The sequence below is a fragment of the Hyla sarda genome, chromosome 1 (genome assembly GCF_029499605.1).
Source record: "Hyla sarda isolate aHylSar1 chromosome 1, aHylSar1.hap1, whole genome shotgun sequence".
NCBI classification, from domain to species: domain Eukaryota; kingdom Metazoa; phylum Chordata; class Amphibia; order Anura; family Hylidae; genus Hyla; species Hyla sarda.
The window spans coordinates 221,764,036-221,836,124 of NC_079189.1; the positions used below are offsets into that span (position 1 = coordinate 221,764,036).

A 72,089-nucleotide genomic window follows, 5' to 3' on the forward strand; every position below is an offset into this window, starting at 1 on the left:
CATAGACAGCTGAGGCTCTGTATACACAGCATTCAAGCTTTCTGTTGGAGGTATACACCCCTAACATATATGTATGAAGGAATGGTATACAGTATATTGGCAGGCATCATAGGGTCCTAAAAACTGTATAGTGCGTGGTGTCAGATGACACTCCCCTACAACAGCTGATAAAAAATCCTCCGTGACACATATAGGTCAGCAACCTGTCAAAATAGGATGACGACATATGCGAGCACAGACAGGCATGGGACCCAATTGAATTCAATGGCCTGAATGTAGTGAGTCAGTGTCTACGGTCGGGTTATTTCCTGAAGATATAAAGGTATACGTCTTTTGTACTTTGGACTTAAAAGCCCAGCAAACCACATTTTTGAGCCGTAGTACAAATACAGTCATTAGTTGACTAGGTCTAATTCCTTGAAGTCAATGGGACCCATGTTTGTCTGTGCCCATATATATCAGCATCCCATTTCGACAGGTTGCTGATGTTTATAGGTCACAATGGGGATGTGAATGTGGCCATGGGACTAAAAGAGGTCCTCGCTTCTGTCATGTATGTGATCCTATTTAGCGTTGTCATTTATACCACATGGTGAACACTGTAAAAATTATTATCAGCTTAACACAATAGCAGATATGCTGTTTCCCCCCCCCCCCCCCCCCCCATTTCCAACCCTACTACAAGTTTTGAAACATCTGGAGGTCCGAAGGTTGAAGACCACTGCGGCCTTCGTTATCATCCAGACCCCCGCCCCCCCCTTTAGTTTTCTACTCACCTCCCCTCGGTGGGAATGAAGGGTGAGCTGGTCCGGGCCATCTATGCTGCAGGGACCGTCCAGTGGGGAGGGTTAGTTGTTCCAGGCGGCCCATCTTCACCTGGAGGCCCTCTTCTCCACTCCAGTCCCGGTCCCGGACTAGTGACGTTGCCTTGACAACGACACACAGGGACGTCCTGGGCATGAACGTCCCTGTGCGTCGTCGTCAAGGCAACGTCACTAGTCCGGGCCTGGAGCAGAGAAAAGGGCCTCCAGGTGAAGGTGGACAGCCCGCAATGATTAACCCTCCCCACCGGATGATCCCTGCAGCATAGATGGCCCGGACCAGCTCACACACCCTTCCCACCGAGGGGAGGTGAGTAGAAAACTAAAGGGGGGGGTCTGGATGATGACAAAGGCAGTGGTCTTCAACCTGCAGACCTCCAGATGTTTAAAAACTACAATTCCTAGCATGCCCGGGCATGCTGGGAGTTGTAGTTTTGCAACATCTGGAGGTCCGCAGGTTGAAGACCACTGATTGAAGGGATTGACAGGCGGTGATGATGAAGGGGGGGGGGGGTGATGACGAGGGTGATGATGACGGGGGTCTGGATGATGACAGGGTGATGATGATGGGGGTCTGGATGATGACAGGGTGATGATGACGGGGGTCTGGATGATGACAGGGGGATGATGATGGGGTGTTAATGACAGGGGTCTGGATGATGACAGGGGGGATGATGTATTTCCCACCCTAGGCCTATAATCAAGTTTTCCTGGGTTTTTGGGGTGAAATTAGGGGCCTCGGATTATATTCGGGTCGGCTTATACTCGAGTATATACGGTACCCCAACATGGTGATATAAAATCACACAACTTTACACTAACTTTATGACTAATAACAACAATACACGTACATTGATGAAAAAAATAAATAATGGTGTCTCTGGAAACATGGTGATCAAAAACATGGTGATTTATTAGAAATTAGTATACATTTCCTAAAATGTATGTTAACTTTTACTGCAAGTGAATAGGTTTCTAAATGTGTCTGTATTGTTAGTAATATGCATTATTTAAAAGTAGTATTGTAGATTACTGTGTGCACTGAATGCCGCTCAGTCTGATGGTGCCTAAACACACATATTCTTGCTTGTCTCTGAGATAGATACCTAGAACAGTCTTGTGATGACTTATCCCTGCCTCAGGGACATCAGTTAAACAAGAATGGGAGTGTTCAGGGACCATCCTCTGTGGTTATTTACTCGAGTGGCTCCGCCTCCATGACTGCAAGAAAGGAATTAGCACACAGTGCAAGTGGTAATCATAGCTCTTCTTTTCACTAATGCGGCTGTTATTAATGCTTTATTATGTTATATAATGCTATTAAAACTCATGGTAAGAAAGCTGTTCATCCACACTATAAAGCAGTGGTGGTTTATGCAGGATAAAGCTAATGACAGGTTCCCTTTAAACATTACTATTTATCTTTGCAACATTTTACAATGTATATTGCTCTAATGTATTTAAGATATAAAGTAAAACAACTTTTCAAATAGTCTTAAATATCCAGAGATTTTGTATCTAAAACAGTTATGCAGATCTGTGTTTCCATAGTAACAGACTACTTACAAACCCTGCATGTAGTCTGATCCTTTAGTCATGTTCCCTTCTATCTGTCCCTCCTTGAAAACGTATATTTAGCACATTACCAAAGATGTAGTGGACAAAAGGAAGAATATACTTATCCCAATTTTACATACAGTGGAGCAAAAAAGTATTTTGTCAGCCACCAATTGTGCAAGTTCTCCCACTTAAAAAGATGAGAGAGGCCTGTCATTTTCATCATAGGTATACCTCAACTATGAGAGACATCGTGAGAAAAAAAATCACAAATTCATATTGTCTGATTTTTAAAGAATTTATTTGCAAATTATGGTGGAAAATAAGCATTTGGTCACCTAAAAACAAGCAAGATTTCTGGCTCTCACAGACCTATAACTTCTTCTTTAAGAGTCTCCTCTGCTCTCCACTCGTTACCTGTATTAATGGCACCTGTTTGAACTTGTTTTCACTATAAAAGACACCTGTCCACAACCTCAAACAGTCACACTCCAAACTCCACTATGGCCAAGAGCTGTCAAAGGACACCAGAAACAAAATTGTAGACTTGCACCAGGCTTGGAAGACTGAATCTGCAATAGGCAAGCAGCTTGTTGTGAAGAAATCAACTGTGAAAGCAATTATTAGAAAATGGAAGACATCCAAGACCACTGATAATCTCCCTCGATCTGGGGCTCCACGGAAGATCTCACCCCGTGGTGTCAAAATGATCACAAGAACGTTGAGCAAAAAATCCAAAACCACATGGGAGACGTAATGAATGACCTGCAAAGAGCTGGGACCAAAGTAACAAAGGCTACCATCAGTAACACACTACGCCACCAGGGACTCAAATCATGCAGTGCTAGGTGTATCCCCCTGCTTAAGCCAGTACATGTCCAGGCCCGTCTGAAGTTTCCTAGAGAGCATTTGGATGATCCAGAAGAGTATTGGGAGAATGTCATATGGTCAGATGAAACCAAAGTAAAACTTTTTGGTAAAAACTCAACTCATCGTGTTTGGAGGAGAAAGAATGTTGAGTTGCATACAAAGAACACCATACCTACTGTGAAGCATGGGGGTGGAAACATCATGCTTTGGGGCGTTTTTTCTGCTAAGGGACCAGGATGACTTATCCATGTAAAGGAAATAATGAATGGGGCCATTTATTGTGGAATTTTGAGTGAAAACCTCCTTCCATCAGCAAGGGCATTGAAGATGAAACGTGGCTGGGTCTTTCAGCATGGCAATGATGCCAAACACACCGCCTGGGCAATGAAGGAGTGGCTTTGTAAGAAGCATTTCAAGGTCCTGGAGTGGCCTAGCCAGTCTCCAGATCCCAATCCCATAGAAAACCTTTGGAGGAAGTTGAAAGTCTGTCTTGCCCAGCGAGAGATCTAGAAGAGATCTGCATGGAAGAATGGGACAAAATACCAGCAACAGTGTGTGAAGACCTTGTGAAGACTTACAGAAAACGTTTGACCTCTGTCATTGCCGACAAAGGGTACATAACAACGTATTGAGATTAACTTTTGTTATTTACTTTTTTACTTATTTTCTACCTTAATTTGCAAATAAATTCTTTATAAATCAGACAATGTGATTTTATGGATTGTTTCTCTCTCATTATGTCTCTCATAGTTGAGGTATACATATGATGAAAATTACAGGCCTCACTAATTTTTTTAAGTGGGAGAACTTGCACAATTGGTGGCCAACCAAATACCTTTTGCCCCACTGTACAGCTAAGGAGCCTGAAAAATTGTCTTTCTTTATTTCTCCTTCTTCCCATTCTCTTCAAAACTAATTTCCACCAGGTATTTCACAATGTACCGTATTTTTCGCCGTATAAGACGCACGTTTTCTTCCCCAAAACTGGGGGGAAAAAGTCGGTGCGTCTTATACGGCGAATACACACCTATCGCGGCGGTTCCTGTGGCCATCAACGGCCGGGACCCGCGGCTAATACAGGCAATCACGTCTGAAGGGAAAGTGACACTAACCCGGCTGTTCAGTCGGGCTGTTCGGGACTGCCGCGATTTCACCGCGGCGGTCCCGAACAGCCCGACTGAATAGCCGGGTTAGTGCTTACAGGACACCGGGAGGGACCTTACCTGCCTCCTCGGTGTCTTCTCCGTTCAGGGATCCCCTGTGTGGCCGGTGCTCTCCTTCCTTGTCATCACGTCGCCTACGTGCATCGGCGTGCGTAACAACGTGATGGCGGAGACGGAGAGCGAGGATACCCGTCCGGCAGCAGAGACGTTCCGGAGCGACAGGGACACGGCGACAGCGATGGAGCGACATCCAGGGCAGCAGTGACGGGTCCGGAGCGGCGGGGACACGTGAGTATTACCTCTTATGCAGTGGTCTTCAATCTGCGGACCTCCAGATGTTTTGCAACATCTGGAGGTCCGCAGGTTGAAGACTACTATTGGGTTCAAAATCTTTATTTTTTTAGATTTTGCATCTATAAATTGGGTGCGTCTTATACGCCGGTGCGTCCTATAGGGCGAAAAATACGGTACTTCAGAAGTTTTGCATATTGCCATGGGTTGGTGGCATTAGGAGCAGCAATTTGTAATTTGGGATCATTTGTACCCTATGCTTGATGGATGGATTCTGCCGTGACACATGCTAGTTATAACTGGAATAGCTTTTAGATCATTATTAACAAGTGACATACATTACATTACTTAATGTATAGGTTTTCCTATCCATTCTCCTATTTACCTTCATTGTTCATTGTCTTTTGTCTTAAAAATTTCCTTGTGACCAATAATGACATGGAAGAGAAGATATGTGAATAATAGTAATTATAATCTCCTTTAAGACTCCTAGAGTCTTCTATATTTAGATTGGAATTAAAACCAAAGGATATTGGAAATGACAGTGTATTTCAGTGTATTTCATCTATTTGTGTACAGAAGAAACTACACTGCTCAAATCACAAAAATTATCAATGGAAATCTAATTTATCAACCCATGGAGGTCTGGATATGGAGTCACACTCAAAATCAAAGTAGCAAACCACACTACAGGCTGATCTAACTTTGATGTAATGTCCTTAAAACAAGTCAAAATGAGGCTCAGTAGTGTGTGTGGCCTCCACGTGCCTATATGACCTCCCTACAACACCTGGGCATGCTCCTGATGAGATGGTCTCCTGAGGGATGTCCTCCCAGAACTGGACTAAAGCATCTGCCAACTCCTGGACAGTCTGGGGTTGCAATGTGGCATTGGTGGATGGAGCGAGACATGATGTCCCAGATGTGTTCAATCGGATTCAGGTCTGGGGAACGGGCGGGCCAGTCCATAGCCTCAATGCTTTCCTATTGCAGGAACTGCTGACACACTCCAGCCACATGAGGTCTAGCATTGTCTTGCATTAGGAGGAACACAGGGCCAACCGCACCAGTATATGGTCTCACAAGGGGTCTGAAGATCTCATCTCGGTACCTAATGGCAGTCAACCTACCTTTAGCAAGCACATGGAGGCCTGTGTGGCCCCCCAAAGAAATGCCACCCCAAACCATTACTGACCCACCACCAAACTGGTCATGCTGGAGGATGTTGCAGGCAGCAGAACGTTCTCCACAGCGTCTGCAGACTCTGTCACGTCTGTCACATGTGCTCAGTGGGAACCTGCTTTCATCTGTGATGAGCACAGGGCGCCAGTGGCGAATTCGCTAATCTTGTTGTTCTCTGGCAACTGCCAAACGTCCTGCACGGTGTTGGGCTGTAAGCACAACCCCCACCTGTAGGCATCGGGCCCTCATACCACCCTCATGGAGTCTGTTTCTGACAGTTTGAGTGGACACATGAACATTTGTGGCCTGCTGGAGGTCATTTTGCAGGGCTTTGGCAGTGCTCCTACTGCTCCGGACACTACGCTGACAGACACAGCAAACCTTCTTGCCACAGCTCGTATTGATGTGCCATCCTGGATCAGCTTCACTACCTGAACCACGTGTGTGGGTTGTAGACTCCGCCTCATGCTACCACTAGAGTGAAAGCACCACCAGCATTCAAAAGTGACCAAAACATCAGCCAGGAAGCATAGGAACTGATAAGTGGTCTGTGGTCACCACCTGCAGAACCATTCCTTTATTGGGGGTGTCTTGCTAATTGCCTATAATTTCCACCTGTTGTCTGTTCCATTTGCACAACAGCATGTGAAATTGATTGTCAATAAGTGTTGCTTCCTGAGTGGACAGTGTGATTTCACAGAAGTGTGATTGACTTGGAGTTACATTGTGTTGTTTAAATGTTCCCTTTATTTTTTGAGCAGTTTACATGGGGCTGGCCATAGACCATGGACCAGATTGATATCTGTCTGAAAACCAAACTCTCTGGTTTTGCCAATAATAACCAATCACAGTCCAGCGTTAAATATACCAGATTTTGTCAAGATATCAAACCAAGGTGTGATTGGTTGTTATGGGAAAAACCAGAAAGTTGTGGTTTCAGCGCAGACTGATTAATCTGTGCTTGATAATGCACTGATTTTTTATTATTGTAACAAAACTATTATAATAATATAACACAATCTACATCTATGGTATTACCAAATAAACAGTCCTTTCTAACCAGTAGAAACATTCTAATGTATTGTTCAAATTTAAAGGGGTACTCCGGTGGTCAACATGTTTTTCCGTTTGTGACTTACCCTATTTGTTTTGTTTCATTTCTATTCTTGTTGTTTAGCCTACTCTATTTCCGTTCTTTGTTGTCTTTTTATCCACCACTTTGTTTTTCTATCTTTGCTTCTATTTCCTGTTTCTTGCTGTGCTGAAAACTACAAATCCCAGCACGCCACATGCCTTGCTGGTTTGGGGCGGCTCCTGTTTTTTTTTTGTTCCGCCCTTTACCCACCCTACTATTTTCCCGGGTCAGCCCCCTTATACACAGCACACTAATATAATCAGCCTTGGTTGGGATACACTGTCATACACACACACACAAAAGGGACTACAACTCCCAGCATGTGTCATTCAGGAGTCTTCAGTCTGTGTTATAACACCAGCATGCTGCCTCTGTAGTCTCCTGGGGGTTGTAGTTAACCACACCTCTGTAGGGCATACACCAGTGTTTCCCAACCAGGGTGCCTCCAGGTGTTGCAAAACTACAACTCCCAGCATGCCCTGACAGCCTTTGGGCATGCTAGGAGTTGTAGTTTTGCAACAGCTGGAGGCACAGTGGTTTGGAAACACTGGTGTAACATGATGTGTATGCTAAATAGGCTAGACCAGTGTTTCCCAACCAGTGTGCCTCCAGCTGTTGCAAATCTACAACTCCCAACATGCCCAAAGTCTGTCAGGGCATGCTGGGAGTTGTAGTTTTGCAACAGCTGGAGGCACACTGGTTTATAAACACTAGCATACACACACACACAACAGGGACTACAACTCCCAGCATGTGTCATTCAGGAGTCACCCCCTCCCCCTTCACATATAGAGATCATTCCCAGTATGAGATTTATTCCCCTGCAGTAATACATCCCCAGCCCCTGCACCTTCTCATCCTCCCCTTCAGATAACACTTATCTTCTCTGTGAGGTCCTTCTCCTGTGCAGACCTGCGTCCTCAGAATACAGAGCAGGGGGAGGGGAGGGGAGGAGCTGTGACATCTTGTCCACAGCAGACAGAGAGAGAAAAAAATCTGTGACATCTTGTCCACAACAGACTCAGAACTGTGGACAACAGTAAAAGAAAACCCTCTGAACTACAGAACTTCCTGCCCAACAAACAGGTAAGAAAAACACATACATGCTGCCAAAACATATAACACATGTATATTGCAAAAAAACTAAACTTACACATATAGTCAAAAAAAATTAACCACCGGCGTACCCCTTTAAGTCATAATTGTAACTATTACCGTATTTATCGGCGTATAACACGCACTTTTTAGGCAAAAATTTTTTGCCTAAAGTCTACCTGCGTGTTATACGCCGATAAGCCCCTGCAGTTCAATGATTTAAAGCGGGCGCTTTAAATCAATGAACTGCAGCGGCTTTGCAGGTGCAGAGACCGCCACCGCTGCCGGCTTCTCTGCTCCTGCCTGTCCTGGGGTCTATAGCCCTGCTGCCGGCCCTTCTCTCTCCCTGGCTATCGGTGCGGCTGCCCGTTCTCTCCCCCTGACTATCGGTGCCGATGCCCCATTGCCGGCGCCGATAGCCAGGGGGAGAGAAGCGGTGCCGTCAATGAGGCAGCGGCACCGACAGACAGGGGGAGAGAAGGGGCAGCGGCACTCGTCATTGCGCCGCGCAGTGCAGTGCATAGCAAAGACGCATGGGACGCACACCGGAGGCCTGAAGCAGCGCGGACCCGACCCCGGCAACAGGTAATTATACAACCGGGGATGGGGGAGGCAACGGGGCAGAGGCGCCGGCAATGGGTGCCGCTGCCCCTTCTCTCCCCCTGGCTATCGGCGCCAGCAATGGGGCACCGGCACCGATAGTCAGAGGGGGAGAACAGTCAGCGGCGCAGATAGCCAGTGGGAGAGAAGCGGCGGCAGCAGGGCTCTAGACCCCAGGAAAGGCAGGGGGAGAGAAGCGGGCAGCGACGGCCCCTCTCTCCCTGCCTTTCCTGGGGGTGTATCGGGGTATACGCATGCACACACACGCACCCTCATTTTACCAAGGATATTTGAGTAAAAAACTTTTTTTACCCAAATATCCTTGGTAAAATGAGGGTGCGTGTTATAGGCCGGTGCGTGGTATACACCAATAAATACGGTACATTCCATGTGTATATTACTGCTCAGAAAAAGTACACATGGGTCATTGCAAATCCTGAACATTTTCCAGCGTAGAAAATGTAAATGAATTACCATGGGAAATTTTTTTTATATTTTCATATATGTCCCATTTCTGATGAGCTTAGTGACTGTAAAAAGAATCTGATAGCGTTTGTCATATTGGGGAAAATCTATATGGTTATGGCTAGTGTAACACAGACTTGGTTGTATTTTCTGTCTCAACTCAAATTTTATGTCATAAAATTAAACTACAATTTTGTACTTCTGTCTATCCAATCTAATTTCCCTATTTCCTATGTTTCCTATATTTCCTACGCACACTCATCATAACTAGTCCTACAGCGCCATTTGTTTTATTCCAGCACAGCTGCATCTATGCGTTTTTCTTAGTCTAACTTGGTCATGTGATTACCAGTCTGACTTTCTTTGAAGTACAGGATGACATTATCACTTACCAGATCCCTCCTACTAGCTTCCATTACACCGCCCCACTGTATACCTGCTATCTCTATGGGATCTGGACATACAGTAGTTATACAGCTCCTCTTAGGCTGTGTACACACTGCATTTCTTCTGCTTTTTTCCGTTTTTGCTGTGATTTTCCCCAAATCATGGCAAAAATTGGCATATTGTTCCGCAATTTGTAAATCATTGTGCATTTGTAAACCAAAATGAAGCCTGCATGCCACATGGGCAAAAAGAGTTAAGGAAAGGCATAAACAAAAACCTCCACATAATGGTAAATGTTCTGGGAACATACAAATCCTATGCAAATGAACCTTTGGCCTGAAATGATATCATTATACATTGCAAACCCAATCATTATGCCAACTGCCTATATACAGTGTTTTGGATGTACCTTGTTTTCCAAATTTCTGTGATATAATAACAATATACTACTGACCCTTTCTTATTCTATTATAGCATTATATCTTCAGATATGCTATCCTGTTTATAACCTACTGTCATGTAAACCAACTGACCCATAAACGTTTGTGAGGTCTTGCTCGTTTCATTTGATTTCCTTTTTTATACTATAGGAAAGAATTATTTTCTGACTTTCAAAAACAGAAGTATAAATAGACGGATACTTGTTTGATATTTAAAAGATGTTATAAATCGCTACTGGCTAAGGGCAGATTATATACAGAGCAAACAGGGCAATTGACACGAGGCTTCTACAATATCTCATTTGAAAACCAGTCAAACAGTTGAATATTATAAGTCAATACAGTTTATTAACTTGCAACATTTTACCTTATATACTAGAGTATAAGCCGACCCGAATATAAGCCGAGGCCCCTAATTTCACCCCAAAAACCCAGGAAAAGTTATTGACTCGACTATAAGCCTAGGGTGGGAAATACATCATCCCCCCATGTAATCATCCAGACCCCCGTCATTATCCCCCCCCCCCCCCTTCATCATCACTGCCTGTCAATCCCTTCATCAGTGGTCTTCAACCTGCGGACCTCCAGAAGTTGCAAAACTACAACTCGCAGCATGCCCGGACAGCCATCGGCTGTCCGGGCATGCTGGGAGTTGTAGTTTTGAAACCTCTGGAGGTCCGCAGGTTGAAGACCACTGCAGCCTTCGTCATCATCCACACCTTTTGTTTTGTACTCACCTCCCCTCGGCAGGAAGTTAGGGTGAGCTGGTCCGGACCATCTATGCTGCAGGGACCGTCCGGTGGGGATGGTTAGTCGTTGCGGGCTGTCCATTTTCACCAGGGGGGCCTCTTCTCTGCGCTTCGGGCCCGGCCCCGGAGTAGTGACATTGCCTTGACGATGATGCACAGGGACATTGGCTGATGGCTGTCCGGGCATGCTGGGAGTTGTAGTTTTGCAACATCTGGAGGTCGGCAGGTTAAAGACCACTGAGAAGGGATTGACAGGTGGTGAGTTCACTCGAGTATAAGCCGAGGGGGGGGGGGGTGGCCTTTTCAGCACGAAAAATCGTGCTGAAAAACTCGGCTCATACTCGAGTATATACGGTAATTGCAAAATATAATGTAGTATAGTTCACTGCCAAGATTATATCCTTAACTCAGCTACTACCTGTCTCTGTTAGGAACAGGGTGTCTCCAGCACCACCCTACCCAATATATAGTTTAGTTCAGGGGCATAACAAGCAACCATGGTCAGAACATGAAAAGTACATGATTTGGCCCATTATTTTGGTATCTCTAGTGTACAAGAACAAGACACATAGTGACATCACCATACAGATATAATGTAAACAGTAATGTCAAGGTATAAAAATAATGCATACAGTGCACATAGTGGTATAAAACGCACTGTCAAGTTACAGCACAAGCGGGTACTGCATAACAATGTCAAAGCTCAAATATAAGGCAAACAACAATAGTCATCATATAATGATCTCACATGCTCAAACTGTATTATGTATGCGTGATAGAGTGATACAGGGAAAATGTCACAGTACTTATCACTTAGATATCACTAACTTAAAGGGGTACTCCGGTGGAAAACTTTTTTTTTTTTTTTTTTAATCAACTGGTGCCAGAAAGTTATACAGATTTGTAAATTACTTCTATTAAAAAATCTTAACCCTTCCAGTACTTATCAGCTGCTGTATACTATAGAGGAAGTTCTTTCCTTTTTGAACTTCCTTTCTGTCTGACCACAAGTGCTCTCTGCTGACACCTCTGTCCATTTTAGGAACTGTCCAGAGTAGGAGCAAATCCCCATAGCCAACCTCTCCTTCTCTGGATAGTTCCTGACATGGACAGAGGTGTCAGCAGAGGTGTCAGCACTTGTGGTAAGACAGAAAGGAAATTCAAAAAGAAAAGAACTTCCTCTGTAGTATGCAGCAGCTGATAAGTACTGGAAGGATTAAGATTTTTAAATAGAAGTCATTTACAAATCTGTTTAACTTTCTGGCATCAGTTGATTAAAAAATAAATGTTTTCCAGTGGAGTACCCCTTTAATCCTTTTCAGGTATAAGAAAATGGGACACTGCTAGTTATGACAATGGTTGTGTTCTGCACTGTAACTGAGAATAATAGGTCAGGGATATCATATACACAATCTATGACAGTGATTCTTCAATTGAGGTGTCATCAGAAACCTGCCAGGGAAGCCACAGCATTTTGGTGGGCAAGATGGCAACAGGACTCGCTGGGACATCTGTGGCTTAGCGTCATGAAAAGCGTCATGCCTGTGGCCACTAGAGGCTGGGAGCATCTTTTCCTCTGGGATGGGCACACTGAATGATGTCATCATGCGCGTCCTGAAGGTAGAAACGCTACTGGCCTCTAGTGGCTGCAGGAAGGACCTGCTTGCAGCCCAAAAGCTGGAGCAGATGATGGCATACCATCTGATACCAGAGGCAACAATTATTTTGCTATTCTTGTAGGAATGCAATATGTAATTTGGGCTAGCAGGTCATAATAGTTAAAGATCTTATAACATGTAGAACATCCTATGTAATATATGCAATTATTTGTTCTATATTGATAAGACTATTAGACCAGTATTTGAAGGTTTTGGAGAACATGTTTGTTCACTTAGGACTTGGATGTGATCACCTAGATTAATAAGACACATAAATGAGGCACATTTTGGGAGTCAGTGAGAGGAGCGATATTAATATATATTTATGAAATTCTGTACAGTACTGTATTGGTTTTTCTGGACTCTTCTGCAGTGGTCTCGAAACTAAACGGTGGCCCTCCAGATGTTGCAAAACTACACTACCCAGCATGCCAGGACAACCTTCAACATAGAATACCATTTTGAAGTTTTCCAGGCATACTGGGAGTTGTAGTTTTAGCAACATCTGGAGGGCTACAGTTTGTAGACCCTTGCTCTATTGACATGAATGGTAATAGGGGTATAAAAGGGATGGCAACTATAGACATATTTTGGCTGTGAAAAAGCAAGGAGACTAGTGAAACAATTATTGCCACTAGTATTGCACCAGACATGTGCTGCAGCGTTCCTTCCTTCTATGGGGAGCCTTGAGGAGGGTCCATCATAAATGGAGAAAACTACTTATGGAGGGACAAACTACCTACAACCTACAGGGGGCATACCATCCAATGGAGGAAACTACATACCAGGAAACTACCTACAGGGCACACCAGCACACTGAGAGAAACTACATACAGGGATCAACTACATACATATGGGGAAAACTACCTACTTAAAAACTTATCCCGCTAATGACTGAGCCTACACGAATTCACCTAATGACAAACTTTACTGTGCGTTACAGAGGCAGCATAATTACTGTTTCACTTTTTCCCTTTCAGAAAACCTATCGCGTAAGTCTTTCGCTTGTTTATTAAAACCCTCCATAGATGAACAAATTCGACAGATAGGAAGATATTGTCCCGTCAGTATACCCCTTTTAAGAGGTAGGGGGTGAAAGCTATCCCATTTTAGTAGGCTATTTGTTGCAGTAGGTTTTCTGAAAGTTGTGGTTTCGATAAACCCCCGGTCACCCCTTCTAATAAGGACATCCAAAAAAGGTAGTTAATTTCTAGTGATGAGCGGCATTGCCCATATTCGAATTTGTGATATTTTGTGAATATATAGACGAATATTCGTCCTATATTTGCAAATTTCGCGTATTCGTTATATGCACATATTCGCGTATTCAAGGAAGAAAACAGTGAGGGGGTGGGGCAACTTTACTATTGGTTGCTAGGGATGTTGTTGATATCCTCTGACAAGTGTATTTGCATCATTCTAATTGGCCCACAAGTGAAAAGAAGGAAAATGCGAATATGCGCATATGCGAATATTCACATATGCAAATATGCGGAAAAAAGTAAATATTCATAATTTCCAATATATAGCGAATATATTTGCGATAAAAATTCAAAATGCGAATATTCGCGCCCAACACTATTAATTTCTATTGATCTTAAAAGTGAACCTTAGGCCCAATGGATTCTGGTTAAAGCCATCCATAAACTCTTTAAAGAGGCCCTCAGTTCTGGACCACACAACGAACACGTAATCTATGTATCTGCCCCCAAAAATAATATGGGGGTTCCAACTACTATCCTCCTCCCCAAAAACAATGGTACTCTCCCACCAGCCCAGGGTTAAGTTTGCATATGAAGGAGCCACTGGGCTCCCCATTGCAGTTCCCCTGAGCTGGTGATAGTATCGGGTGTCAAAAATAAAATAATTATGGGTCAATAAAAAATGTAGTAGTTGGATGACGTATTCGCTGTGTGTCCGGAACTGTATTCCCCTCGTCTGAAGAAAATACGACACAGCCCTGAGTCCATCCTCATGTCTGATATAACTGTGTAAAGCCTCAACATCTATGCCAGGAGCAGATGATCGATTTGAATACCATCAATCTTCTGTAGAAAGTCACTGGTATCCCGTATGTAGGACGGTAACAAGGAAACATATTCCCTAAGCACCTGATCTAAGTAGATGCCTACATTTTGTGCTATCGAGTCAACTCCTGATATGATTTAGAGGGGACACCCCTTTATGAACTTTGGGAAGAGCATAAAAGGTGGGAATCTGGAGATGAACAGGACACATAAATTGACATTCTTGATGAGAAATCATTTTGTTTTCAAGACCCCAAATTAGGAGTCGTTCTAATTTATCTTTAAATTTAATGGTGGGATCTCTTGGAATCACTCTATAAAGATAATGTCATCTCTCTGTATTCATGTGTGTCCATAGTCACCAGATTCCCACCTTTATCAGATGGTTTAATCGTCACTGTGGAGTCTTCTTCTAGTGTACGAAGATCAGTCATTTCTCTCCCAGAGAGATTAGACTTTACTGCATCATGGGATGAGGACCATCATACCCCCCCCCCCGCATTACTTAAACTAAAATATAAAACACGACAACTGTTGAGGATAAAGGCCACGGCCGTTTATTGAGGGTAAATAGTTTAAATAATAATTAATCAAACAATTAATAAATAATCAATAACTGAATAATAAATAACCAATTAAAACCATAGTAAACCAACCAATAATAATAACCAGTGTATCCTTACTCCACCACAGCTGTCCACCCAGAACTCTGGGTGACACCCCCTTTAGGAAATTAAATTAACCTTCTAAAAAACAAAAACTATAGCTGTCCGCCGTAAGGCGACGCCCTCAAAAACAGACCGTGACAGGGAGGGAGGGACGGGCACGCTGAATCTTCCACAGGTGTTACTTCAGACTGACCACCGGGTCAGTCCAGCTGTTGTTTAAATATACTTCTGTCTTCCCGCCGCTACAGCGATTCACCAATCCTGATCCAGAGCCATTCTGCCCAGCAACATGCTGGCCCTATGAGAAAACTCGGCACAAAGGTTAGTAACTGTGCAGACTCAAAACTGTAAACATTATATTAACTATTTCCCATCCACTTAAACTGAACCCTTTAGGGAGGGGATGATGGCCCATCCCATGTGGCCCTTACATTACCTTCCAGGGCCCTAACATGGGATGAGGACCATCATACCCCCCCCCCCCCCCCGCATTACTTAAACTAAAATATAAAACACGACAACTGTTGGGGATAAAGGCCACGGCCGTTTATTGAGGGTAAATAGTTTAAATAATAATTAATCAAACAATTAATAAATAATCAATAACTGAATAATAAATAACCAATTAAAACCATAGTAAACCAACCAATAATAATAACCAGTGTATCCTTACTCCACCACAGCTGTCCACCCAGAACTCTGGGTGACACCCCCAAACGCATGCCTGTATACAGGCATGCCTACCCCACAACCGTGGCCTTTTCAATAATATTCTGGAGCCCCGTATTGAAAATCTCCACTCCTATGTAGGACAAGTGTACATTGTCAAATCTATACAACCCTGGAATGAAACCCTCCAGATCAGTGTGTCTATAAGAAAACCCACCCACAGATTTCATGAATTTCTCCATACTTCTATTTAAACGTTTCCGAATTCTCTCAAGGAAACGATTCTTTTTGGTTGCCCAGGCCAGTCTAGGTATCATTTCTGAAAACACAACTGTCGCTGATGGAAACATATCCATAATGGAAAATATTGTCTGCTTGAGGTTCTGGTACAATAAAGACGTGTTGGCTCTGCCTATGTCATTCCCCCCTATATGCAGAACCAACACGTCCGGATGGGGCCAAATGCTAGACTTACTCAAGCACAGATCGAATAGATCAGTCAAACATAAACCCCTTTGTCCCCCCCAAAAAACACAGACCTTTTCAACTGGAAAATTTAAATTTAAACCGTATGGTCTGGTTACCGCTTGCCTCCTGGCCCAGTGGACGAAGGAGTGTCCCAAAATCCACACAATTTTGATAGCTTCATCTGAAAGAAACAATAGTTAATCAATCAACAATTCTGGGCGAATATAAATCTTGTACCTATCGGACTCCCATCTGCCCAATTTCTTTATGTCTTCTACAGACAGACCAGCTAAGGAGGCTTCAGTAGCCGCCCCAATTCTAAAAGAGTGCGGGCTAAGGCCTGTATTACCCATACCTAGGTGATTAGCACATTTCTTTAGGACAGATTTGAATTGGAACATGGTAAGTGGAGAGCCATCACTGTGTGTGAAAAAATGTGGAGAGACCCCTGGACGCAGCGCCAGATAATACTCCACCACTTTAACAGGACAAAGATTATTATTTGCCAGACGAAAAATGTATAATAGTTTCCCTTTCCCCAATGTATCTGTTTTAGATCTTTTAATATTTATTATTAATGCCCTGGAAGTAATTGAAATGTCCTCCAGGGCTAATGGAGAGGGAGAAAGCCTGTTTGGTGCAGTAAACTCACCCACCCTTAGGGCTCCGAAAAATGCCAAGACAAAGGCTGTTTTAAACATTACTGATTCAAAGCTATCCAAACAGACATCCTGGCAAGCCTTGCAAAGCTTAGCCAGAGTAGAAAAAACTATGGGTGGCCTACGGTCCTTACTAGCTCTCGTACTGCGGTAACCTTTCATGACCTGTTTAACTTGGAAGAATGAGTTGATATGTCTAACACCAATCCACTTCTGGAAAAATGATATCCCAGCTAAAAAACTGGACACATAACTATGGGACAATTTTTTGACTAACAAAGAAGCAAGAAACTGCAGGGCACAATTGATGTCTGAACTAGTATGCGAATAACCATTGTCCCTACAAAACGAACACCATACAGACCAAAACTTGCAATAATCCGCATATGTTTTGTCAGCAATGGACTTCTTCGCGTATTCCTGTATCAGTCCCACACGAGGTCCCATAAATGGGGTGGACATGGTATGCCTTCCTTTGCTGCCTCCGGGCATAATTGCTGGAACCTGTGGAACTGACCCCGTGACAAAGAATCAGCTATACAATTCACCTTGCCCTTAATATAGGTAGCCTTAAGCCAAACATTTAATTGCAAACACAGAAGCACCAAGTGCCGCAGCAACTTAACCACTGGCTCAGATTTAGCAGACAAACAGTTAATTGCAAACGCCACTCCTTTATTATCCGTGTGTACAACTATCCTCCTGTTCTTGAACAACTGACCCCATAAAACTATGGCGACCACTACTGGAAACAATTCTAACAATAGAATATTAGCTGTAAAACCCGCCTCAAACCAAGACACCGGCCATGGCTCTGCTGACCATTGTCCATTAAAATATGCACCAAAGCCAAATGAACCCGCTGCATCTGTGAAAATACCTAACTCTTCAAGAGAAACAAAGTCAGCCTGCCAGATAGATGCACCATTAAAGTTAGTTAAAAACTCAGCCCACAAAGATAGATCATCTTTCATCATTCTATCTAATCTAACATGACTCCTAGGTGACTTAAGGCCCCTAGTAGCCATATATAATTTCTTTGAAAACACCCTGCCCATGGGAATCACCCTGGCTGCAAAGACTAGCAGACCCAACAACCTTTGTGATTCCTTAAGGGTAACTTTCTTTTTAACCATTAAAATATGTATGCTATCCAGCATAGACATAATTTTCTCCCGAGGTAATGAAAATAACATAAAACCAGAATCAATAACAACACCTAAAAAGATCAACCTTTGACATGGACGAACTGTTTTCTCACTAGCTAAAGGTACACCAAACAAACAGCAGATATCTTTAAAAGCCTTAAACAGTCTGTGGATATCCTCCTTACCACCCTGACCCAAAAACAAAAAATCATCTAAGTAGTGCAACATATCACCTACCGGGCAAACCTGCTTGACAGACCACTCTAAAAATGATGCAAATGCCTCAAAATAATAACAAGAAAGTGTAAAGCCCATTGGGAGAGCCTTATCAAAGTAAAACTTGTTGTCAAATTGGAAACCCAATGAATTATAACCCGTCTCCCTAACCGGTAACAATCTAAACGCCGATTTGATGTCCGCCTTGGCCATTAACGCACCTTGACCGAACTTACGCAACTTGTCCAAGGCGGAGTCAAAAGACGCATACTGAACCTGAAATTTCACATTGTTAACCGCATCATTCAGAGATGAATTTAAAGGGTAAGATAAATGATGAATTAATCTGAACTCCCCTGGTTCTTTTTTGGGGACAATACCCAAAGGGGACAACCTAAAATTATCAAACGGGGGGGAATCAAAAGGACCCTCAACTCTGCTCTCCTCAACCTCTTTCTTTATTTTCTTTCTGACCACCTCAGCATGTCGAGCCACTGATTTCAAATTATCTACCCAGGAGCATCCCGTGCCAGAAAATTCAGGAACAAAAAAAACCAATAGTAAAACCCTCCAGCAACATATTAGCTCTCAGCGTGTCTGGGTACCTGCTTAGAAATGGCAACATGTTTCTGAGCGTCACTGGAGTCCATGCTGCGGGAAAGCGCCTCCCTGCTGGACGGGGCATTCTGGGTAGACAAATTGATTCTTTTAAAGCATTTGGAGACTGGGTGACTTGCCCCGCAATGGGAGCATTCGTGTCTATATTTGCAGCTGGCCTGCCACCTGCAATGGCTCTCGTTAAAGGCAAAACATACCCCTTTGCGAAAGGAGCCATGACCTGCGGGAGGCAAGCTGCGAGACCTTTGTGGTAACATTAAATTCAGCCACAAACCCACATCCTTTTGACCCCATTTAATTTGAGGATGGACAGATAATTTCTGACGAAACATTTCATCATAACCTATCCAGGCAACCCCACCAAAATTTCTGTATGCCTCCAATATAATGTCCATGTGTTGGAATAAAGCCGAACATAAATTCGGCTTCTTCTCACCCATGACTGTGGCAAAAATACAAAACGCTTGCACCCAATTATTAAATGACCTCACCGCTTGCGTTTTCCTTTTCTCATCCTCCTTGTCCTCCTTCTTGCCATCAGAACTTTTCTGTTGTTCCTTAACTGACGGCAACAAAGAGAATATCTCAATATATTCGCCCCTCCATATCTTTTCCTTGGTGCTGACCGATAAGTGAAAACCTAACGGAGACAACTCACAAGTAAGAGCCTCCTTCATACAAACACCAGGAACTGACAAGGAGGGGAGAGATTGCCGTTCCGAATCCTGCTGTTTGCCTGACATGTCAGGCGTGTTACCCTCTTTAGCTGAGCTATTACTGGTTGCCGGGCAGGAATGGGTTAACCCGGAGCTGTTAGGTTGAGGAACCCAGGCACTGCTGGGATTCCCCAAAGAAGCAGAATGAGAGTGAGGGGGGGTCGTTAACTGCTCCCCTGCCGGCACCGCAGCCATCATATTAAAGAAGGCCGCCATGCCAGCAAGGAAGCTATGCCCAGGCGTTGAACCCATACACCCAGCTAAACTTCTATGCAATAAAGACTGAGCGGCATCATACTCACCACCCGATGCCCTCACCGCAGCTGAAGGGCCTGCGTCTTCTCTCCTCGACGGTGATCCGGAACCGGCTGGGCGGGAGGGTGGGACGGTGGTCTTCTTGCTGGTTGCCCGGCTGCTGCCGGCGATTTCCGGTGAATAATTCTTCCTTTTCGTCCGGCTGGAGCTCCTCAAGGACCTTCTGAGCTGCTCCGGGGATCCTCTGGCTTCCGGCCTAGCTCCGATGACGACTTCCGGTGCTGGTCCATCGAAGATGACGTCCGGAACATTAGGCGCAGGCGCAACCACCTCCCGTGACTCCATAGCGTCCTCGGTGGCGTCGGAACTTCCGGAAGGCAAAGGGAACGTAACCGGAACAGGCAGTGGCGTCCGAGTCTCCTCCTCTACTGGATGTACTGAAGATGGGCATTCCTGTAAGCATCTCATGAGCCAGGCTTCGCCGCCCGGGCCCGCGGCTTTCTCTAATAAACGAAGATACAGCTCATTTGTATGAGGGCAGGACATAGTAATGCACTTCTTGATGAAATTCAAGAACAATAGCACGCTGAATCTTCCACAGGTGTTACTTCAGACTGACCACCGGGTCAGTCCAGCTGTTGTTTAAATATACTTCTGTCTTCCCGCCGCTACAGCGATTCATCAATCCTGATCCAGAGCCATTCTGCCCAGCAACATGCTGGCCCTATGAGAAAACTCGGCACAAAGGTTAGTAACTGTGCAGACTCAAAACTGTAAACATTATATTAACTATTTCCCATCCACTTAAACTGAACCCTTTAGGGAGGGGATGATGGCCCATCCCATGTGGCCCTTACATTACCTTCCAGGGCCCTAACATTCCATTCCTTTCTTACCATTGTGATTAGGAAACAATTTTAGGACATATGTGTACATAATCATATACTTGTTCTCCTAGACTCTTAGTAGGATGGTGATTTGTATATCTTGGTTGCCTGCCTGCTGAGGGGTATATGTCATATCTGGAGACCCTGGAGAGGTGTGATAGATAAAATAAGAGGAGAGAAGATAGCAGAAATGTTTTTCGGACACTTGGTATTATTTATAGTTTCATTATTCCTATTTTCCTAATGTAGTCATTATTGGATTCAGAAATCCGTGTTTTGTGTTGACCAATATGCTGGCTATTATCTACTATACCTACTTCTCTCTTCATAATGTCCACTAAACTACTAATCGCTGAAGGTAAAGCTCAAGATATGTTTTGAACACTACTTTGACTGAAGTGTGAGTGTGTGTTCACTTTTTTATCGTCTGTATCTTTTGTGTGCAGCTTAGCTATTTGCTTGCATGTATGTCTAGTATATCTAACATTTATGGTTTGATCATTGTTTTTTTACATGTGCTTTTTTTGCTATTTTTGTTTCTGTGTTGTATGTCCTATTTTGTTGTCTCTCTTTTTCTTTTTCCCTCTTTTTAGGTTTTACTGATTATCTTTAAAGGAGAGACTTTAAGCAATTCGTCTAATCTATGTGAAGCATTAAGTGTACTAACCAAACTTGTGCCGCTTTAATTGTATTAACATCTGTCTGTAAGTTGGATGTGCAAATGTCTAATTCCCTAACCTGCCTTTTTCCCTACTTGTAATCCCCTGATGAATCGTGTTATTGTATCTGATACAGGGGGAAACGCTTTGGGAAATTGTTAATATATCTAGGGTTATTCCTTGTGCTTTTGTGTAACAACTGTTTATCATATTGATGTTTTTGTGATAGGGTTTTTAATGGAAAAACAAAAAAAGTGAAATTTTAGCGAATTTTTAGTTGGTTTTATATTTTTGTGAAAATGTCGGGAACACCCCTTTTCTGTGACCACGCCCCCTCTCCCCTGACAGACATGCCCCTTTTTTGAGTTTTCTCAGTAAAATGGAGAGTTGGTCACATTTTTCAGTTCAGATAGAATTCTGGCGCAAACAGAATTCTGGCACAATGAGACAGAATTCTGGTGCAAATTCCGGCGCAGACAGAATTTCTGGCGCACTGCGCCAGAATCTCGCACACAACCAAAACTTATCGGGTTTACAATAGTAAATCAGGAAATCAGGGCCAATGTCTATTTTCTTTCCATTATTTTAGCTATATGGTTCCTGGGCTTTACCATTAACCTCTGCGGAGTCAGTGGTCTCCATGTATGACATTCACCATTGTTAACCTTTTAAGGACCCACGGCGTATGGATACGCCTTCACACCCTGGGCCTTAAGGACCCAGGGTGTATCCATACGCCCTGGCGTTTTCCGGTCTCTGCCACGCGCCGGGCAGAGATCGGAACTGGATGCCTGCTGAAATCCTTCAGCAGGCATCCAGGGCAAACGCCGACGGGGGCCATGTAGGCCCCCCATGTCGGCGATCGCCGCAAATCGCAAGGGAAATCGCCCTTGCGATCTGCGGCGATACCGGGCTGATCGGGTCTCTGGGACCCGACCGCCCGGTAATTTCGCATGATCCCGGCTGTCACAGACAGCCAGGACCATGCTAACGTATAGGAGCGAGGTGGCAAGCCTGCCACCTCCTCCGATCCCCTGTGATTCTTCGGTTAGTTAACCGACCAATCACAGGGGGGGGGGGCGGTTACTTCCTCCCGTCCGGCCCCGCCCCTGGAAGTCCGGAGAGGACGGGAGGAAGACCGGAGGACGCGGCGGGGGACGGGGGAGTGCTGGGGCCCGGCCCGGTACTTACCTCGTCCCTGAAGACCCGGATCCAGACGATGAAGACGGCGGCGGCGACATGTGAGTAGATCTTCAGCCGCGGTCGGGCCCTTTACAGCAATGCACGTTGCCGTAAAGCGACATGCATTGCTGTAATGGGACCCTGTAAACTACAACTCCCAGCATGCCCAGACAGCCCTTGGCGTCTGGACATGCTGGGAGTTGCAGTTTTGCAACATCTGGAGGTCCACAGTTTGGAGACCACTGTGCCCTTCCAGATGTTGCAAAACTACACATCCTCAGCATGCCCTTACTGTCCAGGCATGCTGGGAGTTGTAGTTCTGTAACATCTGGCCCTTCAGATGTTGCAGAACTACAACTCCCAGCATGCCTGGACAGTTTTGGCATACTGGGAGTTGTAGTTTTGCAACATCTGGAAGGGCACAGATTGAGAACCACTGTATTAGTGGTCTGCAAACTGTAGTCCTCCAGTTGTTGCAAAACTACAACTCCAAGCATGCTGGGAGTTGTAGTTCGGCAACATCTGGCTCTAAAGATGTTGCCGAACTACTACTCCCAGCATGCCTGAGAATGTTTGGGAGTTGTGGTTTTGCAACAGCTGGAGGCACACTGGTTGGGAAACATTGTCTGTTTCCTAACTCAGTGTTTCCCAACCCGTGTGCCTCCAGCTGTTGCAAAACTATAACTACCAGCATGCACTGATAAACTGTGCATGCTGGGAGTTGTAGTTTTGCAACAGCTGGAGGTCCCCCCCCTGTGAATGTACAGGATACATTCACATGGGCAGGGGGCTTACAGTGAGTATCAGGCTTCAAGTTTGTGATGCAGCAAATTTTGCGCGGCAGCTCAAACTCGCAGCGGGAAACTCAATGTAACCCCCGCCCGTGTGACTGTACCCTAAAAACACTACACTACACTAACACAAAATAAAATAAAAAGTAAAAAACACTACATATACACATTCCCCTACACAGTCCCCCTCCCCAATAAAAATGAAAAACGTCTGGTACGCCACTGTTTCCAAAATGGAGCCTCCAGCTGTTGCAAAACAACAACTCCCAGTATTGCTGGACAGCCGTTGACTGTCCAAGCATGCTGGGAGTTTTGCAACAGCTGGAGGCACCCTGTTTGGGAATCACTGGCATAGAATACCCCTATGTCCACCCCTATGCAAATCCCTAATTTAGGCCTCAAATGCACATGGCGCTCTCACTTTGGAGCCCTGTCGTATTTCAAGGCAACAGTTTAGGGTCACATATGGGGTATCGCCGTACTCGGGAGAAATTGCCTAACAAATTTTGGGGGTCTTTTTCTCCTTTCACCCATTATGAAAATGTGAAATTGGGGTCTACACCAGCATGGTAATGTAAAAAAAAAAATTTTTTTACACTAACATGCTGGTGTTGCCCTATACTTTTCATTTTGACAAGAGGTGAAAGGGAAAAAAGCCCCCCAAAATCTGTAATGCAATTTCTCCCGACTACGGAGATACCCCATATGTGGGCGCAAAGTGCTCTGGGGGCGCACAACAAGGCCCAGAAGGGAGAGTGCACCATGTACATTTGAGTTGATTTGCACAGGGGTGGCTGATTGTTACAGCGGTTTTGACAAACGCAAAAAAAACAAAACCCCACATGTGACCCCATTTCGGAAACTACACCCCTCACGGAATGTAATGAGGGGTGCAGTGAGAATTTACACCCCACTGGTGTCTGACAGATCTTTGGAACAGTGGGCTGTGCAAATTAAAAATGTTGTACAGACCACTGTTCCAAAGATCTGACAGACACCAGTGGGGGTAAATGCTCACTGTACCCCTTGTTACGTTCCTCAAGGGGTCTAGTTTCCAAAATGGTATGCCATGTGGGGGTTATTTTGCTGTCCTGGCACCATAGGGGCTTCCTAAATGCGACATGCCCCCGAGCAAAATTTGCTCTCAAAAAGCCAAATATGACTCCTTCTCTTCTGAGCATTGTAGTTCACTCCGTAGTGCACTTCAGGTCAACTTATGGGGTACCTCCATACTCAGAAGAGATGGGGTTACAAATTTTGGGGGTATTTTCTGCTATTAACTCTTGCAAAAATGTGAAATTTGGGGGGAAACACACATTTTAGTGACATTTTATTTAATTTTTTTACATATGCAAAAGTCGTGAAACACATGTGGGGTATTAAGGCTCACTTAATTCCTTGTTACGTTCCTCAAGGGGTCTTGTTTCCAAAATGGTATGGCATGTGTTTTTTTTTTTTTTGCTGTTCTGGCACCATAGGGGCTTCCTAAATGCAACATGCCCCCCATAAACCATTTCAGAAAAACGTACTCTCCAAAATCCCCTTGTCACTCCTTCGGTTCTGAGCCCTCTACTGCGCCCACCGAACACTTTACATAGACATATGAGGTATGTGCTTACTCGAGAGAAATTGGGCTACAAATATAAGTATACATTTTCTCCTTTTACCCCTTGTAAAATTCAAAAATTGGGTCTACAAGAACATGCGAGTGTAAAAAATGAAGATTGTGAATTTTCTCCTTCACTTTCCTGCCATTCCTGTGAAACACCTAAAGGGTTAAAAGGCTGACCAAATATCATTTTGAATACTTTGGGGGTGCAGTTTTTCTAATGGGGTCATTTATGGAGTATTTCTAAGATGAAGACCCTTCAAATCCACTTCAAACCTGAACTGGTCCCTGAAAAATAGTGAGTTTTGGAAATTTTGTGAAATATTGGAAAATTGCTGCTGAACTTTGAGGCCCTCTGGTGTCTTCCAAAAGTAAAAACTTGTCAATTTTATGATGTAAACATAAAGTAGACATATTGTATATGTGAAAAAAAAATTAAAATATTTTGAATATCCATTTTCCTTACAACCAGAGAGCTTCAAAGTTAGAAAAATGCTAAATTTTCAAATTTTTCATAAAATTTTCAAATTTTTCACCAAGAAAGGATGCAAGTTACAATTTTTTTTTACCACTATGTTAAAGTAGAATATGTCACGAAAAAACAGTCTCGGAATCAGAATGATAACTAAAAGCATTCCAGAGTTATTAATGTTTAAAGTGACAGTGGTCAGATGTTCAAAAAATGGCCGGGTCCTAAGGTGTAAAATGGCTGGGTCCTTAAGAGGTTAAAGGGGTACTCTGGTGGAAAACTTTTTTTTTTTTTTTTTTTTTTAAATCAACTGATGCCAGAAAGTTAAACAGATTTGTAAATTACTTCTATTTAAAAATCTTAATCCTTCCAGTACTTATTAGCTGCTGAATACTAAAGAGGAAATTAATTTCTTTTTGGAACACAGTGCTCTCTGGTGACATCATGAGCACAGTGCTCTCTGCTGACATCTCTGTCCATTTTAGGAACTGTCCAGAGCAGCATATGTTTGCTATGGGGATTTTCTCCTACTCTGGACAGTTCTTAAAATGGACAGAGGTGTAAGCAGAGAGCACTGTGCTCGTGATTCAGCAGAGAGCTCTGTGTTCCAAAAAGAAAACCATTTCCTCTGTAGTATTCAGCAGCTAATAAGTACTGGAAGGATTGAGATTTTTTAATAGAAGTAATTTACAAATCTGTTTAACTTTCTGACACCAGTTGATTAAAAAAAATAAAAAGTTTTCCACCGGAGTACCCCTTTCAACTATCATATCCTAGTGTAAATACAAAGTAAGACATGCTAAGGTATATGAGAAGAAATAATACAGAGACCAAGGAGTGAAACTGCATTATCCTTATGTGAACTTTCACAGACTATTTTCATTGTATGCCTTTCATGCTTACTATTGAAGTAACCAAATGATACTGTATGTAGCACAGACGTCCAGGAAGAGAATTTGTATTTTCTTTTCTAATATTATGACTCAATGGTTACCAGGGAGAGCACTTATATTTAGACCAAACACCTACACAGAATATGAATAAGGCGGGTGTGTATTGAGATCAGTCTGATATAACTAGGACAGCGCTATAAATTCCAGTGGATCTCGTTTGCCTAATGAGCAGCTAGAAAGCCATAAGACAGCTCTTAATATTACACCTTAATATTTAATAAACAGTCTATAAAACATACTTAAGTACATTGCCACACTTTACATCAAACCAAGAAATAATTCACATAGCTAAATAAGTCTTCCTATTGAAGAGATACCCTGGCATATAAAAAATAATGACACAGAATAATTTTTTAGTAGAATGACTATTTTCCTCATTGGAATTCCATGCATGGGCGTAAGTACAACTATAGCATGTCGCCATGACAGCTGCTATAACGTCTAAATGCAAGAATGACACCGCCTGAAAGAAACAGACATATTGCTGAAATGAAATGATAAACTATTTCTGCTAAAAGCTGCCACTAGAGAGGTCCCCTTATATACAGATCTATATTCCTAGTATTAAAGGGGTGCTCCCATCTCATGAATCCTGTGGATTGCGCAAATACGATGATAAATTGTCCCTGGGACATATGGTGCACCCCATTCTTTCTCTTTGTGAGCGCTGAACTTGGCAATGTTTGGTGGTCGCATAGAAAAAGAATAAAGCACTGACTGAGAACACTTGGTGAGCACCATTTATTTCTTGATGGGGGGCCCAGTGGTTGGACCCCAAATGATTAACTTGTTGTCCCCTATCCTAGGATAGGAAGTAACTTCATGAGATATCGCCAGTATCGCTGTCCCAGACTCCAGTGTGGTCTTCCTCCTGCTTCTGGTGCCCGATCGGGCAATGAGATGTATTGGGTCCAGGCAACAAAAAGAAGACTAAGCCGGGGTTCAAGACATCACACTGCCGCTCAACCTATTACCAAGGCGAGACATCACTGTGGCTAGGGGATAGCTGAGCTGTGTCACCGACCAAATACACTACTGAAATAGGTAAGTAAACGTGTATACACTGATGAGGCGTCATAAGGGAATGAACTTGCTTCACACATGGTATTCAGGTATCTCCCTTTTACATCCTCTGGGTTTTTACTCTATATTTATCTATACGTGACACAGTGGTGCTCATCATAGCTGCTCAGCAGTATATGTTTAGCTGCTATATCCTGTTTCTCTAGCTATTGTCTATGGCATTACCCCTGCATCATCTGCCTCATACTGTATGTGCCCTGGGTTCTGTGTTTATGGGCCCTGATCTGTATATACTGTCCAGTATGTGTGCTGGAGCCCCTATATACTATTAATGTGATGTTTTTAATAGCATTTATGTCAATAAAGTTTAAATGGTTTGTGAAAATGTTTTTCCATTTTTGGTGCGCAATGAGTAGTGTTGCTTGTTGGGCCCCAGAAGCAGGAAGAGGACCACAAAGGAGGATGGAACAGCGATACCAGCGGCACCGTGGGAGCGTCAGGAGGTAAGTCAAGGTTTATTTTTTTCATTGCAGCAGCCAAAGGCATATGGAGATAAAAAAATGTTTTTGCCAGAATACCCCTTTCAGTTACATAAAACTGTATGTAAACAACATGTTAGCCAGATGTGTCTGCTTGGGAACAGAATGTTATCATCTCTGGCTGTGTGAAGGGAAGCAGGGGAAGTAGCACTCACAGATTTGAAATTCCATAGACAACTGAAGATCATGCCATTACTCCTTTAGCAATGTAACCACCAGGAATATTAGATGTTGACCTCTAACCTACATACAGACCATTCTGATTCTTCCATACATATGAACACTCAATTCAGCAGAGCGTTCACGTGTTTTCAATAGGTATAGAAGAGAAACATCTCTGGCACAACAAAAGCATTGGGTGTTTAAATTCATCATACTCAATCCTTCTCTCACCGATCATTGTCTGTTTGTGAATAGTCAGGAGGCCCCCATACACATTAGGTAGTTATCCAGTCCTTTGGGAGGGGGGCTATATAATTATTGCCAGGGATACTACTCCTAACTTCTAAACTAAAAGAAAAGGTCATGTCAGTTTGCAAACCACAGTGGTATAGCTTTACTATTTTGGTTCTCCATTGTGCAGATATTTGGAAATATTGCAGTCACTCTTTGGTTGCTCCTTAAAGATAATATATCACATAGATTTATTGTATTTCATTTTTCCTAATTAGAACCAGATACTGAAACGTTCTTTTTTTTTAAAAAACTGTTTCTATTTCTTATTGTATTTTTTTACTAGATTTTTTTGTACATTATTATGGGTAGGGATGAGCGAATCGAATCTGATGAATAAGTATGTCAGGCAGAGTACTGCCAGTACATGCACAGAGGAGTGGCAGAGGCCTAAAGTCATCAGGCAGAGGTGGCAGCAGACTAGGGGCGAGAGGCCTGAGCTCCCAGTATCAGCTAGCAGTCGTGTCTCGACCAGCAACCCATCTGTTGTCATTGACTGGCTAACACGGTAATCCACTTCATCACAAGTGACATCTGACACCCCCAGTCAACAGTCGGTGGGTTCCTCAGACACAACCCTAAGTTGGCATGGCCCTGTCCTCCCATTGCCTCTGTCCTATGCTGTTCCCTCCCCCACAGAAGTATCTCATGCTGTGGGTTCAGCTCCACTATTTAGTGAGGACAAAATACTAGAGGACAGTCAGCAGCTACTGCCCAACCAAGAAGTGGAGAAGACATCCACCACTTCCTCCGCTAGGCGGGAAAGTAGTGATGAGGAGAGTGGTGTGGGAGGTGGTGTTGCCAGCATTCAAGCTCCTGAAGCAGACACTGTTGAGAAACCTGAGGAGGACATCAGTGAAGTGCAGACACAAGTCGATGATGATGTAGCCGATGACACTTGGGGGCCGAGTGCAGAAGGGGCTTCATTATCATCAGGAGTAGAGGGTTGCAGGTTGCCCGCGAGACAGCAGCTGAGCCAGCAAGGTAGTAGCATGGTTGGCAGTCAGCATGGAGGCAGAAGTGGAAAGTCTGGAGCCAAACGTGCCCAGGGTAGACCACCTATTTCGCAGCAGCCTACCTTCCCAGGAGGTAGTGGAACAGGGGTTCCTGGAGACGGTGGCAGTAGCAGTCAATCATTGCGGACTGTTGGTGAGAAAATCAGCTACTCGGCAGTGTGGCAGTTTTTCATCAAGCATCCGGAGGATGTTAACCTGGCCACATAAACACGAAAAATACAAACATAGGTGCACTACTGTGGTGGATGTAACAATGACATTAGCTAACCCTCAAAACTAATGTAAAATTGAGACATTAGCCAGTATATCCTTATATGAAGGATATACCTGTGCCCACACACCAATGCCAAGGTTTCTCAAGTGGCACGGGACCTAACACTAAATCTGCCTGTGCATGATAAGCAAAACCAGCAAGCAAACGCCCCACTGTAATTGGTCACTGGCCCCTGGTTTTGCTTATCATGCACAGGCATCACATGAAAAAGAAAAAAAAAACACAGGAACCTCTCCCTATTTCCCCTACAAACACTGCCATTTCCCAGTTATTTTTTTATTTTTTTTTTAAGGTGGAAATAGAAAGAGTTTCCTGTTTGGAACCACCCTTTTTAGGGTGAATAACTCTTGCCAAGAAGGGAATTAATAGGGCAAGAGTAGGGCCTTACAGAGGAAGTTTTTACCCCCCAACTGCTACAATGGACAATACGTTGTTCCCTTCCACCTTTTCGAGGAAAGTGTTGCTCGTCTTGAAAAGGGCGGCCCCACACAGGAACCAATCCCTATTTCCAAATAAAAACCCTGGGAATTGGCAGTGTTTGTAGGTGGAAATAGGGAGAGGTTCCTGTGTGGGGCCGCCCTTTTTACGGCGAGTAACACTTGCCAAAAAGGGAATTAATAATGCGAGAGTAGGGCATTAAGTTTTTACCACCATCGGTTACAATGGATCATGGGGGAGATTTATCAAAACCTGTCCAGAGGAAAAGTTGCTGAGTTGCCCATAGCAACCAATCAGATGGCTTCTTTCATTTTTAACAAGGCCTCTGCAAAATGAAAGAAACCACCTGATTGGTTGCTATGGGCAACTCAGCAACTTTTCATTTGCACAGGTTTTGATAAATCTCCCCCCATATGTTGTTCCCTTCCACCTTTTAGAGGTCTTTGCATCACATCAATACTTGGTGGTGTAGGTGGCACATGGTGCTTTTTTCACACCTTTCCTTTTGTTTGATTTAAAAAAAAATGGGTTCTATATATTTTATCCTAAGCATATTATCAAAAGTTAAGTTTTACCTAATTCATATCCTCAATACTTACTTGTGCATACTAACACTTTTACAAAAGAGACTGTTTTCTTCTGCCTCAGCTACTATTCTTATCCTGCCACCTGCCTGATGCCACACATCTGATGCCAAGTTCTACATTTTCACCCACCTTCGTCACCGGGTACTGGTATTGCCACCCACTGCACCACTCTGTCACTGGGTCACTTTCAGGACTCCTTATGCTGCTGCCACCTCCAGGCTGTCTTATTCTGCCACCATATGTTCTCCTTGTGCTGATGCCACCTCCAGGATGTCTCCTTCTGCCACCATATGTTCTCCTCATGCTCATGCCAGCTCCAGTCTGTCTCATTCTCCAAGCTGTCTCATACTGCCACCATATATTCTCCTCATGCTGCTGCCACCTCCAGGCTGTGTCCTTCAGCCACTATATGGTCTCCTCATGCTTCCGCTACCTTCAGGCTGTGTCATTCAGACAATATATGTTCTCCTTATGCTGCCGCCAACTCCAAGCTGTGTCATTAAGCCACTATAAGGTCTCCTCATGCTGCCGCCAACTCCAGGCTGTGTCATTCAGCCACTATATGGTCTCCTCATGCTTTCACCACCTCCAGGCTTTGTCATTCAGCCACTATATGTTCTCCACATGCTGAGGCCAACTCCAGGCTGTTTAATTCAGCCACTATATGCTGCCGCCAGCTCTACGCTGTGTCATTCAGGCACTGTATGGTCTCCTCATGCTTCTGCCACCTCCAGGATGTGTCATTCAGCCACTACATGTTCTTCTCATGCTGCTGCCAACTCCAGGCTGTGTCATTAAGCCACTATATGTTCTCCTCATGCTGCCGAAAACTCCAGGCTGTGTCATTCAGCCACTATATGCTGCCGCCAACTCCAGGCTGTGTCATTCAGCTACTATGTGGTCTCCTCATGCTGCCGCCAACTCCAGGCTGTGTCATTCAGCCACTATATGTTCTCCTCATCTGCCGCCAACTCCAGGCTTTGTCATAGAGCCCCTATATGCTGCCGCCAATTTAAGGCTGTGTCATTCAGCCACTATATGGTCTCCTCATGCTACCACCACCTCCACGCTGTGTCATTCAGCCACTATATGGTCTCCTCATGCTGCCGTCACCTCCACGCTGTGTCATTCAGGCACTACATGGTCTCCTCATGCTGCCACCACCTCTATGCTGTGTCATTCAGCCACTATATGGTCTCCTCATGCTGCCGTCAACTCCAAGGACTCTGCTCTCGCCTGGTTTTCCTCCTTTCTCTCTGGCCGCTTCTTTAGCATCTCGTTTTCTGGCTCTACTTTTTCTCCTCTTCCCCTTGCTGTCGGGGTTCCCCAGGGATCGGTGCTGGGTCCTCTACTCTTTTCACTCTACACATACCCCATTGGAAAAACAATCAGTAGATTTGGTTTCCAGTACTACCTCTACGCTGATGACACCCAACTCTATACCTCCTCCGCCAACATCACCCCTGCACTCCTACAGAATACCAGTGACTGTCTCTCTGCCATCTCAGACATCATGTCCTCTTTATATCTGAAACTAAATCTTTCTAACACAGAACTTCTTGTCTTTTCTCCATCAACTGATACTGTACCTAACCCTGACATTTTCATCTCGGTATGTGCTACTACCCTAACTCCCGGGCAGCAGGCTCGCTGTCTTGGAGTTATACTTGACTCTGATCTGTCTTTCACTCCCCATATTCAGTCTCTTTCACGTTCTTGTCACCTGCATCTCAAAAACATTTCAAGAATCCGCCTGTTTCTCACTAATGAAACTGCTAAAACTCTCATTATTGCTTTGATTCACTCCCGCCTCGACTACTGTAACTCTTTACTAAAAGGCCTTCCTTTCTCCAAACTCTCTCCTCACCAGTCCATCCTTAATGCCGCAGCCAGACTCATCTTCCTCTCCAGCCACTACACCGAGGCCTCCTCCCTGTGCCAGTCACTACACTGGTTACCAATTCAATCCAGAATACAGTACAAAATCCTCATTCTCACACACAAAGCTCTCCACAATGCTGCACCTCCCTACATCTCCTCTCTCATCTCTCTCTACCAATCCTACACGTTCTCTCCGATCTGCTAATGACCTCACACTAACATCTTCTATAATCCGAACTTCTCACTCCCGTCTCCAAGACTTCACTCGTGCTGCACCGGTTCTCTGGAATGCTATCCCTCAATCCCTCAGACTCAACAACAACATCCATAGTTTCATACGTGGCCTGAAAACACATCTCTTCAGACAGGCCTACAACAGTCTCTAATTGGCCTCAACATATCCCCAACATATCCCCAACATATCCCCAACATATCCCCAACATATCCCCAACATACCCCCAACATACCCCCAACATATCCCCAACATATCCTCAATATATCCCCACACCTCGTTTGAATAGTTATTGTGTAATTTTAGGTCTGATACTTGTCTTTGTTTGTACCCTATAATTGTAAGCGCTGCGGAATCTGTAGGCGCTATATAAATAAATAAATAAATAAATAAATAAACAGTAGATCATTTTTGATGACACATTAATTCATATCATGACTTTCTGTGAGCAGAATTTCAGTGCTATATGAGTAAATAAAATGGGGGCCTATTCATTTTATCGTATCTGCTTCATCTGCTAGATTAAGTGAGACTCTGTAGCTGTGGATAACAGGGATAATCAAATACGTAATGACTTGAGTTACCAAAACAAATGTTTAATGCATGTCGGTGCTGGTCAGAAAACCTTGCATAGGGAACTGTGACTAATGGATGTTGGAAGGTGTAACCCTGTTATTCCAGTTTAACAGAGAGCTGAGTATTGGGATTTGTCCACAACAGTCTTCTCCATAAGACAAACCAATAAATAAGATTTTACTGCTCTTTGACATTGCCAGACTTTTATGATGCACCTTAAAGAAGAACAGATTTTCTCCCATCAGCTTACAAATAGCAGAACTGTTAATGGAATGTATTCAGTACGATGCATGGTTACTTACAGCTATTCTGTCACCTTATTTTCCATTTTCTTCTTTTGTCTATTATAGTTTCAGAATGCTTTTCATATGTTTCATACATTATATGGAAACTACAAGCAATGTAAACAGAATGTTGAATAACATGTTTTATCCACATATTTTAAGAAAAGAATCTCTGGAAATCATGAGTATGACAACATATATTAGAGGAAGTCTATCAGAGTCGTTTTTACAATTAAACTACCATACCGTGTGGCAGTTCAAGCAACATTAAAATAAAAATAAAAACATTAAAAAAAGTTTTCAAATCAACTGGTGCTAGAAAGTTATAAAGATTTGTAAATTACTTCTATTTAAAAATCCTATGTCTTCTAGTACTTATCAGCTGCTGTATACTATAGAGGAAGTTGTGTAGTTCTTTCCAGTCTGGCCACAGTGCTCTCTGTTGCCACCTCTGTCCATGTCTGGAACTGTGTGGAGCAGGAGAGGTTTATTATGGGGATTTGCTCCTATTTGGACAGTTCCTGACACAGACAGAGGTGTCAGCAAAGAGCACTGTGGTCAGACTGGAAAGAACTTCACAACTTTCTCTGTAGCATACAGCAGCTGAAAAGTACTGGAAGGATTAAGATTTTTAATGAGAAGACATTCACAAATCTTTTTAATGTTCTAGCACCAGTTGACTGAAAAAAAATAATCCTCCGGAGTACCCCTTTGATAGTAATTTTACATATGGTGTTTAAAAAAAACATCACATCCAGATGTTAGCTGGATGTCAATAGGGATATATAACCCCTTAACGACAATGGATGTAAATGTACGTCATGGCACTTAACGCACCAAAATCTGGAAAATCCCGGAAGGACTCCTGTCTGAAACGGTCGTAGGGGTGGACGTCTCCTGGCTGCGCATTTTACATTGTATGTGTGGATATTTCTGCAGTTTGCACCTTTTGTACTAAAGCACTTTTGATAGGTTGTCTAATACCTGATATTTACTTGCACTTTCAGAATAGTATTGTCTGTACCCATTTGTACTGGCGCATTTATATTACGTGTTGTGTGCAACCTGCATATACCCACCTCACTATATAGCAATATAGAGTGTGGCACATGCTATTGTAGCATCATTATGCACTTTATTCAGGAGATGTCCTCTGTGTCAGCTGCTATTCCTCTTTGTTAGTATGTTTTTTAATCATGTCTTTTTACAATAAAGTTGCCATTATTTGTTATGTCACTCTGCTACAGCTTTGCGCCATGACGTACATTGTCAGCAGCCAGGGACCCGACGGTAATGGCGGACATCAGATCACAGCAACTGGGGAAGTGCGGCACTTAAAATGGATGATCGGATTACCCGCAGCTCTGCCGATCCAATCATCCATAATGGCGGACGGAGGTGCATAAATGTCAGAACTATCAAAATATAATGTTAATCATCCTGTTTGATGAACGGCGTAAACGTAAAAAAAAAAATTGCTGCTTTTTTGTCAAATTTAATTAAAAAAAATAATAAAAAATATATTAAAAGCTTTATATAAGCAAATGTGGTATATAAAAAAAAGTACAGATAACGGCGCAAAAAATGAGCCCTCATACTGCTGCTTATATGGAAAAATAAAAAAATGATAGTTCGTCAAAATAGAGGGATTTTAAACGTACTAATTTGGTTAAAAAGTTTTAGATTCTTTTTAAAGCGGTACAATAATAGAAAAGTATGTAATCATGTGTATCATTTTAATTGTATTGACCCACAGAATAAAGAAAACATGTCATTTTTACCATATTTGTACAGTGTGAAAACGAAACCTTCCAAAATTTGTAAAATTGGGGTTTTCTTTTCAATTTCGCCACACAAATAGTATTTTTTTGTTTGCGCCATACATTTTATGGTAAAATTTGTGATGTCATAACAAATCATAATCGTCTGTGGATCAAAATATAAAAGAGTTATGATTTTTAGAAAGCGAGAAGGAAAAAACTAAAATGCAAAAAGAAAATTGGCCTGGTCGTTAAGGCCAAAATGGGCTTGGTCCTTAAAGGGGTACTCCGCTGCTCAGCGTTTGGAACAAACTGTTCTAAATGCTGTAGCCGGCCCCGGGAACTCGTGGCGTCATAGCCCCGCCCCCTCAATGCAAGTTAGCCGTCACGCCCCCCTCCCATATACTTGCATTGAGGGGGGGGGCATGACGATATGAGGGGGCAGGGCTATGATGTCACAAGCTCCCGATGCCGCCTCCAGCGTTCGGAACAGCTTGTTCCAAACTCTGAGCAGCGGAGTACCCCTTTAAGGGGATAAAGATATAAAACACTATACCCACAATGCATTTTGGCTTACAGCATTTCTTACTTCAGTGGGATATTACTGGTAATTATGACATTTAAATGAATCATGAGTGCCTGTTTAACAGGTCCAATCAGACCTGATAAAAGAGGTGTGGCCTTGACAACTGGGACATGGCTTCTGTAAATTGGTATTCAAAAATTCACCAGAACTCTGGTGCAAGATTATGGTGCAATTTAAATGGGCAATGTTATTTGCCAAAACATTTTATATAATGTACAGTAGGTATATAACATCATATCATTGATTTGTAATATACATTGGTTAGAAATGTGTGCATATTTAGGTGAAAAATGCTCCATACTTCTTAACAATACTGTCTTCTCCCTGCAGCTATTGCATGTGTGTCTTGGCTGGAACAAAATACAGGATTGGGTGGGACAAGAACGGCTCTGTGCATGCTTGTTAATCAGCCTGTTTTGTGAGTGGAGGTTGTGTCACAGAGCCTCAGTGCACAGAGCAGCCCACTGTCAGCTCTGGGGAGAGAGGAAGAAGGTTCCCACATAAGATGTCAGGGCAAGCAAGGGAACACCTTTCCTCCTCAGTGAACTGTTTGCAGTGTGAGCAACATAAACAAGAGAATTAGCGGCCATAAAAGGATAAAAACATTTAAGACACAGACAGAATCAACACCAGTTGAAGAGTAAGCCTGAATATTATTTTTATCTTGTGACAGGTACACTTTGAGCTAATAGTTCTTCTAAGCTTATACTAGACAGTCTACAATTGCAACAGACTTAGAAAATAGCATGATAAGAATTAGAAAGTAAAGCTGTACCTTAACACCGTAATGACACAGGGTGTACTGGTCATGGTCCAGGTGTATGAAGCGTGAAGCAGGTGTATGAAGCTGAGTACCAGATAATGGCAGCTGGGGCTCACCCCTAATGCTACAAGAAGAAGGTGCTCTGATCAAATAAGACCTGAAATTTTTAGCCTCAAAACTTGTCTAGAGAAAAATTGCTGAGTTGCCCATGGCAACCAATCGGATTGCTTCTTTTATTTTTCACAAAATGAAAAACCATCTGATTGGTTGCTATGGGCAACTCAGCAACTTCTCCTCTGGACAGGTTTTGATAATACTCCCCCTATGTGTGGCAGAAACCCAACACTATCCATCACCTATCCATCATCCATCCATCTCTTCAGTAGGTACAAGGAAACTGGTTAGAAATAATGGAAAGATGGACAAAGCCAAAAACAGAGGTTCATCTTTCAACAGGACAATGGGGGAGATGTATCAATGTTGTTGTTGGTAGATGTTATTTGTAGATCATTTTGGTTGGTCTAAATTTGGAGCAATTTCTCCAAATTTATCAAACTTGTGCAAGCCCCATGATAAATTTCGTGCAATGGTCTAAATCTCCACAAAGTTCTATTTGTAGACCTGTTCTACACCTAACAGGAATAGTGGTGTATCCTGGACGCTGGGCTTTTGTTCTATTGTTGGTCCCCGGTTATTAGTGGTGTACCCCAAGGTTCTGTACTGGGCCCGCTGTTGTTTAATTTATTTATTAATGATATAGAGGATGGTATTAACAGCTCTGTTTCTATCTTTGCAGATGACACCAAGCTTTGTAGCACAGTACAGTCTATAGAGGATGTGCATAAGTTACAAGATGACTTGGATAGACTAAGTGTCTGGGCATCCACTTGGCAAATGAGGTTCAATGTGGATAAATGTAAAGTTATGCATCTGGGTACTAATAACCTGCATGCGTCGTATGTCTTAGACTGGCAGAGTCACTGGTAGAGAAGGATCTGGGTGTACTTGTAGATCACAGACTACAGAATAGCATGCAATGTCAGGCTGCTGCTTCCAAAGCCGGCAGGATATTGTCATGTATCAAAAGAGGCATGGACTCAAGGGACAGGGACATAATACTCCCCCTTTATAAATCATTGGTACGGCCTTACCTGGAATATGCTGTTCAGTTTTGGGCACCTGTCCATAAAAGGGACACTGCGGAGTTGGAAAGGGTGCAGAGACGCGCGACTAAACTAATATGGGGAATGGAACATCTTAGCTATGAGGAGCGATTAAAGGAGTTACAATTGTTTAGTCTTGAGAAGAGACGTTTAAGGGGGGATATGATAAACGTATATAAGTATATAAATGGCCCATACAAAAAATATGGAGAAAAACTGTTCCAGGTTAAACCCCCCCAAAGGACGAGGGGGCACTCCCTCCGTCTGGAGAAGAAAAAGTTTAGTCTCAAGGGGCGACACGCCTTCTTTACCATGAGAACTGTGAACTTATGGAACAGTCTACCTCAGGAACTGGTCACAGCAGGAACAATTAACAGCTTTAAAACAGGATTAGATACATTCCTGGAACAAAATAAGATGAATGCTTATGAAGAAATATAAACTCTCATCCCTTCCCCAATATCGCGCCACACCCCTACCCCTTAATTCCCTGGTTGAACTTGATGGACATATGTCTTTTTTCGACCGTACTAACTATGTAACTATGTAACTATGTAACTATGTTTTTCAGGATTCCACTGAGGTTTTTTTTTGTCCACCAGCAAAAACGCCTGAAAAACGGTCCCAGCTTTTCCTGCATTTTGGTAATTTTTCTTGGGGGAGATTTATCAAAAACTGTACAGAGGAAGAGTAGTGCAGTTGCCCATGGCAACCAATCAGATTGCTTCTTTAAAAAAAAATTGTTTTTTCTTGCATTTTTGATGGTGTGCGGAAACAAACATTTTTGTACCCTGTGTGCATTTTTTTTCACTGCAGGTACTACTCCATGGGTTGGATGCAGAGCGCCCACCCCACAGAGTGTAAGGAGGTAAGGAGTGATGTATAGCATATACAGGGTGCAGAGCATCACTACTTACCTCCGCCCACTGTATAGTATACAGGGGGCATAGTGTATCCATGTATACTATACAGGAGCCCAGCAAGGAAAGAGTTAACCCACACTACAGTTCTGAGTTAAATCTTTGTGCGCTCTCCTGTATATACAGCCATCTATAGATGACTGTATATACAGGATACAGTAGGCAGACAAGAACAATTGGAGGCTCCCTGTTACACACAGCAGTATGGGCGCACTCACCAGGTGAGATCGCAAATTATGTCCTAACCTCTTTTTTTTCTCATTTCAGATACGTGAATGGGGAGGACTACGTCAGATTCAGTGTATTGCGATGATGACCAGCTTTTTTTTTAATGTCAATAAAAGGTTTAATGAGGGCTGTGTGGGGAGTGTTTTTTTTTTAAATACATTTTTTTTCAATGCGTCGTGTTTTTTTTTATTGAATTTTTCAGGCTTAGTAGTGGAAGCTGTCTTGTAGACGGAATCTATTACTAAGCCGGGCTTAGCGTTAGCCACAAAAACAGCTAGCGCTAACCCCCAATTATTACCCCGTTACCCACCGCCACAGGGTTGCCGGGAAGAGCCAGTACCAACAGGCCTGGAGTGTCAAAAATAGCGCTCCTGGCTGGGGTTATTTAGGTTGGGGAGAGCCAGTAACAATGGTCCTCCCCACCCTGGTAACATCAGGCTGTTGCTGATTGGTTGGTATCTGACTGACACTGAAAATATGGGGAACCACACACTTTTTTTTATTACAAAAAAAACAACAACACATAGGGTTCCCCATATTTTCAGTGTCAGTCAGACACTGCCTGTTACCGCCTAGGCCAAGGAGCGCTATTTTTGATGCTCCGGGCCTGTTGGTACCGGCTCTTCCCGGCACCCCTGTGGCGGTGAGTACCGGGGTAATAATTGGGGGTTAGCGCTAGCTGTTTTTGGGGCTAATGCTAAGCCCAGCTTAGTAATAGATTCCGTCTACAAGACGGCTTCCACTACTAAGCCTGAAATTTCAATTATAAAAAACACAACACATGAAATAAAAAATGTATTTAAAAAACACTCCCCCACAGCCCTCATTAACCCTTTTATTGACATAAAAAAAATGCTGGTCATCGTCACAGTCCACCGAATCTCAGGTAGTCCTCTGCATTCACTTATCTGAAATGACAAGAAAATAAAAACACGAAAAATGGGTCAGTACATTTTTGCCGCTCTCCCCTGGGGAGAGCGCACATAATGCAGTGTGTTCCTAAAGAGGGAGCCTCCAATTGTTGCTAAACTACAACTCCCATCATGGGGGCTGTAGGTAAACAACAGCTGGAGTCTCCCTGTTTTGGGAACACACTGCCAAAAAGGCTCTGTTCCCATTATGCAAAACGCATAATGAGAACAGAGCCATACTTACCACCCTGGCTTCAGGCCTGGACTGTGAAGCTCTGCCCCTTAATGATGTCATTACTATGGGGCAGGGGCAGAGAAGTTGCAAGGGGTCTCAAGAGTGAGACCCCTGAGATCCGTCAGTCTGCCCTTGGACTACTACTCCCATCATGGGAAATTTTGTGTCCCATGATGGGAGTAGTTGTAGTACCGCAGTGCTGAGGGATGGCTCTTACACATCCCCCCGCTGCGAAACTGTATTGTGACTGTTAGGACTACTACTCCCATCATGACCAGACTCTGTCCATGATGGGAGTTGTAGTCCTTGGGCTGAAGGACAGATCGCAGCAGGTCATTCTCCAGAGACCCGCTGCGATCTGCACTTATTAACTTAAAAAGCCGGTGGTAACACTGCACTCCCCGCCGCCTCCTGTATACAGATGTCACGATTCATAATCCCCGCCGCCGGGAGACCGGAGCTCTGATTGGTGGAAAGCTATTCCCCACTATACACCAATCAGAGCTCCTGTCTTCTGGTGGGGATTATGAATTGTGACAGGTCTATACAGGGGAGCGAGTGGAGCCGCTTCTACAGTATATAATTGTTAAGTGTATTTCCCCACCACAGACTAATAGTGACCCCCTGCAAAGTGAGCGCTGGGACCGCTGTGTGATTGACACACAGGTCCCCAGCGCAAGTGTCCGGCCCCACTGACCTTTATATGTTATAAATCTTTATGATACACACTGCCCGTCCTCCTCTTCATTCTTCTGATACCGGAGACGCGCAGCTTCTGCTTTCATTATAGTCAGAGTGCCCCCTGCCGTTGTCTGGCCCCAGCCCTGTGCAGTGTGGAGGCCGGGAGGGGGCACTCTGTCTATAGACTATGATACAGAAGCCGCTCGTCTCTGGCATCAGAAGAATGAAGAGGAGGACGGGCAGTGTGTATCATGAAGATTTACAACATGTAAAGGTCAGTGGGGTCCCAGTGCTCACTATAGAAGGGGTCAGTATTAGTCTGGGGGGGAGGGGTACAGTACACATAACAATTATATACTGTAGAAGCGACTCCACTCGCTCCCCTGTATAGACCTGTCACAATTCATAATCCCCGCCAGAAGACAGGAGCTCTCATTGGTGTATAGTGGTGAATAGCTTTCCACAAATCAGAGCTCCTGTCTCCCAGCGGCGGGGCTTATGAATCGTGACATCTGCATACGGGAGCCGGCGGCTGCGCAGTGGAGCCGCATGTACCGCCGGCTTTTTAAGTTAATAAATGCAGATTGCAGCGGGTCTCTGGAGAATGACCTGCTGCGATCTGTCCTTCAGCTCCAGGACTACAACTCCCATCATGGACAAAGTCTGTCCATGATGGGAGTAGTAGTCCTAACAGTCACAATAGAGTCCTGCAGGTGGGGGTTGTGCGTCTCTCAGCGCTGCGGTACTACAACTACTCCCATTATGGGACAGATTCTGTCACATGATGGGAGTAGTTGTAGTACTGCAGTGCTGAGAGACGGCTCCTGCATCCCCCACCTGCATCTTCCACCGTCTGCCATTTTCTACGAGTCCTTGCTAGCACTCTTAGGTTAGACTACTTATCTTGCAAAAAAAAAGCGCAATTGTGCAAAAAAAACATCTACTTTCTTTTGCGCAATTGATACATACCAGTCCACTGGATTATGCAGTGGTAAGGAAGAAAAAAAAACTTTTCAAAGGGCGCTGCTGTTGTCCTGGTGAGATGAAGATGAAAAGTCCGAGGCAGAAGTATTTTGCAAGATATAGCTTCTTTATTGGTGTAGAATCATAGCAAGCAGGGATACAGGCTAGATATAGTATCTAGCCTGTATCCCTGCTTGCTATGATTCTACGCCAATAAAGAAGCTATATCTTGCAAAATACTTCTGCCTCGGACTTTTCATCTTCATCTCACCAGGACAACAGCAGCGCCCTTTGAAAAGGGTTTTTTTCTTCCTTACCACTGCATATCTATCCAGGACTGGCTAGTCCTGTCCTGTACCCTGGGCTTAGCAGCTGCATCCGGTGGACTATTATCCATACCACTAACCCCACTGTGGGTCTACATGCGAGTTTTTTTGCTCGCTCAAGGTGAGCACCCATTATCTACTCTTCGACTAACCCCTCCCACCTGTCATCAACGGTATCACACTAGGCGCCTTTCCGTCGGTCTTTCCTTCTTTTGCTCTTTTCAGAAGTCCACTGGATTAGGTGGTGTACGGTAGACCAAACTGGTGACAACTTTAGAAAACTGTCCACCAAAAAAAACGCAGCTCTATGCAAAAAAAAGCGCAATTGCGCAAAATTTTTAGACGTGAAAAATGGTCTAAATGCAATGATACATCTCCCCCAATGATCCTACAATGAAGTGGTTTAGATCAAAGCACTTTAACAACATAAAATGGCTAAGTGTAAGCCCAGACCTGAATCCATTTGATGGCAGGACTTGCAAATTGCTGTTCACAGACTATCTCCATCCAATCTGACTAAGCTTCAGGTTTTTTTTTTTTCCAAGAAGAATGGACACATATTTCCATTTCTAGGATATAGAGACATACCCCCAAAAGACTTGCAGCTGTCATTGCTGCAAAAGGTGGTTCTACCAAGTATAAACAGAAGTCAACTTTTTGTTCTTATTATTGTTTGTGTCACAATAAAAGTTATTTTGAACTTTCAAAGTATTATGCATGTTGTGTTAATCAAATAATAAATGTATAGTCTATGTAAGTGTTTGTAAGTGTTTTTGAATTCCAGTTTGTAACAGTAGCAAGATGGGAAAAAAGTCCAAGGGGGTGAATACTTATGCAAGGCATTGCAGTTAGTTTTATTGTGAAAACCCTACCAAGGCCGGGGTCATATATCGCATTTTGTGTAAAACCGCCTTTCCTTCATTTTTCTCATTCCTTACACTTATGGTTTTGGCTCAAAAACTGAACGCAAAGCTCACCCGAAATTGCATGATTTTTCAAAAAAAAAAAAAATGCTCTGTGTGATACCACAGTATTTTCCTATAAAAGAAGAAAAGGAAATACTGTTAGAAGACTTTATGTCTCCCTGCCAGAATCTTTCTTTCAGGCTGTGTACTCCAACTATAGAATTGGACATCTGCTGCACTCCTAAGGCCAAATGTATTAGGGCTCAGTGTGCTGTGAATTGGAAACTGCAAGATGCCTATTTTCTGCTTGATTTATACTATATGTCATATAGCGGTTAAGGTATAGCATATGTACTGTATCTCACATGTATGTGTATACCTCACATGTGACAACACTGAAGAAACGACACTCTGCTACAATGTAAAGTGAGTGCACAGCCTGTATAACAGTGTTTAATGTTGTGTCCTCTTAAAATAACTCAACACACAGCCATAAATGTCAATTAAAGTGAGTACACCCCTAAGTGAAAATTTCCAAGTTGGGCTCAAAGTGTCAATATTTGCGTGGCCACAATTATTTTTAAGAACTTTCACTTTTTTTGGGCATGGAGTTCACCAGAGATTCACAGGTTACCACTGGAGTCCACTTTTACTCTTGACGACATCATGGAGCCGATGGATGTTAGAGACCTTGCACTCCCCCATCCTCTGTTTGAGGATGTCCTACAGAAGCTCAATAGGGTTTAGGTCTGGAGACATGCTTGGCCAGTCCATCACCTTTACCCTCAGCTTCTTTAGCAAGGCAGTGGTCATCTTGGAAATGTATTTGGGTTCATTATCATGTTGGAATTCTGCCCTTAGGCCCAAAGAGAGAAAATCATGCTCTGCTTCAGTATGTCACAGTACATGTTGGCATTCATGGTCCCCTCACTAAACTGTAGCTCCCCGGTGCCAGCAGCATTCATGCAGATACAGACCATGACACTCTGAACACCATGCTTAACTGTAGGCAAGACACACTCTGCTTTGTACGGATCACCTGGTTGCTGCCACACACACTTGACACCATCTAAACCAAATAAGTTTATCTTAGTCTAATCAAACCACAGGACATAGTTCCAGCAATTCATTTCCCTAGTGCCAAGTTAAACTTCCAGTGATCAGTATTAGAGAGTGTGAAAGTGATAACACCAAATTTAAGACACCTGCTCCCTATTCACACATGAGACCTTGTAACACTAACAAGTCACTAACTTGGACATTTCCACTTGTTGCCAAGATTTAGACAATAATGGCTGTGTGTTGATTTATTTTGAGGGGACACAACATTATACACTGTTATACAGGCTGTGCAGTCACTACTTTACATTGTAGCAGAGGGTCATTTCTTTAGTGTCACATGAAAAGATAAAAAAAAAGAAAAAAATACTTACAAAAATGTTAATGTGAGATACTATAAATCACCAATGTATTGGTAGCTTTACAGAAATATATAGAGATAATAAATCACAATTCTATGTACAATGGTTTTATATAATTGTTTTATTGCTTCCTCATGTCAAGAATCAGCGGTCCATCCAGGACAGGGTATACGGACAGATTAAGAAGGCATAATGAATCCTAAAAACTACAAGTGATACATGCCTACTGCTCAGAACATTTATAGTAAAACAGAAGAGCTTTTACTATGCTGTGCAAAATAATAAGGTTATACAACGTAATAACCTGTACAAGATTCTCCAGCTTCTAAAAAAACTCATGGACAAATCAACATTTTTTACAGGTCATAGAAAAACAGTCCCTATTTTTATACCATCACACCATCTCATGAAGGGATATACATGTGGAACTTAGAGGCACCAAATAATAAGAATGATGTCATGAATAAGGGTTAACACCTGAAATGCATTGGCATTTGTGCTCTGCTGTTTAGTTTTCACACAAAAAGAAACCTGATCATTGCACCCCTGGATGCATGAATATCTTTTCTATGTTTGGATGTGCATTCTGGTGGTGGCGCGGCTCATCTATCCATTCACAGGTGTGCTGGAGAAGCGAGAAGTAGTTTATTCTCTTGTGGACTTAGTAACTCCGATCACACTCTAGCAGTAGGATATCTGTTTAAATCTCTCACAACTTCTTAGCGCCAGACTTACCCGAGTCTACAGCAATCAGAATTAGCAATCACAGGCTTGCCTGGGACTTCAGGCAAATCTGTTACCTGATCTCTGTTGTTTTGGGCTACGAAGATGCAGGAGATAGAAACAGTTAGGCTAAGTTTTCTCCTCCCAAAAAAATACAGCTGGGCAGTTTAAGCATTTTTGTGGACGGAAACCTAGTCTAATTGTTTATATCTCCTGCAAATTCATAGCCCAAAACTACAGTGATAAGGTACACAGGGAGTCAATAGGGAAACACAACCCACATTGCCTTTTTGGGTTAGGCTTTTTTTTTTTTTCCCTAACCATGGCTTTTTGCAGCAATTTTGAAGTTTTGCCAAATGGCAGCATGCTAAGACTTTGTCATTTTTTTAAGCAAAACACCATAGTTTCATCATTCTAGGTGGGAAGTAGGGATGCATAGCATCACTACATCCCTCTGTAACCGTACAGTTTCCAGAGGAGCATAGTGTTGCACTGGAAAATGTCACTGTAGAGATCTGGACTCAGCTGTGCCCGCTGCTATACAGCCCCGAGCACAGCTGATGCTGAGCAATAGATATATGTCAGATATCTACTGCCCAGCAAGAATATACAGTAAACAGCAATGTGTAAACATCACTGGTTCATTGTACCCCCTTGCTGGGCTGACCGCTATGCTCTGGGAATGTCCTTACATGCACTACACACCTTTCTAGACTCTGGTCCTAACTAAATTTAAAATGTCCTACATTGTCTCTATATCTCTCATTGGGGGAATATTCAAACACTTGTGTTATTAGGGCTCTTTATTTTGTGCCTCAACAAGTGTTAATTGTGCCTCATTTTCACAAGTGTGTCGGGGCTTTTGAAAATTTGGGGTAAATACCACAAATAGCAAATCATTTAACACCAGGTATACTTGGTATTACCTGTGACACTTTGTGCACCAGAAAGTGGTGCTAAACCTCTGAAAAAAAAAGTGCTATTAGCACAAAAAGCTATATATCTGAAAATTCTAACTGAAAACATTTGCTTAAGCAAAAAGTGGGGCTAAATAATTTGAATAACCCCCCCACCCCTATTTTTACATGCAGGTGAAAAGCATATTTTTATACAAACCTGTTCACCAAATAAAAATGTGAATGCAGCCCAGGTCATAAATTCATTAACCTCCAGTCATGATGTAGTTAAATAAAGAGGAAGTAACATTGTCAGATATATATCAATGCACAGTGTCAGATATAGGTCAATGCACATATGACATTCTATAAATGTAGGAATATTTGCTTTGTGCTAATGTAAAGGAAAACCATTGACATCATTAGGCTTGCTTTATTTGCATACAATAAGAAAAGAATGACAGACATGCTTGTAATGTGTATAAAATTACATGGAATGAAAACAATTCTTGAAAAACATGTTTCATACTAGGGCAGTTATGTCAAGAGACTATGGTGGAGAACTGTACATTGTCTGGATTACAGGCAATGAGAATGTATGTGTATATAGGTCAGGCTACCTCTAGCAAGCAGATAGAGGGCTGTGCAGCCCCCCAAAGAAATGCCACCCGACCCCATTACTGACCCACCACAAAACCGGTCATGCTGGAGGATGTTGCAGCCAGCAGAACGTTCTCCATGGCGTCTCCAGACTCTGCCACGTCTGTCACATGTGCTCAATATGAACCTGCTTTCATCTGTTAAGAGTGCAGGGCGCCAGTGGCGAATTTGACAATCTTGGTGTTCTCTGGCGAATGCCAAATGTCCTGCATGGTGTTGGGCTGTAAGCACAGTCCTCACCAGTGGATGTCAGGCCCTCATACCACCCTCATGGAGTCTGTTTCTGACCGTTTGAGTGGACACATGCACATTTGTGGACTGCTGGAGGTCATTTGCAGGGCTCTGGCAGTGCTCTTCCTGCTCCTCCTAGCGGTCCTGCTGCTGGGTTGTTGCCCTCCTACGGCCACCTCCAAGTCTCCTGATGTACTGGCCTATCTCCTGGTAGCGCCTTCATGCTCTGGACACTACGCTGACAGACACAGCAAACCTTTTTGCCACAGCTTGCATTGATGTGCCATCCTGGATGAGCTGCACTACCTGAGCCACTTGTGTGGGTTGTAGACTACATCTCATGCTACCACTAGAGTGAAAGCACCGCCAGCATTCAAAAGTGACCAAAATGTCAGCCAGGAAGCATAGGAACTAAGGTGGTCTGTGGTTACCACCTGCAGAACCACTCCTTTATTGGGGGTGTCTTACTAATTGCCAACAATTTCCACCTGTTGTCTGTTCCATTTGCACAACAGCATGTGAAATTGATTGTCAATCAGTGTTGCTTCCTTAGTGCACAGTGTGATTTCACAGAAGGGTGATTGACAAGGAGTTATATTGTGTTGTCTAAGTGTTCCTTTTATTTTTTTTATTTTTTTGAGCAGCGTACATACGCAAACTGGCCGATCTATTTCTACTTCTAACCAGATCCACAATCTGTTTTCTTGGGTACAGAAGTTATGAATTTATATTAAAGGTCACAAATATGCTAGAAACTTATCGTATAATGTATCTTGGCAAGTCACAGCTTGTTTTCATTTCATTCACAGGAAAAACAATAACTTTTAGCTGATCGGGATGAACTCACTTGAATAAAACACTTCTCTACAAGATGGCCTTTGAGAAGTGGAAACGCTGCCCATCATATTACTCATCAATGTGCCATCACTGCAGCTACAGATAGTGAGAAAATATCCTATACCACTGTCATGCCAAAGCTTGCCATCAAAAGTGGGAATGAAGTCCTGAATATTGCTTTACACCAAGGATTGCTACTTGTGAGGATTCTTATACAGTTTTACTCATTTGGATTTAAAATTTGAGAAAGAGAGAGCATTTAATACCTACACATATCTGCAAAGCCCCAAAGATTTATTTCTGCAAAGAAGATGTATTGTTTCAAGGGACAGTGACTACCGTATTTTTCGCCGTATAAGACGCCCTTTTTCTTCCCCAAAACTGGGGGGAAAAAGTCGGTGCGTCTAATACGGCGAATACACCACTATCGCGGCGGTCCCTGCGGCCATCAACGGCCGGGACCCGCGGCTAATACAGGATCACCGATCGCGGTGATGCCCTGTATTAACCCTTCAGACGCGGCGATCAAAGCTGACCACCGCGTCTGAAGGGAAAGTGACACTAACCCGGCTGTTCAGTCGGGCTGTTCGGGACCGCCGCGATTTCACCGGGTTAGTGCTTACAGGACACCGGGAGGGACCTTACCTGCCTCCTCGGTGTCTTCTCCGTTCAGGGATCCCCTGTATGGCCGGCGCTCTCCTTCCTTGTCATCACATCGTCGCGTACGTGCGTCGGCGTGCGTAACGACGTGATGGCGGCGACGGAGAGCGAGGATACCCGGCCGGCAGCAGAGACGTTCCGGAGCGACGGGGACACGGCGACAGCGATGGAGCGACATCCAGGGCAGCGGTGACGGGTCCGGAGCGTCGGGGACACGTGAGTATTACCTCCTATGCAGTGGTCTTCAATCTGCGGACCTCCAGATGTTGCAAAACTACAACTCCCAGCATGCCCGGACAGCCGTTGGCTGTCCGGGCATGCTGGGAGTTGTAGTTTTGCAACATCTGGAGGTCCGCATGTTGAAGACTACTATTGGGTTCAAAATCTTTTTTTTTTTAGATTTTGCACCTATAAATTGGGTGCGTCTTATACGCAAGTGCGTCCTATAGGGTGAAAAATACGGTAAATCATCATTCTCCTAACTACACTGTACTATCAAATCTGTATTTCAGGAGACTGTGTATTGTTCTGGAATTGCAAAAAGAATTCAGTAGCTTTCCCGTGGTGGTTCCCACAACACTTGAAGAACGATGCCCTGACAGAATGGACAGGAGACAACCTTTTATGTGACATTCTCTAAGACTCCACACCGTGCTATGATCAATGCCTTTATCATTAACCAATCAATCAACGTGCATTGTTACCCAGATCTGTTTTAGGTTAGATGATACTAGCAATTGGAACAGTCTTTGAGACTTGCTTGTATCTAGCGTTCACTTGAGTTATGTTTATTATTTACATTATGGTATGTTACTGGTCTGATCAATGGCCATCAAGTATATTACTCTCATAGTAGATTTTCACATTTTACACCACGTATCTCCATCACAAACCATACTATATGTTTCCTACACTTACAGATCAAAAAAATGTATTCTGATTATGTCTATTAGAGATGAGCGAACTTACAGTAAATTCGATTCGTCACGAACTTCTCGGCTCGGCAGTTGATGACTTATCCAGCATAAATTAGTTCAGCTTTCCGGTGCTCTGGTGGGCTGGAAAAGGTGGATACATTCCTAGGAGACTCTTTCCTAGGACTGTATCCACCTTTTCCAGCCCACCGGAGCACCTGAAGGCTGAACTAATTTACGCAGGAAAAGTCATCAACTGCCAAGCCGAGAAGTTCGTGGCGAATCAAATTTACTGTAAGTTCGCTCATCTCTAATGTCTATCCATTGCAATGGTTAATACACTACAGACAGTTAACTCTGGACTTCTAATGTACAGAAAATTCTATTTAAAGGGGAACTCCGGCACTAAGACATCTTATCCCCCTGCCATATGCTTGCATTGAGAGGGCGGAGCGTGACGTCACACGGGGGCGGAGACGTGATGTCACAATACTTCGGCCCCGTGATCGGCAGTCATCAGACCCAGAGTGAACATGCTCAGGAGGCTGATGGTAACGGGGTGCGGCGTGAAAGATCACAGGGGTCCCCAGCGGCGGGACCCCCTCGATCAGGCATCTTATCCCCTATCCTTTGGATAGGGGATAAGATGTCTTTGTGCCGGAGCACCCCTTTAATGACAACTTCTTGAGGTAGAATTAGAGTGAAAAGTCACCAAGAAGAAAGGGTTTTATGTTAGTATCGAATTTATCTCTAGACACTACAACCCCCATCATCCTGTGTTTACCTCCCGTTTTGTATCTTCATAGATAGTGTAGGAAAACCTGACCATTCAGATGCAGTACAGCTGTTCTTTTACCGTTTGCCATTGTTACCTGAGAGATAATGTCCAGGTACAAAGGAGGTTTGACTAGAAATGACAGTCCTTTACAATAGTACAGCTTAAGATTGATGTAACCATTTATTACTGGAGCCATGTATTCTTTAGAGATTAACACTGAATTGGTTATTCTACAATACCAGAGTGGAATATCTCTAATGATAACCAGCCACATACAAACATGACTTTGTTTAGTATCCTTTATCTATACTTGAACTGGTCACAATGAAAAGGGCAATTGAAACTAAGAACAAGTATTTATTAAAGAAGCCTTTGAAAATACCAAATGTCCCTTGATAGGAAGAAACTAAAATGTTAACAATGTGGAAATGAATGTTCTCAATAATCTAACACATGGTCTTATCAAAATTTTCTTAAAGGGGTTTTCCAGAAAAAAAAAATGTGTTAAATCAACTTGTGCCAAAAAGTTATACAGATTTGCAAATTAGCATGAAACAAGAAATTGTCCAGCGAAGGGATGGTGCCAAAACAGAATTCTTCATTATTGTCAAAAGCCAGCAAAACAGGAACAAATGTGACGCGTTTCAGGTGTCCAAATGCACCCTTAGTCGTACATATTAAAAAAGTGTGTAGGTTACACACATATATACCTATGAGGGAAACGTGGAACCGTCCAGATTTGTAAATTAGTTTTATTTAAAAAATCTTAATCCTTCCAGTACTTATCAGCTGCTGTATACTACAGAGGAAGTTGTGTAGTGCTCTCTGCTACCACCTCTGTCCGTGTCAGGAACTGTCCGGAGCAGGAGAGGTTTGCTATGGGAATTTGCTCCTGCTCCGGACAGTTCCTGACATGGACAGAGGTGGTAGCAGAGCACACTGTGGTCAGACTGGAAAGAACACAACTTTCTCTGTAGTATACAGCAACTGATAAGTACTGAAAGGATTAAGATTTTCAAATAGATGTTATTTACAAATCTGTTTAACTTTCTGGCATAAGTTTATTTTAAAAAAAAGGTTTTTTTCCTCTGGATTGCCCCTTTAAATAAAATCCCTTTACCCTCAAGAAAGGTCAATAATATGAGATCGGTGGGGTGCCCAAACTTGACACCCCTGCTGTTCAGCTGTTTGTTAGAGCCATGGCGTCAGCATACACAGTGCACACAGCAGGTAGCTCCACAGATTGTGCAGTGGCCAGTACACAATGTATAGATTCATCTGCTGCCTGCTGTATTTATTTGTGCATGCTGATGCCACAGCTCTGGCAAACAGTCTTGACAATAGGTACATTTCTACCAGGAAATGCCTTTAAGGATATACAAATAGGGTGCTTGATGATATCATTTCATTTTTTTTTATTATACTAACATGGCTTTAATTGGAGAATTATAAACACAAAAGATCATTACAATTAAAGGGGTATTCCAGGAAAAAACTTTTTTATATATATCAACTGGCTCCGGAAAGTAAATTAGATTTGTAAATTACTTCTATTAAAAAATCTTAATCCTTTCAGTACTTATGAGCTTCTGAAGTTAAGGTTGTTCTTTTCTGTCTAAGTGCTCTCTGATGACACCTGTCTCGGGGAAATGCCCAGTTTAGAAGCAAATCCCCATAGCAAACCTCTTCTAAACTGGGCGTTTCCCGAGACAGGTGTCATCAGAGAGGACTTGGACAGAAAAGAACAACCTTAACTTCTTAAAGGAGTACTCTAGTGCAGAGTACTCCTGCTCCGTCCGGCCCGGGCTGCAAAATAAATGAAAATGAACCATCACTCACTTCCCTGGGTTCCCGCGGAGCGTCACTACAGCTGATCGGTCCTCCGGTCCATCATCTTCATACTTCCGGGTGTAACGAAGCGTCACATGGCACTCAGCCTATCCCCGCCCGAGGCAGAACATCGCGGCGGCCGGCGATAGGCTGAGCGCCATGTGACACTTCGTTACACCTGGAAGTATGAAGTAGATGGACTGGAGGACCGCGGGAATCCAGGAAGGTGAAGGATGGTTCATTTTCATTTATTTTGCAGCCCGGGCTGGACGGAGCAGGAATACTCTGCACTAGAGTACTCCTTTAAGATCATAAGTACTGAAAGGATTAAGATTTTTTTAATAGAAGTAATTTACAAATCTGTTTAACTTTCTGGAGCCAGTTGATATATATAAAAAAGTTTTTTCCTGGAATACGCCTTTAAAAGTGAGCATGCAAGAAGGTCTTGTGCTTTCTATAAAAGGTGGATTTGCTCTGATGAGTCCAAGGAACCCCAGTCTAATTTTAGGTGAACATGCCTTAAAAATCACTTGTAGTATACAGCCCAACCAGCCAAATCTGTTTACCCTGAGAAATGAGCAGCCAATAGCAATAAATTAAATGGCTGCACAAATGGGTGTCTGCTCATTCGTCAGCTAGTCGCTGGACCTTCTATCAGTGGCATGTGCTGTAAAAACAAGTCTGATCCATGGAGGTTGCACCTTACAACTTATAGGACTTAAAGGATGTGCTGCCAATATCCTGGTGCCATAAACTACAAAACACCTTTTGACAGCTATATCACCATACATTTCAACAGTTTTGGCTGTAGAAGCGAGACAAAGGGGATGCATCAGAGGAAATAAACACAATAAATGATAGATGAATTTTGTCAAATCCATTATATCAGCAATTCCATTTATTTCCCTTATTACAGGTCTTACTTTTATGTAAGCAGAGAGAGGTCAGAATCTGGTCAGCTCTGACTCTTCTTACTTGTGAAGTGCCAACTGGGGGGGGGGGGTTGATTCTATATGGCACTTGAATAGCAGAGTCTTGTAGTCAGTATGGCAGCAGCAGGGAGTTAAGGGGAGTAAAGAGAAGGAGGGGTGGATTTAGTGGCAGGTAGGGGAGGGGTCTGTCAGGGTCTGCACGCCTGTGAAGTTACCGCCTGCTTGCCCTTTTTGGTTACTGTTGGAGGTCAGCTGTTGTTGGGGAGGTTGGCGAGTTGCCACAGTGGCAGGAGCTGGAGGGGGACTTGGAGGGACTCTGGGAGAATGGTGGACAGCGGCACAGTCATAACAGCCAAGGTGGAGCTGGGGTGGTTAGAGGGGCTGGGCGACCAAGGGCACAGTAGGAGATCAGAAGAAAAAGAAGCTGCCTTCAAGTCCCCCCTCCTGCCAATTAGCATTTTAGGGCCCAGTTTGTATTTTGCACTGTAAATTGTTATGGGGGGGGGGGGGGGGGGGTAATGTTTAACATGTGTGTCTATTCTGGTTATTTACTGTATGCTGGCATATTTATTTTGCTACTGTTTGGTGAATAAAAGTAGGTCCACTGTGGCATTTTGTACCATAACTATGTGTTTGTGCTTTAGGAGGTTTTTTTTTTTGGGGGGGGGAGTTGGGAGAAAAGGTCAAGCGGATCTATATGATCCCCTAGTCATGGTTGGTAAGGTTTCTGGAGTGAACAAATAAGTCCATCTTTTTTGTGTTCAACCGAGTTGGTGTATACAAACACAGGTATACTCTGCAAAATTCACTCAATCAAAGCAGTGTCCCACCGGGAGCTCCACTCCTCCCTTTAGACGAATTGCAAAAACACACAGTGGGCATAGACGATAGATGTAGCAATGTCCATACTTAAAAGACCCAGTAGGGAAGTAACTCACGATTATGCGGATCGTTTCCAAAACTTTATTTTCAAGACTTCCCATAGCTTAAATCTTCTCGACAAAGTGGAGTAAAGCTTGTAACAAACACAGAGCTGAGATCTTCCGTCTGCTCGACACCTTGGACCCAACCGAGTTGGTGGTCAGTAGAATACAATAGGAGAGTCAATTGCCCTATTGTTTTTATAAATTTGCCAAAAGGGGAATAACAAACCTGGTAAATTAATTCACCAAAGCATCCTAATAGGCATCTTATCTGCAAAATGGAAATCAGGCAAAAGTTTTGATCATATCCCACAAAGAAGTTTTTCGCACATTCCACACATCCTACCAAGAATGTACAAAATATTATTTTTCAGCCTTGGACAAAGATTTCCCTGTGTATTGTACAACCTAGCCAATGAGGAGGACACAACAGCTTGTAAAAGGTTATTCTGATAGAAGAGACCACAGCTTCCTTAACCCCTCAAGGACCAAGCGTATTTTGGCCTTAAAGGGGTACTCCGCCCCTAGACATCTTATCCCCTATCCAAAGGATAGGGGATAAGATGTCAGATTGCCGCGGTCCCGCTGCTGGGGACCCCTGGGATCCCCGCTGCAGCACCCCGCTGTCATTACTGCACAGAGCGAGTTCGCTCTGCACGTAATGATGGGCAATACAGGGGCCGGAGCATCGTTACGTCACAGCTCCGCCCCTCATGATGCCACGCCCCCTGCCATAGACTTGCATTAAGGGGACGGGCTGTGACATCACGAGGGGCGGAGCCATGACGTCACGCTCCTCCGTCCCCTGTATCACCCGTCATTACGCACAGAGCTAACTCGCTCTGTGCAGTAATGACAGCGGGGTGCTGCAGCGGGGATCCCAGGGGTCCCCAGCAGCGGGACCGCGGCGATCTGACATCATATCCCCTATCCTTTGGATAGGGGATAAGATGTCTAGGGGCGGAGTACCCCTTTAAGGCCAAAATGCGCTTGGTCCTTGAGGGGTTAAGGAAGCTGTGGTCTCTTCTATCAGAATAACCTTTTACAAGCTGTTGTGTCCTCCTCATTGGCTAGGTTGTACAATACACAGGGAAATCTTTGTCCAAGGCTGAAAAATAATATTTTGTACATTCTTGGTAGGATGTGTGGAATGTGCAAAAAACTTCTTTGTGGGATATGATCAAAACTTTTGCCCGATTTCCATTTTGCAGATAAGATGCCTATTAGGATGCTTTGGTGAATTAATTTACCAGGTTTGTTATTCCCCTTTTGGCAAACTTATAAAAACAATAGGGCAATTGACTCTCCTATTGTATTCTAATGACCACCAACTCGGTTGCGTCCAAGGTGTCGAGCAGACGGAAGATCTCAGCTCTGTGTTTGTTACAAGCTTTGCTCCTCTTTGTCGAGAAGATTTAAGCTATGTGAGCATTGTTACGTCACAGCTCCGCCCCTCGGGATGTCACGACCCGCCCCCCTCAATACAAGTCTATACAATACAATACAAGTCACGCCCCCTGCCATAGACTTGCATTAAGGGGACGGGCCGTGACATCACGAGGGGCGGAGCCATGACGTCACGCTGCTCCGTCCCCTGTATTGCCCGTCATTACGCACAGAGCGAAGTCGCTCTGTGTAATAATGACAGCGGGGTTCCGCAGCGGGGATCCCAGGGGTCTCCAGCAGCGGGACCGCGGCGATCTGACATCTTATGCCCTATCCTTTGGATAGGGGATTAGATGTCTAGGGGCGGAGTACCCTTTTAAAGACCGGGCCAATTTTCGTTTTTTGCACTTTCGGTTTTTCCTCCTCCCCTTCTAAAAATCATAATGTTTTCAGTTTTGCACCTACAAAACCATATGAGGGCTTGTTTTTTGCATCACCAACTGTACTTTGCAATGACATCAATCAATTCATAAGAAAATATACGGCGAAACAATGAAATTTTGTATAATAATAAAAAACAATGAAAAATATTTTCGGATTAAACTGGAAAGAAAAACACCATTTTACACGTTTTGGGGACTTTCGTTTCTACACAGTGCACTTTTCGGTAAAAATGACACCTTATCTATATTCTGTAGGTCCATACAATTGAAAGAATACCCAATTCATGTAGGTTTTATTTTATTTTACTGCTTAAAAATAATTATAACTGCATGCACCAAAATGAGTGTGCTTAAAATTAAAACCCCTATAACTTTTTTATTTTTCCAAAAACGGGGATGTATGAGGGTTCATTTAGCACCGTGGTCTGTAGTTTTTATCTGCACCTTTTTCTGTTTTTATGGGACTTTTGCTCGCTTTTTATAAACATTTTTATGGTATATGAAATGGCCACAAATGTGCACATCTTGGACTTTGGTATTTTTTTTTTGACGTGTATGCCATCGACCATGCAGTTTAACTAACCTTATTTATGAACTAACCTTAGTTTAGACATTTATACATGCAGCGGTACCACATATGATTATGTAAATTTTTTTACATTATTTTATGGGAAAAATTCACTTTAATTTTTATTAATTTTTTTATTTTTGTTTTCTACACTTTTTACTTTTTTTTTGTCCTCATAGGGGGCTATTCCATGCGATATTGCGATATTATACACTGTTTAATGGTGAGCTTTGCCTCAGCATTGATCAGTGTTATCAGTGCTCTGCTGCTCTAGCCTGCCATAGCTAGCAAGCCACCACCGTTAACCCCGCACTTAGATGCAGAAATCAACTTAACCATGGGTCCTGGCTGCTGATAGTAGTGGGGACCCACCAGGTATGAAGCGCGCTCAGATTGTAAGCATGCTTCAAACCCCGGTAATGGGACTGGGGCATATAGGTACACCCTTGGTCCTTAAAGGGGACTCCTCCCCTAGACACCTTATCCCCTATCCAAAGGATAGGGGATAAGATGTCAGATCGCCGCGGTGCCGCTGCTGTGGAGCCCGGGGATCCCCGCTGCGGCACTGCGCTATCATTACAGCACAGAGCGAGTTCGCTCTGTGCGTAATGACGGGCGATACAGGGGATGGAGCCGCGTGACGTCATGGCTCCGCCCCCTCGTGACATCACGGCCCTTCCCCTTAATGCAAGTCTATGGGAGGGGGCGTGACGACTGCCACGCCCCCTCACATAGACTTGTATTGAAAGGGGTGGGCCGTGACGTCACGAGGGGCGGAGCCGTGACATAACGATGCTCCGGCCCCTGTATTGCGCGTCATTACGTGCAGAGCGAACTCGCTCTGTGCTGTAATGATAGCGCAGTGCCGCAGCGATCTGACATCTTATCCCCTATCCTTTGGATAGGGGATAAGATGTCTAGGGGCGGAGTACCCCTTTAACCCCTTAACGACGCAGGACGTATATTTACGTCCTGCGCCGGCTCCCGCGATATGAAGCGGGATCGCGCCGCGATCCCGCATCATATCGCGTCGGTCCCGGCGCTAATCAATGGCCGGGACCCGCGGCTAATACCACACATCGCCGATCGCGGCGATGTGCGGTATTAACCCTTTAGAAGCGGCGGTCAAAGCTGACCGCCGCTTCTAAAGTGAAAGTGAAAGTGACCCGGCTGCTCAGTCGGGCTGTTCGGGACCGCCGCGGTGAAATCGCGGCGTCCCGAACAGCTGATCGGACACCGGGAGGGCTCTTACCTGCCTCCCCGGTGTCCGATCGACGAATGACTGCTCCGTGCCTGAGATCCAGGCAGGAGCAGTCAAGCGCCGATAATGCTGATCACAGGCGTGTTAATGCACGCCAGTGATCAGCATTAGAGATCAGTGTGTGCAGTGTTATAGGTCCCTATGGGACCTATAACACTGCAAAAAAAATGTAAAAAAAAAGTGTTAATAAAGGTCATTTAACCCCTTCCCTAATAAAAGTTTAAATCACCCCCCTTTTCCCATAAAAAAAATAAAACAGTGTAAAAAAAATAAAAAATAAACATATGTGGTATCGCCGCGTGCGTAAATTTCCGAACTATAAAAATATATCATTAATTAAGCCGTACGGTCAATGGCGTACGCGCAAAAAAATTCCAAAGTCCAAAAAAGCGTATTTTGGTCACTTTTTATATCATTAAAAAATGAATAAAAAGTGATCAAAAAGTCCGATCAAAACAAAAATCATACCGATAAAAACTTCAGATCACGGCGCAAAAAATTAGTCCTCATACCACCCAGTGGCGTTGCGACCCGGGTGCAGGGGGTGCGGCCCGCACCGGGTGACACCAACCTAATGGGGTGACACCAAGACGCTCCGCAGCACCCACACCCCCTCCCCAGCTACACTGACACCCCCCTATGTGCCCGACCGGCCCGTCAGCCCCCCCCCCCCCCCCTGTGCTGTGCTGTGTGTGCGGTGCGCCCGTCCGTTAGCAACCCCCCCCTTTCAGTGCGCCCGTCCGTCATCACGCCCCCCCCCCCCCTCTCACCTTCACCAGTACTGTGCCCGGCCTCCGCTCCCACGTCTGCGCCGGCCTGACGTCACACCGCATGGCCGCGCAAGGGGACGTCAGTTACGTCACTCGCATTGCGCCCGGTGAGAAGGATCGCTGCGCTGGATGGGTGAGTGTGTGTGTCTGTCTCTATCTATGTTTGTGTGTGTGACTCTGTGTGTGTGTGTGTGTGTGTGTGACTGTGTGTGTGTGTGACTCTCTGAGTGTGTGTGTGACTCTGTATTTGTGTGACTCTGTGTGTGACTGTGTGTTTGTGTGACTCTGTGTGTGTGTGTGACTCTGTGTGACTCTGTGTGTGTGTGACTGTGTGACTCTGTGTGTCTGTCTGTGAGTGTGTGTCTCTCTGACTGTGTGTGTTTGTGTGTGTGTCTCTCTGTGTTGTATGTGTTTGTTTTTTGTGTGTGTGTGCATGTGTGTGTGTGTGTGTGTGGGGAGACTTTGACGCATTGTGGGGAACCTGCAAGGGAACCTGCGGCCTAATGTGGGGAGTCTATGCTACCTAATGTGGGGAGTCTATGCTACCTAATGTGCGGAGTCTATGCTACCTAATGTGCGGAGTCTATGCTACCTAATGTGCGGAGTATATGCTACCTAATGTGCGGAGTCTATGATACCTAATGTGCGGAGTCTATGCTTCCTAATGTGGGGAATCTGTGCTACCGAATGTGGGGAAACTGCTACCTAATGTGGGGAATCTGTGCTACCTAACATGGGGAAATTGCTACCTAATGTGGGGTAACTGGTACCTACCTAATGTGGGGAAACTGGTACCAAATGTGGGGAATCTATGCTGCCTAATGTGGGGAAAAGATGCTACCTAATGTGGGGAAACTGCTACCTACCTAATGTGGGGGAACTGCTGCCTACCGAATGCCCCCCCCCCCTGGCAGTAGCACCCTCATCATCCGCCAGCAACTACCCCCCCCCCCCACAGCAGCACCTCCATCAGCAGATCCTGATGGTGGATGATGGCGGTGCTCCTGCCAGGAGGATGATCCTGCCGATGGATGATGGGGGTGATACTGCCAGGGGGGATGGCCAGTAGCACCCTCATCATCCTTCAGCAACACCCCCCCCCCCAGTAGTAGCACCCCGATCATCCACTAGCAACACCACCAATACCCCCCTCCCGTGGTAATAGCATCAGCTAACGGATGTTGAGGGGTGTTACTGCGGTTGTGGTATTATATTCAGAGGGTGCACTGTATGGCAACGTTATATTCAGAGGGCGCAGTTTGTGGTAGTATTATATTCAGAGGGCACAGTGGGTGGTAGTATTATATTCAGAGGGCGCAGTTTGTGGTAGTATTATTAAAGATGAGCGAACTTACAGTAAATTTGATTCGTCACGAACTTGTCGGCTCAGCAGTTGATGACTTATCCTGCGTAAATTAGTTCAGCCTTCAGGTGCTCCGGTGGGCTGGAAAAGGTGGATACATTCATAGGAAAGATTCTCCTAGGACAATATCCACCTTTTCCAGCCCACGGGAGCACCTGAAAGCTGAACTAATTTATGCAGGAAAAGCCATCAACTGCCGAGCCGAGAAGTTTGTGACGAGTTGAATTTACTGTAGTTTGCTCATCTCTAAGTATTATATTCAGAGGGCGCAGTGGGTGGTAGTAATATATTCAGAGTGTACAGTATGTGTTGGTATTATATTCAGAGGGTACAGTATGTGATAGTATTATATTCAGGGGTACAGTATGTGATAGTATTATATTCAGGGGTACAGTATGTGGCAGATTTATATTCAGAGGGTACAGTATATGGTAGTATTATATTCAGAGGGTACAGTATGTGATAGTATTATATTCAGGGGTACAGTATGTGGCAGATTTATATTCAGAGGGTACAGTATGTGATGGTATTATATTCAGAATGTACAGTGTGTGGTATTATTATATTCAGTGGGTATGGTGTATGGAAGGTTTATAATCAAAGAGTATAGTGTATAGTAGTATTATATTTAGAGGATACAGTGTCTGGCAGGTTTATAATAATAATTGTTTTCATATAGAGGATGAGAATCCGCTGACATAGAGAGGAGACGTCTGGGCGTCACATTCTGCAGAGAGAAGTTTTAGCTGGACCAGACGGTATGTACCATCTGAATTAGATAAGGGAAGACTATAGAGAAGACGTCACCTGTAGTCACTGATATCATTGTGTATTCTCCTCACTATAGAGAAGACGTCACCTGTAATCACTGATATTATTGTGTATTCTCCTCAATATAGAGAAGATGTCACCTGTAGTCACTGATATCATTGTGTATTCTCCTCACTATAGAGGAGACGTCACCTGTAGTCACTGATATCATTGTGTATTCTCCTTACTATAGAGAAGACGTCACCTGTAATCACTGATATCAGTGTGGATTCTCCTCACTATAGAGAAGACGTCACCTGTAGTCACTGATATCATTGTACATTCTCCTCACTATAGAGAAGACGTCACCTGTAGTCACTGATATCATTGTACATTCTCCTCACTATAGAGAAGATGTCACCTGTAGTCACATATATCATTGTGTATTCTCCTCACTATAGAGAAGATGTCACCTGTAGTCACTGATATCATTGTGTATTCTCCTCACTATAGAGAAGACGTCACCTGTAGACACTGATATCATTGTGTATTCTCCTCACTATAGAGAAGAGGTCATCTGTAATCACTGATATCATTGTGTATTCTCCTCACTATAGAGAAGACGTCACCTGTAATCACTGATATCATTGTGTATTCTCCTCACTATAGAGAAGACATCACCTGTAGTCACTGATATCATTGTGTATTCTCCTCACTATAGAGAAGACGTCACCTGTAGTCACTGATATCATTGTACATTCTCCTCTCTATGTCCTATCAGAGCTGTAGTCGCTTGTCAGTTCTACAGTTATGGTCAGTGAAACTACAACTCCCAGCATAACATCACCACTGCATAAAGGGGTACTCTACTGGAAAACATTTTTTTTAATCAACTGGTGCTACAAAGTTAAACAGATTTGTAAATTACTTCTATTTAAAAATCTTAATCCTTCCAGTACTTATTAGCTGCTGTATAAGCGATTCACAGGAAGTTATTTTCTTTTTTAATTTCTTTTCTGTCTGACCACAGTGCTCTGTGCTGACACCTCTGTCCATGTCAAGAACTGTCCATAGTAGGAGCAAATCCCCATAGCAAACCTATCCTGCTCTGGACAGTTCCTGACATGGACAGAGGTGTCAGCAAATAGCACTGTGGTCAGATTGGAAAGAACTACGCAACTTCCTGTGGAGCATACACCAGCTTATAAGTACTGTAAGTATTAAGATTTTAAATAGAAGTAATTTAAAAATCTGTTTAACTTTCTGGCACCAGTTGATATAAAAGTAAATGTTTTCCAGTGGAGTACCCCTTTAAGTAATTCTGGGAGCTGTATATTTAAATGGTGAAAACTTCTTTAACACTTTCCCATTCTGTGGCAACTGGTATATCTGATTATTATACTGGAATTTCTCACAACAGTGGTGTCTGTCACAACAGGCTAAAAACTTACTGGGGGGAGGGGGGAGGGGGGAGGTATGGGGGTGACACCATTTTCTACCGCACCGGGTGACACCAACCCTAGCAACGCCACTGATACCACCCCATACGTGGAAAAATAAAAAAGTTATAGGGGTCGGAAGATGACATTTTTAAACGTATAAATTTTCCTGCATGTAGTTATGATTTTTTCCAGAAGTGCGACAAAATCAAACCTATATAAGTAGGGTATCATTTTAACCGTATGGACCTACAGAATAAAGATAAGGTGTAATTTTTACCGAAATATGCACTGCGTAGAAACGAAAGCCCCCAAAAGTTACAAAATGGCGTTTTTTTTTTCGATTTTGTCGCACAATGATTTTTTTTTCCGTTTCGCCGTGCATTTTTGGGTAAAATGACTAATGTCACTGCAAAGTAGAATTGGCGATGCAAAAAATAAGCCATAATATGGATTTTTAGGTGGAAAATTGAAAGGGTTATGATTTTTAAAAGGTAAGGAGGAAAAAACGAAAGTGCAAAAACGGAAAAACCCTGAGTCCTTAAGGGGTTAAGCACCAGGACTCAAGGGCATACTTAAAGTGCTATTTCTGTGAGTTAACCCTAAAAAATCTGCCAAAGGAGAGAGGCAGTAAAAAAAGCAATCCTCTCTTCCCTTCCTCGCTCCTGCACCACTGCCGGAATCATGGAACTTGGATCCCAGTGTCTAGCGCATTGAGGTTTGTGTGACATGATGTCACAATGCTGATCATCCAATCATGGGGTGGAGAAGAAAGGACAATAGAACCAAACAGTAATGGCTGCAGTCCTTTTTAAAGGAGTTATTCAGCCTTTTGAAAACTGATGTTAGCTTGGGGGGGGGGGGGGGGCATTTTTTGGCACCCTCACAGATCAGCTGTTTGAGGGAGTTTATGGTCTAAGTCTGGTTCCTACTAACTTTCCACTTCAGTCTAGTTCATTTGATTGGGACAGTCAGTACAGCAGCTGGGTGGCGTAAAAAGTGAATAGTCTATAATTAGAGGTGGCATGAATATAATGGAACAGAAAATCTGCTCCATTTTGGTTCCTCTGTCACAGATTCCATTTCAATAAAATTGATCAGCACATTCAGCAGAACTATTATAAATATGCAGGTGCATGATGTTATGGCTAAAATACAAGAGCAAACACAAAAATTACACAAAGAAAAACACACTGCAAAAGCAAAGATATCTGTACAATGTGAATTATTTTAGATTGCAATAATGCTATAGAAATAAAATGGAGGTTCCTTGCATACCATCTGATCAAATAGTGTAGAATCCCACCACAGAATGGGACAGACACTACACTAAGGATATGCCTCTCCTGTGTTAGCCCTAAGCCATTAAAGGGGAACTCCACCCCTAGACATCTTATCCTCTATCCAAAGGATAGGGGATAAGATGTCTGATCGCAGGGGTCCTCTCCTGTGTTAGCCCTAAGCCATTAAAGGGGTACTCCACCCCTAGACATCTTATCCCCTATCCAAAGGATAGGGGATTAGATGTCTGATCGCAGGGGTCCCGCCGCTGGGGACCCCTGCAATATAGCATGCGGCACCCACCTGTTTCTGCTCCGGAAGCGCTGGAGGGTCTGGGTCCCGACCACGGGAAGAGAAGTTTGTGATGTCACGACTCCGCCCCTGTGTGATGTCACACCCCGCCCCCTCAATGCAAGTCTATGGGAGGGGGCGTGATGGCTGATAACTTGCATTGAGGGGGTGGGGCGTGACATCACACAGGGGGGGGGGGGGGGGAGTCCTGGCGTCACGAACTTCCATTCCCGTGGTCAGGACCCAGACCCTCCAGCGCTTCCGGAGCAGAAATAGGTGGGTGCCGCATGCTATATTGCGGGGGTCCCCAGCGGCGGGACCCCTGCGATCAGACATCTTATCCCCTATCCTTTGGATAGGGGATAAGATGTCTAGGTATGGAGTACCCCTTTAAACTCCGGACATGTAGGATCCAGCTATTCCCTGCTCAAAAACACCTAGTGGGATAGGTGAAGTGCACAACCAAGATGGAGGCAGCCAATCCCTCCACATGCAATCCAAAAACAAAAGATCTTGGTCGTGCATTTGACCCATCCCCCTAGGTGGCTTTAAGCAGGCAATAGCTGGATCCTACATGCCCAGAATTTGTAGGGTTAATGCTAGCACAAGAAAGGACATATCTATAGTGTATTGTCAATCCCAATAAGGGCACCTTACTGTGGTGGGACGGTACACACTGTTTGATCAAATGGTACCTTCATTTTTTTATAGCCGTATTTAAAATCAATTTACATATACATATATCTTAGCACTTGCAGTACTTTTTTCCCAGCAAATGGGACCAAAACCGATGCATGCACTATTTCTTTAATTCATTTAAAATCCAGTAAAATGCCGGACACCAGAAACTCTGCTGATTCTATTAAAGGCAATGAGGTATCTTGGAATTCATTGGTGTTTGTGAACAGAATCTGAGATAAAGGTCCAGAAAGAAGCCTCCAAATAAGATGTGAACCTAGTTTTAGATTTGTGAAGTACTAAAAGAAGACTAAAGAAAAGATAGAACACCAATAAGAAAGCTCACCTATTTGAAGAAAAGCTCGATGGTGGAATAACTTGAGAGTTGTCAAATTGTCTGAGAGTATAGACAGGGAGGACACTAACAAAGTTTGCTTCTGAATAGTTCATTCACGTTGTCCCATATATTCTGTAATCAAACCAGTAAATAAATCCCACAGTTCTTGCACAGTTAAATTAAAATGCAGCCACTGAATGTATAAATAGCCACAGTCACTTGGCATTCAGTGTGAAAATCGTACATGTGTGATGAAGTTTCTTATACAAAGAAACTGCACAGCGCAATGTTATTAAAACCCCTTTAAAGAGAAGCCACCAAAACACATGTATACATAAATTGTGTAGTATTCATGATTCTTCATAAAATGTACTGATTTACTTCGAAAACTACTGTAAAAGGTGATATTAGTAACCTAAAGAGAGGCAAGAAATATACAGCTGTCCTCACTTCACATGCAGGAAATAATAAAAATATTGACTAAGAAAATTAAAGGTTATTATGAATATGCTGGTACATGATGAAATCACCCACCGCAATTAACATGCAAAGGAGCTAGTATATCCAAATACCACATACCAACAACCAAGGTACTCTCCGGTAAAACTAGGTTATTCATCTGTGATTACTCATATGAGAGTCTTTCAGACTCCCTAATAATAGTGTTTAATGTACTATGTATTACAGTTGTTTTTTTTAATCAGCAGGATTACTTTTTTGTAATTGAATTTTATAGGATTAAAAAAATGCTACTCTAAATGCTAACATAGTAAACTTCAAATTGGTACTTACCTTTTCCTATTGGCCCTGTTAAGACTCCCTGCCAGAACTTTGTTTTTATATGTGCATGATGACACTATATCAATCAAGCAAAGCAGTTATTTTCAGGTTACTGTAATGACATGAATGTGGTTGATAAATCAGTGTAGCAATGAGTGTCGGGGTCCCCTCCTGAGATTTGGCGTGGCTGTGCAATTTAGTAGACCTCTTCTCCCTAGGCTTCCCCTCAGTTGCTAGGAGCTGCATCTCCAGGCTCAGAAACCAGAAGTTTCCGAAACTGAAGACGTGACGTAACGCCACGCCCCCCCCCCCCCCCCTCGTGATGTCAAGGCACACTCCCTCCCTTCTTGTCTATGGGAGGGGGGTAACGGCAGGGAGATTGTGGGGGGTCCCAGCGGCGGGCCTCGTGTGATCAGACATCTTATCCCCTATCCTTTGGATAGGGGATAAAATGTCTAAAGCCGGAATACCCCTTTAACACATAACATGACCCAGCAATAAATCACATTATTACAGGTTAGATAATGTAGCAGTGGGCCCAACATATAGACAGCAAGGATGCCCGAGGCAATCTTTAGCCCGCAGGACAGCCTAAGGTGCTGGGACACTACAAAGTGGCAGTGATGAGTTAGGCCACATTTGCCCTGTGTAATAGACCCAATGATTAGCTGATGAACAAACAAACATGCAGCCTTGTTTGCACAATAATCAGGCCATTTTTTTTTTTTTTACATTATTATGGGTGCAGCCATCTTGCCTAAGCTGTTTTGATATGCTTTACAGCAAGCCCCATGGACACAGGCAACAATGAACTGAAACTGTCCCATTCACATGAATGGGAAAGGTGCCTGGTAATGCTCAGTGACCTTTGCAGAGGTCATTCTACAGGGAAAGTGAAGCTGTTCTGTGATCTGTTATCTATATACTGGTATCACCTTTCGCTGTAATTCTGTCTATGTTAATAAGGAGGAGAGTGTTGGGAAGTGATCTGTACAGTTTTTGGGCTAATGACCAGAATGGAGACTTCAAAATTTCAGGATAAAAAAATAAAAAATAAAAAAAAAGATAGTAAAATGAAAATTTTGAAAAACTATCAAGAATTCTTTAAAAATATGGTAAACATAAACATGCCCTTTAACCCACTTAAGGGTAACATTTTATTTATTTATTTATTTATTTTGCACTTTTCCAGTTTTTTCCTCCCCGGCTTCTAATAGCCATAACGCATAACCTACAGACCCATATGAGGGCTAGTTTTTTGCACCACCAATTAAACTTTGTAATGACATCACTCATTTTACCACAAAATCTATTGTGAAACAAAAATAAAACGGAAAAAAAATAGATTTTTTTTTTTTTCAAATTTGAGGGCTTCCGTTTCTGCAGTGCATAGGTCCATATGATTAAAATGATACTAAATTTGTATAGGTTTTGTTTTATTTTACTTCTTAAAAAAAACATAACTTTTTGTACAAAAATTAGTCTTCATAAAATTGTCCTTTTCTGACCCCTATAAATTTGTTATTTTTCTGTATATCGGCACATATTTTTTGCACCGTGATCTGTACTTTTTATCGTTACCATTTGTATTAGAATATATGAAGTGACCAAAAATACACAATTCTGGACTTTGTTTTTTTTTTAAGTGTACGCCACTGACCATGTGATTTAATTATTATATTTTAATGGTTCCAACTTTTGCACACGGCACAAAACCACATATTTTGTTAACATTGTTTTATTAAAAAAAATAGAAGGGGGTGATTTCAACTTTGATCAGGGAAAGGGATCATTCACATTTATAAACTTTTTTTTAAATATATATATATATATATATATATATATATATATATATATAAAGAGCTGAGCAGTCTGATACAGAGTGTTGTTGGGAAAGATGCAGTATAACTTATTTAAACCATTTAAACCCCACCTTATTCTGGGCTTAGGAGTCCAGTGGGCAGTCTTAGTCAGTCACCGTTAACAAAATGTTATCATATTTGTGGCAACTCTTTTTATACAAAACTATATATAAATCTGCTCAAACTTGTTTAGAGCATGATGCCACTTTTATTGACAGTTTTTTATGGTGACATATATATATTTGCCACTATTATGGACTGTTTTATATAATGACATATACCGTTTATATTTGCCACTATTATGGACTGTCTTTTATGGTGACATATATATATATATATATATATATATATATATATATATATATATATATATATTTGCCACCATTATGGAGTGTTTTTCATGGTGAAAGGTTCATATATTTTATTTTTGAACATTTTTGAACTACTTTAAGTTAACTTGAGGACTTAAGTTGTCCTTTATTTCTTTCCACAGTTTTAGATTTATTTTGTGTGATCTTATAGTATGTAACATTTATATAAGCTACTGTATTAATGTAAAGAAAACATGCAAGCAGGTCAGGATACCTATTAAGTGCTGCTGCAGTGAGGAGAGAAGAAATGGGCAGTAGGAGCTCTGATTTCTAGCTGTCAAGGTAAATTGATATACGTAGAGTTGGATTTCCAGTGAAAAAGTAACACATTGTGCCAGACATTGTATTGACTATTGAGAAAGCCTAAAACTAGCTACATGCATTGAGCTGGAATCATCAGGATTATTGGATGTATTTTGTCATAAAATTACATTTACAATTGCTTTTTTTAGGGCTGCGGTTACAGCTCATGTTGCAGTCAGCACTAATCCTTAAAACACCCCATTAAAGTCTATTTACACCCTCTATTTAGGGTCATGATTTGTTCCTTTCTGAGCAGTCTCAATGATGACTTATCATGTTCCAGATGTGTCACGGTTTTACAATGACTTTCAAAAAATGCAGCAAGTGCTATTTTGGGTTATGTTCACATACAGTATTTTGGACAATTTTTGAGACTTAAATGGGTACTGTCAGATGTAAAAAAAAAAAAAAACTTTTTATATGTTGTACATCTCTGCAATAGTTTTGCTAATATACTTCTTAATTTTCATATTTTATTAAAGAAAACTGCCTTTGAAAATCCCACCACTAGGGGTCCTCCTGGGATACTGTGAAGTTCCACAGCAGCATGAGGGTGTCCAAGGGTCATGGACACAAGATGGCTGACGGACAAGGCTGCAGGAGGGACACAGCCTGCAGCAACACTGCTGTAACACAGAGTTGTTGCAAAATTACAGCTGTTGCTAAACTACAACTCCAAGCCTGGACAGTCAAATGATGTCTGGGCATGCTGGGAGTTGTAGTTTTGCAAAAGCTGTAACACTACTGCAAAAAAGATTAATCCAAAGGATGATACACATGAATGTGGGATTGTGGGATCTGACAGGTATGCTTTAACAGCTAGATGACATTTATGGAGTTAAAGGGGTATAAGCGCTGCGGAATCTGTAGGCGCTATATAAATAAATAAATACTCCGATGGAAAACAAATTTTTTTAAATCAACTGGTACCGGAAAGTTATACAGATTTGTATAATACTTCCATTTAAAAAATCTTAATCCTTCCAGTACTTTTCAGCTGCTGTATATTACAGAGGAAGTTGTGTAGTTCTTTTCAGTCTGACCAATGCTCTGTGCTGCCACCTCTGTCCATCTCAGGAACTGCCCAGAGCAGGAGAGATTTTCTATGGGGATTTGCTTCTACTCTGAGCCGTTCCTGACACAGACAGAGGTGGTAGCAGAAAGCATTGTGGTCAGACTAGAAAGAACTACGCAACTTCATCTGGAGCATTCAGCAGCTGATAAGTAGTGGAAGGCTAAAGATTTTTAAATAGAAATAATTTACGAATCTGTATAACTTTCTGACACCAGTTCATTTTTAAACTTTTTTTCCCACTGGGGCACCCCTTTAAATAGCAATATGTCTTATCCTGGTTGCTGCCGTTGGCTGTCAACTGTTTAACTCAGCCAGCACCTGCCATGTATGAAGCAGCCTCATTTTAGAGGCCTCTCCATAGTCCCATTCTATAATGTTGACAAACATGTTAGTAAGAGAAATTGGTTAAAACTGGCCTAGTTGCCCATAGTAACCAATAATAGGGTAGCATGTAAACAACTATTTCAAGTGAGAGTCATAATAGTTACTCCTCCCTCTCCTGTGTTATTAAGGCTGCATTCACACCATGTTTTGTACATACGGGTGCCGGATCCGGTGGGCGCTCCCGTACCCCGGCCGGATCAGCCCGTGACTCCATTTACTTTAATGACCCGACCGGAGTCAAACGGTGACTCCAGTCGGCTCAGTTTTGACCCGTATGCAGTTATGGACCGGACCTAAAACTGTAGTATACTACGGTTTTAGGTCCGGTCAGGAAACCGCATACGGGTCAAAAATGAGCCGACCGGAGTCACCGTTTGACTCCGGTCGGGTCATTAAAGTAAATGGAGTCACGGGCTGATCCGGCCGGGGTACGGGAGCGCCCGGTTTGCCCCTCCCCCGTCGGATCCGGCACCCGTATGTACAAAACGTGGTGTGAATGCACCCTTAAAGGATAAATCCTTCTTTTCACGGACATTTGCCAGTTATGGACATTTGGTTGGTCCTCATATACATGAATTTGTCTATATGCATATGGATATCTTTATGAACCTTTCACCTATCCAAAGCAATTCCAAAATATGAGTTATTGCTAGGAGTGTACACTTAGGCACAGATATTATCATTTTTCCCATTTTGGGATTGCAAAGCCAAAGAAAACCTATGCAGTATATATTGGCTATTAACAAAGTAAGCACTGATCAATTACCATTTTACTAGTGTTTAAGAGTTAAAAAAGATCTTTATAAACAAAAGTCCCTGCATGCTAAATATGAGACGGAATACTTGGCTGAGTCAGCGGCTGACAAACCTGTTATTGAGCTGTCCGTGCTTCTTGATGCACCTGAATACCAAGTAATGCTAACACCGTCATTGTCTCATTGGCATCAAATACTAAACTATGTATTCCCATTTATTATAATGCACTTTTGCTCCTTTTTCCTCCGCATCGGTTCATGTAAACTTACTCTCTATGGGAATCCACAGACAAGCATTTAGAGTTTCTGGAACCCATCTTGGAAGAGAAATACCAGTTTGTCACAATTTTAACATCCAAAAAAGGAAACAAGCCTGTTCAGTAATGATTTCTTTGTTATACAGGGCAAAAAGGAATTTCTTTAGTATAGCCTTAACTGGCAGCGAGGTTTGTGCAAATGTGGGGTTTGCAAGCATCTTAAAGTATTGCACATTGTCTTAGAATAAACTTACAGGGTTAAGTGTCGCGCTAGTAACCATGTATATGTTAAATCGGATTTTTAGAATACAAAAGAGGATATGGCAAAATATCTTCAGCCTATTAAATGAGGCTGTCCGATGTCACTTACTTTATACAGATTAGCCTAGATTCAATGTTTTATGCATCTGTTTTTTAATCCTCCTCCCACTGACTTTATGGGATAAAAAGAAGCACAACATATCTTGATTTAGGGTAGGGTCACATGTGCTGTATTTTGCTGCATATTTTCTGCTGTGTATTGACCCTAACATTAATCTTTAGAAAAACTGAGGAGTATAATGAAAGTTGATGGATAAGTTTGAGCTCCGGAGAAATAAACTGGATATTGCAACAAAAAAAAAACTAAATAGGGACCAGATCAGGTATGCTGCTTTGGAGAATTAACTATGCAACTGCATATGTGGTGTTGGACGTGACGCCAGGGCGAGGTAGGCCAGCTTGACATGTGCCGGGCACGGGGCAAATAATCACTCCAACGCAAGGTTACAGTTAACTGGCTTGCTTAACTGAGGTTGGAAGATGGTACAATCTGTGACAGCTCAGATCACAGTGAAGGAGTTGCAGGGTAAACTTAGGGAAGCTTATCGGCTTGCTGGGACTTATAGTTGATTGTGCTGTATATGACTGATTAAGCCCACGCTATCCTTTAGTAACTTGGACTTGACTAACTTCCTGGACTGTAAATCCCCAATAATGTAGGCTTTAACTTTCCCCTGGGTAGTGGGGTTAACTGGTAGTTGATGCGTGGTTGCTGGACTAGGCCTCAGGCCTCCTTTCAGATCCACCTCACAGACAGACTTCACTCCTCACCAAACTGTACCACAGCAAAGGCTTAATCTCCAGAGAGAGAACTGAACTACAGTATATAAGGAGACAATTTAAAGCCTTCCCATTGGTCGGATAAGTCACATGTTCACCTCTGCATACTCCCCTTAACAACAAGGTCCTTAGCAACAAGAGATTTAAGGCAACATGTACATAGATAATACAATTACATTAACCCTTATGTAACAGTACCTTAGACTATGAAATATAGAGAGTTCTAAGGAGAGTGAACCCATGACTGACATTGAAGCAGCATCTGCCACACAGGATGGGCAGGAGTACAAAAGAACACGTGATTCTGTACTGGGTCACCACACATAAATGGCTGTTCCCTAATATAATTTCAGAAATGGAAAGCCCTGAAATGTTCTACGACAATTTAGAATTCCACGTACATTCCTTGAAGAACTATAATCAGATGGCAGAATATCATCTCTATTTTGTGCGATCGACTATAGATAACAGTCTGTACTCTGTGCTTATGATGATGAATTAGTAAGACAACATTGTGCAACCTGAAATTACATACAGGCCTGAATGTCTTATCAGAATACACCTTAGGTTATAGGGCGGATCAAGTTTTAAAAAAAACTAATGTCCCATCATCACCTTTAGGCTGGGATTCAGTTTGGCTTTTTTGGGGGAATCAGATGTTAGCAGGTAGTCAACAGG

General features: G+C 43.1%; 1 long non-coding RNA gene across 1 annotated transcript; it reads left to right on the plus strand.

Moving 5' to 3' along the window:
• Nucleotides 1–998: 998 nt before the first annotated feature.
• On the plus strand, nucleotides 999–48,169 carry LOC130304309 (uncharacterized). Its single transcript, XR_008854092.1, has 3 exons — nucleotides 999–1,131; nucleotides 27,214–27,451; nucleotides 47,892–48,169. It is a non-coding gene; the product is annotated as an uncharacterized LOC130304309 (long non-coding RNA).
• The last annotated feature ends 23,920 nt before the right edge of the window (nucleotides 48,170–72,089 follow it).